The 71,422-nt window shown below is 42.5% G+C and overlaps 4 protein-coding genes across 9 annotated transcripts in view; all 4 read right to left on the reverse strand.

The window, feature by feature from the left end:
• gramd2b (GRAM domain containing 2B) overlaps positions 1–9,310 on the reverse strand; it is a 10,118-nt gene extending 808 nt beyond the window's left edge. Inside the window, exons 1-14 of the mRNA XM_020458077.2 lie at positions 8,812–9,310; positions 6,884–7,015; positions 5,454–5,544; positions 4,748–4,817; positions 4,474–4,577; positions 4,029–4,124; positions 3,866–3,937; positions 3,343–3,423; positions 3,010–3,121; positions 2,039–2,155; positions 1,661–1,751; positions 1,261–1,365; positions 651–735; positions 1–179 (exon numbers count right to left, since the gene is read on the reverse strand). The exon at positions 1–179 is cut by the window's left edge and continues 808 nt beyond it. Coding sequence (XP_020313666.1) covers positions 141–179; positions 651–735; positions 1,261–1,365; positions 1,661–1,751; positions 2,039–2,155; positions 3,010–3,121; positions 3,343–3,423; positions 3,866–3,937; positions 4,029–4,124; positions 4,474–4,577; positions 4,748–4,817; positions 5,454–5,544; positions 6,884–7,015; positions 8,812–8,924 — 1,308 coding nt within the window. The 5' untranslated portion in view covers positions 8,925–9,310 and the 3' untranslated portion in view covers positions 1–140. The remainder of the gene's footprint in view (positions 180–650; positions 736–1,260; positions 1,366–1,660; positions 1,752–2,038; positions 2,156–3,009; positions 3,122–3,342; positions 3,424–3,865; positions 3,938–4,028; positions 4,125–4,473; positions 4,578–4,747; positions 4,818–5,453; positions 5,545–6,883; positions 7,016–8,811) is intronic.
• A 9,185-nt stretch (positions 9,311–18,495) lies between these two features.
• Positions 18,496–29,548, reverse strand: oclna (occludin a). The gene is made up of 9 exons (XM_020458550.2): positions 29,359–29,548; positions 28,457–28,558; positions 27,444–28,092; positions 27,148–27,315; positions 24,873–25,006; positions 20,735–20,920; positions 20,375–20,546; positions 19,999–20,040; positions 18,496–19,730 (listed from the first exon to the last, which is right to left on the reverse strand). The coding sequence occupies exons 2-9, from the start codon at positions 28,504–28,506 to the stop codon at positions 19,632–19,634; spliced, it is 1,500 nt and encodes a 499-aa protein (XP_020314139.1). The 5' UTR covers positions 28,507–28,558; positions 29,359–29,548; the 3' UTR covers positions 18,496–19,631.
• Positions 29,549–33,171: 3,623 nt separating this feature from the next.
• marveld2a (MARVEL domain containing 2a) lies at positions 33,172–43,345 on the reverse strand. Of its 4 annotated transcripts, none has more exons than XM_020458367.2 (9): positions 43,061–43,345; positions 40,722–40,788; positions 38,113–39,126; positions 37,647–37,867; positions 36,327–36,362; positions 36,030–36,172; positions 34,802–34,973; positions 34,269–34,319; positions 33,172–33,319 (listed from the first exon to the last, which is right to left on the reverse strand). In XM_020458367.2, exons 3-9 carry the CDS (start codon positions 39,107–39,109, stop codon positions 33,200–33,202), a joined length of 1,740 nt encoding a protein of 579 aa, XP_020313956.1. In that variant the 5' UTR covers positions 39,110–39,126; positions 40,722–40,788; positions 43,061–43,345; the 3' UTR covers positions 33,172–33,199. The 4 variants fall into 4 exon arrangements, with proteins under 4 accessions (XP_020313956.1, XP_020313958.1, XP_020313957.1 ...); XM_020458369.2 differs by having other exon boundaries at positions 40,689–40,788; XM_020458368.2 differs by having other exon boundaries at positions 40,676–40,788.
• Positions 43,346–50,638: 7,293 nt separating this feature from the next.
• On the reverse strand, positions 50,639–56,165 carry stard4 (StAR related lipid transfer domain containing 4). Of its 3 annotated transcripts, none has more exons than XM_031802907.1 (6): positions 56,028–56,165; positions 55,744–55,793; positions 55,345–55,471; positions 53,580–53,694; positions 52,342–52,488; positions 51,345–51,496 (listed from the first exon to the last, which is right to left on the reverse strand). In XM_031802907.1, the coding sequence occupies exons 1-6, from the start codon at positions 56,160–56,162 to the stop codon at positions 51,408–51,410; spliced, it is 663 nt and encodes a 220-aa protein (XP_031658767.1). In that variant the 5' UTR covers positions 56,163–56,165; the 3' UTR covers positions 51,345–51,407. The 3 variants fall into 3 exon arrangements, with proteins under 3 accessions (XP_031658765.1, XP_031658767.1, XP_031658768.1); XM_031802908.1 differs by having other exon boundaries at positions 51,366–51,496; positions 52,365–52,488; XM_031802905.1 differs by having other exon boundaries at positions 50,639–52,488.
• Between the last annotated feature and the right edge of the window lie 15,257 nt (positions 56,166–71,422).

Raw genomic sequence — 71,422 nt, forward strand, 5'->3', positions numbered from 1 at the left:
GCACAATTAAGAAATGGTCTCTTTTCCAAAGTGGCAGTCTGTTATTTGGTAACAGATTGCCGATCAGATCTGCAGTGTTTTCACCAGCGTTTTATGAAGGCGCCACTTCCGTCCAGCGAGGCGACCAACGGGTCCTTAAGTCAGGTCTCTTCAAGTAGCTTACGGAGATTTCTCTGAATCTGATTTGGTAGGATTTTTGACAGGTTAAAACATGCACTGAATTAATAAAAACACACCGCAAAACAATAGCATGCATGAGAGGCTGATGAGCAGAGACACTCCCACATTGGCCTATTCACAATCCCCAACAAGCTCACATTATGTAACCAAGTGGGGAATGGTTCATACAAAATATGTTATTGGGAAAGCAGAGCTATTGTCCCACTTAATGAGTAGTTGTTAGCTCAGTGACAGAGCTGACTGCATGGCGTGTTTGAGCTGTTCCATGGAGAGTGGCGAGGTGACAATGAAAGAGTATCACACACACACACTCAAGCATGACACAGGAGCTGGGCAAACTCGGACAAGCTAGACTAGTAACTATAAGCTACTCCCAAAAAGTGAACTTTAATGAAGCAGATTAAACAACTTTTGGGAGTAGCAAACAGTGAGCAGATATTGACACTGTCTTCGCTGGCAAGGCGACAAACCTTTTCTAGCTTGAACAGGTTTGTAGACAGCTCCCCATAGATTTCGGCATTGAAGTCGACCTGCGATCTGTGATGCACAACGTTTCTGAAACAAAATATGCTCCGAATTAGCCGTCGTATGAATTCAGGTGTATTCAGTTTCAGCTCATTCCTATAGCAAGATGCAAATGAAAGACCACAAATGCAAAAGGGCCATTTTACTGTATCCCATCGTTAGAATACATGTACGTATTGTAAAATAGCCTTTAAATTGAACACCTAAAGAAATTAACATTTAAATTGTATGGATTTTTAACAAGTGGGTTTACAATTTTCTATGGAAAAGTCAGGAAATGTTTGGAAAAATTACATCAAAACATGCATATTACACCTATTTATAACATGATAAAGAATTACAGTTTCTTGACTGACCCAGTCATTCTTCGGGTTTTCCAACAGTTTGTAATGTCAAATTTCAGGTTTATCATTCATTATAACACTATCTACTGTATACCACAGATACTAGGACTGGATTCTCATTGTATTGCAATTGTTAATCTGTTAACAGAGCATCAATAGGAATTAGTTATCTCAGACAAAGCTGTTGTGAGTGTTTAGTGGCAGCTCTTACTCGTTGTGTGCATACTCCCCCACGGAACTCAACGAGTTCAGCCGCTTCTCAAGAGCCATAATCTTGAAGGCCATGTAACACGAAGACAAGACAAGGACACTAACTCTGCAAAGACAACACAAACACGTCACGCACCCCGATGAGGGCTGGAATCTACAGGAACCCATTGGCTTTCAATAAGAAACAAGTATTTCCAATTCAACTCCCATTGTTGAATCATCTCCTACATGACAAACTGTCACAATTCCACAACCAAGTTAACACCCAAGGCAGGACAAAACACCCAGTTCACTTAACTTGTTTTGACATGCCTGGCGACAAGTGAAATTATTAGATTAGCTACAAAACTTGTTAGATGGCCTCGACACCCCCTTATGACTCATAATGAGAGGATACTCACAGGAACAAATAGACGAGTAGAAGGGTGTTCAACGACACTGGCTGTAGCGATTTCACTTTGTGTACAACACCCTGGGCAGGCTTGGTCGGCCCTAAAGATAAGACAGGATTAGTGCACAGGTCAGCAACACGGAGGGCCGGACTTAAATCCAAAAAGACAAAGCTAAACAAATATTAATTAACACTTGCAGAACTACATCTTTAAGATCTTATCCTTCTCTTAATGTTTATATTACAATCTGTTCTACTTTTCAGATTCCATTCCCTCTGGAAAATGATAGAAGCCAACCCTTAGGAAACCAGGGAGAGAGAATGCAGAAGTATTTAACAGAGTCTTGCTGTTTCCATTGCACCACGCTCATGCATAAGGAGGCCTCACCGTTCTGGTGAGCGGCTCCGTGTTTTTGGTTGGGGGTCTGGAGGTGGATGTCTGCGTGCACCGCCACCTCTACGTTCTTCACCGCGCTCAGGAACGTGTCTGGGATGCTGGGGAACTCTGCAAAAACAAAACACAGATTGCTCTCTGAATACCACTGGTCGTTAAATATTTGAACTAATTTCCTTTCAATTCAACATGCCTAACTACCAACATTATCAGATGTGGTCTTGTTAATTGGTATCAAGGCCGGGTCGCCTGAGCGCAAACTAAACCATGTTAGCCCACTGAGCTAAAGCCAAGGCATTCGCTCGGGGAGCTAAGATGAGTCTTCAGGTCTCAGGCAAGATTACTCTTCATGTGCACGTGGTTCACCGAACCATCTGTGTTATACTCAGCCTTCCAATAAGCATATGCAGTCAACAGGTGAAAGGAGATACAGCTCTCTCATTGATGTATGTACTAAGACCGATTTGTCTACAGCCAACTAATCCCAATTACTTAAAAAAAAAGATTTTCTTAAACAAACCATAAAATCATGACTGTATCAACATGTAAAAAGTAAACCATGTCTGTTCAAATACAACTGAACTCAAGCCTACGGACTACAATAAAAAGTGAGCCTGTACAGTAGAAGTTTGGCGACTGCTGTGTCTGGGCAGAGAAGCTGAACTAACTGAAAGCCTCTGATTGCACCTCCCAGTCCAACTCATGACTCAGTAATAACTAATCTATTAGGTTATTAGAAGCTGTGAGAGTACTGCTCTTTTCTAAGCTGTATAGATAAGACTCCATACTCAGGGGCAATTCCTTTCTCTCCACTCATGGAAGGGTATAAAGTGTCTAATCACCATCTCTCAGGGTTTATTTCTGTCTCTATGATATTGCATCTGTCTGTCTATTGTGTATGATGATTGTCTTGTTTTTCACAAGGGGGGGTTGGACTCCCCTGCCATCATAAAGGGAGAACCCACCCGTCATTTTCTCATAGTCTGGGGTCTGGGAGCCTGAGCTGCTGGTCTCCAGCATGTCTTGCCTCCTCTGGCACACAACCCCATCCAGGTCTGAGAAGTCTCCAGAGAAATCCTACACACAGAATATTTACGTTCATTTTGTCCATACAGATGATCCCATTGAAAACATTATTGAATATAAATTAAACTTTGTCCAGACACAGAGGATACAGTAGAACCATTACATTACACACACACACACACACACACACACACACACACACACACACACCCTTTACTGTATGGTCATATAAAAAGAAGAGTTGGGAAAAAGGCAACTGTCTTAGTACTGACCAGAGGAAGTGAGGAGGGACAATCGGCTATGAAGCTATTCTCAGCAGAGGAAGTAATGAGGCTGCTCCCTGTATTGTCCCCCTACAATGGTGTTCAATGAGTTAAGACTTGAAAAGTAAGGCCGGGACGATACCAGTATCGCAATACTTATTAGTACCGTGGCAAGGAAACAAAAAGCGTATTCAATTTCTTTAGGAAAACAACCCTAATGTTGTAAACAAACATCATCTAGTCACATGTATTTATTTCCCACACAATATTTTACATAGAGGAAGTTGGTAAAGGACCAAAGAGTTTGGTCTGTTTCGTGTTTATTTTTTTCTGTGGCAAAAATAAACTTTGATACTGGTATCATCACAGCCCTATGGAAAAGTCCCTGTTGCAGTATAAGACAGTATTATGACAACAGAAAGAACATGTTTAACCTCAGTGCTAATGTAATCTGTAATACAACACAAAATAAGACTATGTAAAATGTCACAACAATGCATTAAAGAAAAGAGGACAAGGAGGAAGAACTTACATCCAGATGGACGCACACGGATTTCAGAAGTTTATAGGTTGTATCTCGGGATAGGAATGATGCAAATACATGCTGGAAAACATATATGACAATAATAAAAAAAAGTGTTTTTAATTAAGACCAAACTTGACAATCGAATATCTACAAATAAAACTGGTCATACCCGCTTGTTTGTGGATGTGATAACGAGTGCATTTGGAACCAAAATGGCAGTTTTTGTCTTCTTGATAAGAGTCACAGAGAGTACAGGAATAGCAATCTGGGAAAGGGAAAGCAAACATTATTTCACTTCAACTATATTTCAGTGATTGTCTTGTTTGAACCTCTTTTCCTAGAGAGACCAGGCAAAGTACTACCAAGGAGAAAAAGTCAAAAACTATTATTAAAAACATTTATAGCAAATCTGTTGACATTAAGTCAGTGAAACACAACTCCTGGTCTACAACCTTCAGTTCATTAGTAGGAAAGTCAACTCCTGATGAATGTAACATCTCAGAATTGTAATCAGTGTGTGTACTAAACTGGGGCTTGCAGTTATCAGGAACAACAATGTAATTAAATCTAGACTGGAGGAGTAATGACTATAGTATTCCATTGTTATACTGTACCTTAGTATCTCTGCCGAAGACTTTGGAGTGGAAACATATCCAGTTATCAGACACAAACATTTTGCCCTGATACAGCATGTCTTTCTGCAGTGCACAGGTGTAACCTGAGAAGAGACATAGCAGAGGATGTCAGGCAATATCTATTCTGCACAAATGACAAGACTCTGTGGCTTATTTTCAAGTGAAAGAATAATGCAAATCTTGTGTATAAAAATGGAGAAAGTCACCCTATGGCTTTTTAACTTTCATTTAAATTGAAGACTACGCCACTTACTTTGTTTCAGTAACTCATCCTTGCTGATTTCTTTGAATATTTTATGGTACTGGGCATTTGTCTTGGATATCTGCAAGAGAAGACAATAAATGTTGATAAATGTGACCTTTTGAAATGTATTACTTTCTTTACCTCCCTTTCCAAATGACCAAACATATTGATATTGAGGTGCATGTGCAACTAAGTAATGTCAAATACAAGCATCCATTTAAAGATCATTAGGGTTGTGTAGACTTAAAGCTACAATGTAACTTTTGGGCAACTCGACCAAATTCACATAGAAATTTAAGTTAGAGATCTGTCATTCTTATTGAAAGCAAGGCTGTGTGCACTATTTCTATGCTTCCCATGTTTTAAGTTTAGTTTTTTGGATCTTTTACTTTCAGTTTCACAGCTGAAAATACAATACTTTTGGTTATGGAAAATATATTTCACAGCGGTTTAGATGGTACAATGATTCTCTACACAATGACTGCTTGTTTTGTCACAAACTGAAATTTGGCGCACTATTAGAATGTTTTCAACCAGGAAATGGCAGAGTGAGTTCTGCATATTGCACCTTTAACAAGATACTTTACTCACAAAACTCTAGTTTTGCAAGTCAGCTGCTCAGCCATTATGCTAATTCCAAACAAACATACACACATTGTGGAGACCAATGGAAAATGTGATTGTGTGGGTGGCCTGATATACAGTATAAACAGACCTGGCTGGACTGGGATTTTTTTCTTCCTTCAAACTTAGTTTCACCGTCACTTGGAGTTTGCATCGGGGAAGGCAGCTCCACAGCCTTAAATCTGAAAAAGGGGACAAGATTAACACACAAGCACAGTAGCAACCAATATTGCAAGTGATTGGTACAAAAACAATAATGTAGACAGACAACTTCAATAGAATAGTCCAAAACAAGTTGACTTGGCTAAGTTCTTACTGTCAATGACACATCCACTTTGACTCCCATTGAAATTAAATATTGTTTTCCCTAGATCTACAGCAGTCAAAAAGACAAGCAACTCCCATGAGGACAGCCAGCCACATCCCTTGCAGCATGGTTATGTAAAGTGTGTTGTTTATACAGCAACATCAAGGTTCGTCAACACAATACTCAGCCAAGCTTTGTAGGTCACAAAACAGGCCAAAATGTTTTGAAATGGAAAACAAATGGGCTTTTCTTATTAGTCAAGCAAAAGAAGAACCTCCTGTTTCAAAACAGTTTCTCCTGATTTGTGCCTAATGAACTTGACCCAGGTGTGAATCACACAACAGCCCCAGACAGTGCAGTCTGATGTATTAATCAATAACATAAAACGGTGTTCTAGTGCCATCGAATGTGGTCAAGCATTAGAGAGTTGGTAATCTACACTACCTTTCAAAAGTTTGGGGTCACTTAGAAATGTCCCTTGTTTTTGAAAGAAAAGCACATTTTTCAATTAAAATAACATCAAATTGATCAGAAATACAGCATAGACATTGTTAATGTTGTAAATTACTATTGTAGCTGGAAACGGCTGATATTTAATGGAATATCTACATAGGTGTACAGACACCCATTGTCTAATGATCAATTAGCCTTTTAAAATGATAAACTTGGATTAGCTAACACAACGTGCCATTTGAACACAGGAGTGATGGTTGCTGATAATGGGCCTCTGTACACCTACGTAGATTTCCCATTTAAAATCTGCCGTTTCCACCAACAATGGTAATTTAGAACATTAACCATGTCTACATTTCTGATCAATTTGATGTTATTTTAATGGACAAAAAGAAATAGCTTTTCTTTCAAAAACAAGGAAATTTCTTAAGTCACCCCAAACTTTTAAAAAGAAGTGGATATATCCATGTTCCAAAACCTCACATGTATGGTATCACAACAAATTGGTATGACAACAATGGCTAAAGCATGGTTTCTCCATCCCTAGGGTATCCACAGGTGGTGCACATTTTGTTCTGGACCAGCACAAACTCACTTGATCTACAGACACTAAACTAAGAAGGGGCTTGGAGATTAGTTTAATCAAATATGTCAGTGCTGGGCTAAAACAAAACATGTGCACCCTGTGTGCTAGAGCAGACAGTTGACCATTTTCCCACATATTCACATAATACATGATTTATGGTATCTGTAAGTCTCACTTCATGAGGGGTGGTTTCTTCCTGCTCTCTGAGAGGTCTGACTCAGTGTCCATTGACACCTGAGTGTCCCCAGCAGACCTCCCACTGGCACTCCTCCTGGGCTTGTCCTCTCCTCCATTCGCTGCCTCCGACCTGGACACAGTAGTGTGACAGTCAAACATGATATGTTGTAGCTAGCTAAACTCGTGTTGTTTCTCCATTCAGACCTGTAGAGATATATTATTAAAACGTTTAGCCTCAAATGATGGGGTTGAAAACAGCAGGGCAGAAGTAATACAAAGATCCGGCACCTTTTGATGTGGGACAACAGTCAGTACAAGAGGTTTTCCTTCTTTATAAACATGGACATTGATTCAACTAGCTACCTATCATTGGGAAATCATTTAACAAAATCCCCATTCAAACTCTTTCAAAAAGAGGATCAAATCTGGCTGAGCATTGATATTGCACATTTACCAATGTAGCCTGTAGTTTTTGGAAATCGCAGTCAACTTTAGTTACTATAGTCATACAATCTTTATTAACCTTTGAAAAACATACATTAAAATGCAATCAACCATTATCACTGCGGTCAACCTTAGCTAGCAAGCTACACTGAACAAAAATATAAAGTGCAACATGCATCAATTACAAAGACTGTACTGATTTACAGCTCATAGAGTTGATCCGGCTGTTGATTGTGGACTGTAGCCCCACTCCTCTTCAATGGCTGTGCGAAGTTGCTGGATATTGGCGGGAACTGGAACACTCTGTCATATACGACGATCCAGAGCATCCCAAACATGCTCAATTGGTGACATGTCTGATGAGTATGCAGGCCATAGAAGAACTGGGACATTTTCAGCTTCCAGGAATTGTGTACAGATCCTTGCGACATAAGGCCGTGCATTATCATGCTGGAACATGAGGTGATGGCAGCGGATTAATGGCGTGACAATGGGCCTCAGGATCTCTTCACGGTATCTCTGTGCATTCAAATTGCCATTGATAAAATGCAATTGTTTGTGTTGTCAGTAGCTTACGCCTGCCCATACAATAACCACACCACCACGGGGTACTCTGTTCACAACGTTGACATCAGCAACCCGCTCACGTCTTGCAATGGAAACATTTACTGTTCAAGAATCAAATGGAAGCAAACAGATGTGTAATCATTATGCTGATTCGGTTGCAAATACGTTTTGCAACATAAACCGTTTATTGCAAATGGAAAACACAAACAAGCGTTTCTGTTGGACAAATTCAGGTAGGTCCCTCCCCGTTTCGTTTGCGCTGTTCGCTTCGGTTTAGTTCTTAACCGTTATGAATACACCCCAGAGAAAACAGTACAAAAGTGCGAGGGAACTACCTGAATTTGTCCAATAGAAACTCTCGTTATCATTGCAAAACGTTTTCTATTTGGAGTAAACTATTTTTGTTTAAAAAAAACGTTTTGCAACAGAATTGGCGCAATGAACTGATTGGACGTACTTAACTGGCTGAGTGTTACACGTTTTTTAAGACCAAACAGTGCCACGGGTCAAATAACGTTATCCCATCAGAATGACGACAAATAACCTTGATTGTGCATTTGCAAAACGTATCTAACTAGGTAGACAAACAATGAAGGAAAATCCATTGGGACGAGGTCAACTTTAATTCTCCAATTCCATGTCTTTAAAGTTGAAAACACTATTCGCTTGCTAACGTTAGCGTTATATAAATAACTGCATAAAAAATACACAACATATCACTTCGTGTGAGGTTGCTTCCAAATTAAACGCAAACTTTATCGAGAGAGCTTGGGAAAGAAAGGACTTAACTAGCTAACGTTAGCTAGCTATGCATCAACAACAAAAGTGGTTACATAGCTAGCAAAGTTGGCTAACTTGCAAGCTTACTAGGCCCCCGGCCCTGCGCTGTGCTGAACTGAAAACATACAAACTTACGTCGATTGGATCCCCCTCGGATCTTTTCTGGCCGGTTTGACAGACTTTACAACTTGTTCTGGCGTAGATAACGGAGTTAGATCTCTGTCCGGTTGTTCGGTCATAAGTACCATCTCGTGAGGGACAGCCTGGATTCGCTTTCCTTAACGGTTCCCTTTCTCCGTAGAAAAAACTTTGGCAGTGACTCCGTCCTACGCCAAGGAGGGGTTAAATTTGGGAAGATCGTTCGATACTCGGGACACTATGTGGAGGTAGGGCATGGAAGAGGGGTTGGGTTGATCTGGTGGCAACCAAACATGGCACTGCGCTGACATTAATCACTTTATTTCAGGACAATATAAATAAAGCCTTCACTTACACCCCCGCCTCGTTTAGTTTATAATTTACTGCCCCCTTTCCTTATTTTCCCTTCCTCGCTTCTTCTTTCCCCTAATTTCATCATGGCACAGGGCAGTTGCTAAATGCCGCCATCGTGTGTCGAATAGGCAGACACAAACACATTTGAACAAAGTAGAGATAGTTATTTATTAAATATGAAATCATTTTACATGTTTTCTCAAAATGTAGATTGAAAAGCCGATTGATAACTACACAATAGCTACACAATTCCCTTCCAGTCATGGCTCCTTGTTTTACGTACTACTTAGTGAAGACGAGAATGAGATTGAAATGGGGGAGCCAGAAGAGATTGAGAAGCCACCACGTGATGCTGCTGCCTCAGCCAAGCTTTTTGACTGGAATGTAACGCAATGATGTTTATTATGTATGGTTAGGCCTACAGTACCTTCAAAAAGTATTCATACCCCTAGACTTATTACACATTTTGTTGTCCTACAGCGTGAATTCAAAAGGAATAAAACATTTTTTTTAAATCACCATCTACACAAAATACCCCATAATAACAAAGTGAAAGCATGTTTATAGACCTTTTTGCAAATGCATTTCAAATTAAATAAATATCTAATTTACATAAGTATTCACACACCCGTTTTACATTGACATTTTAGTCATTTAGCAGATGATCTTATCCAGAGCAATGTACAGTTAGTGCATTCATCTTAATTAAGATAGCTAGGTGGGACAACCACATATCACAGACATAGTAACTATGGCCCTGTCCGACGACGATATCCCCGGACAGGGCCAACTAGGCAGGATATAACCCCACTCACTTTCCCAAAGCAACGCTCCCACACCATCGAAGGGATATCAACTAACCTACTACCCCATGACAAGGTTGAGTATAGCCCAGGAAGATCTCCCCCACAGCAAGAGCCCAAGGGGGTGCAAAATCGGACAGGAGGATCACGTCAGTGACTAAACCCACTCAAATTGAGTAGCGAAAAAAGCCTGTCAGGAAGGGAAGCACCGCTCCTAAGGAGGGCATGGGAGAGCACTAGTAAGCCAGTGACACCCGTAATAGGGTCAGATGCAAAGAATCTCAGTGGAGAGAGGGGAGCCAGCCAGACAGAGACATCAAGGGCGGGTTGATACTCCAGTGCCTTGCCTTTAACCTTCACACCCCTGGGCCAGACTACACTCAAACATAGGACCTACTGAAGAGATGAGTCTTCAGTAAAGACTTCAAGGTCGAGACCTAGTCTGTGTCTCTCACATGGATAGGCAGACCATTCCATAAAAATGTAGCTCTATAGGAGAAAGCCCTGCCTCCAGCTGTTTGCTTTGAAATTCTAGGAACAATAAGGAGGCTTGCGTCTTGCAACCATAGCGTACATGTAGGTATGTACGGCAGGATCAAATCGGAGAGATAGGTAGGAGCAAGTCCATGTGATGCTTTTTAGGTTAGCAGTAAAATCTTCAAATCAGTCCTAGCCTTGACAGGAAACCAGTGTAGAGGCAAGCACTGGAATATGAGTAATATGATCAAAAGTTTGGGTTCTAGTCAAGATTCTAGAAGCCGTATTTAGCATTAACTGAAGTTTATTTAGTGCTTTATCCGGGTAGCCAAAGAGTAGAGCAGAGCATTGCTGTACTCTAATCTAGAAGTGGCAAAAGCATGGATGAGCTTTTCTGCAGAAGACTTTGTGATTATGAAAATGGAAAATAGCTACCCATTAAATATTTGTTATGCGCTTGTAAAAAGGGAGATCAGGGTCCAGAGTAACACAGAGGTCCTTCACATTTTTATTCAAGATTAATTGTCAGATCAAACAGCAGATCTTTCTTTCTTGGGACCTAGAGATAGCATTTATGTTTTGATAGAGTTTAAAATATCTCATTTCTTGTGACAGTTGTTTTTTGTTTTTAGAGATGAGACTGCATCTAGGTTATTACACAAGGTTAAGTTTAGATCCTTGGTTAGGTGGTTAACTGATTTTTGGTCCGCTGAAAGGTCCGCGAGGGTCGCCGCTCCAAAGGCGCCACCGAAGTGGGCCAAGACTGAGGTGGAGCGGGGTCCACGTCCCGCACCCGAGCCGCCGTAAGAAGGCTGCATCCAGTTTGTTGAGTAGAGTGTTGGAGGCTATTTTATAGATGACATCACCGAAGTTGAGGATCGGTAGTGTGGTCAGTTTTACGAGGGTATGTTTGGCAGCATGAGTGAAGGATGCTTTGTTGCGATATAGGAAGCCAATTCTAAATTTAATTTTGGATTGGAGATGCTTAATGTGAGTCTGGAAGGAGAGTTTACAGTCTAACCAGACACCCAGGTATTTGTAGTTGTCCACGTATTCTAAGTCAGAGCCGTCTAGAGTAGTGATGCTGGATGGGCGAGCAGGTGCGGGCAGTGATCGATTGAATAGCATGCATTTAGTTTTACTTGCGTTTAAGAGCAGTTGGAGGCCACGGAAGGAGAGTTGTATGGCATTGAAGCTCATCTGGAGGTTAGTTAACACAGTGTCCAAGGAGGGGCCAGAAGTATACAGAATGGTGTCGTCTGCGTAGAGGTGGATCAGAGAATCACCAGCAGCAAGAGCAACATCATTGATGTATACAGAAAAGAGAGTCGGCCCGAGAATTGAACCCTGTGGCACACCCATAGAGACTGTCAGAGGTCCGGACAACAGGCCCTCCGATTTGACACACTGAACTCTATCAGAGAAGTAGTTGGTAAACCAGGCGAGGCAATCATTTGAGAAACCAAGGCTGTCAAGTCTACCAATAAGAATGTTGTGATTGACAGAGTTGAAAGCCTTGGCCAGGTCGATGAATACGGCTGCACAGTAATGTCTCTTATTGATGGCGGTTATGATGTCGTTTAGAGCCTTGAGCGTGGCTGAGGTGCACCCATGACCAGCTCTGAAAGCAGATTGCATAGTGGAGAAGGTATGGTGGGATTCGAAATGGTCAGTAATCTGTTTGTTAACTTGGCTTTCGAAGACCTTAGAAAGACAGGGTAGGATAGATATAGGTCTGTAGCAGTTTGGGTCTAGAGTGTCACCCCCTTTGAAGAGGGGGATGACCGCGACAGCTTTCCAATCTTTGGGAATCTCAGACAATACGAAAGAGAGGTTGAACAGGCTAGTAATAGGGGTTGCAACAATTTCAGCAGATCATTTTAGAAAGAGAGGGTCCAGATTTTCTAGCTAGGCTGATTTGTAGGGGTCCAGATTTTGCAGCTAACCATACTTAGGCAGCCTGTTTTCCCACTATGGGTTGTGGGTAGTTGTTTTCTGTTTTGTGTTTCTGCACCTGACAGGACTGTTTCATTTTCGCTCATTCTCTTGTTAGTTTGTTTTGTGTTCAGTTTAAATAAAAAATAACATGAACACTTACCACCTTCTTCATACGACGACCGTTACACTGCCACTGGCATTAAACACAGCACGTGTGTCCACGTATGCTGATGATTCCACCATATACACGTATGCATCAGCAACCACAGCTAATGAAGTCACTGAAACCCTTAACAAAGAGTTGCAGTCTGTTTTGGAATGGGTGGCCAGTAATAAACTGGCCCTGAACATCTCTAAAACTAAGAGCATTGTATTTGGTACAAATGATTCCTTAAGTTCTAGACCTCAGCTGAATCTGGTAATGAATGGTGTGGCTGTTGAACAAGTTGAGGAGACTAAATTACTTGGCATTACCTTAGATTGTAAACTGTCATGGTCAAAACATATAGATTCAATGGTATAGATTCAATGGTTGTAAAGATGGGGAGAGGTCTGGCCATAATAAAGAGATGCACCACACTCCAAAAAGCAAGTTCTGCAGGGTCTAGTTTTGTCTAATCTTGATTATTCTCCAGTCGTGTGTTCCAGTGCTGCAAAGAAAGACCTAGTTAAGCTGCAGCTGGCCCAGAACAGAGCGGCACTTCTGCTCTTCATTGTAATCAGAGGGCTGACATAAATACTATGCATGCCAGTCTCTCTTGGCTAAGAGTTGAGGAGGGACTGACTGCATCACTTCATTTTATAAGAAACATTAATGTGTTGAAAATCCCAAATTGTTTGCATAATCAATTTACACACAGCTCTGAGACACACACTTATCCAACCAGACATGCCACCAGTGGTCTTTTCACAGTCCCCACAAATTCAAGAAAGTGTACAGTATTATATAGAGCCCTTATTGCATGGAACTTCTGTAACGCTGTGCGCTGAGAGTTGGGAGTGAGTGTTCTAATCAAATAAACAGAACATAAAACAAAACAATAAACACAAACAGCACACAGACAAGAATTAGGAACAATGACACCTGAGGAAGGAACCAAAGGGAGTGACATACAGTGCCTTGCGAAAGTATTCGGCCCCCTTGAACTTTGCGACCTTTTGCCACATTTCCGGCTTCAAACATAAAGATATAAAACTGTATTTTTTTGTGAAGAATCAACAACAAGTGGGACACAATCATGAAGTGGAACGACATTTATTGGATATTTCAAACTTTTTTAACAAATCAAAAACTTTAAAATTGGGCTGCAAAATTATTCAGCCCCCTTAAGTTAATACTTTGTAGCGCCACATTTTGCTGCGATTACAGCTGTAAGTCGCTTGGGGTATGTCTCTATCAGTTTTGCACATCGAGAGACTGAATTTTTTTCCCATTCCTCCTTGCAAAACAGCTCGAGCTCAGTGAGGTTGGATGGAGAGCATTTGTGAACAGCAGTTTACAGAATGGGTTGCTTTACCCAGATCCTAACTTCACCTTTACTGTGAAGGTCCTTGAATATATTCAATGAGATTGCCCACAGTCATCTTAGCCTATTATATTTTCATATTTTTGATTGAAAGAAATTATAGTGTCAAGGTCAGACGTATAAGAGGGTGAACCCCAGTTGGGTGAAAAGTTTAAATATTTCCTCTTGGACATGGTCTACTCAATAGTTGTATGTATTTAATGTTAAGAGGTACAGCCAATGCCGCAATACAGCCAATGCCACGCAACGCTGAGTCTCGCCCTGCTCGTTGCCTCAGTGAATGGAGTCGGAACTCCCACACAGCTACCAAGCTAGCACTCGTCATGGAAATGGGGGTGGCGAATTGTGAATTTGGATGAATACCCAACAACTCATACATCAAAAAATAGCTACAAAGCTCTACTTTGTAACCTGCTATGTGTTGTTTGTGTCTCTGATGCCGCGTTAAAAACAACTGGGAACTGGGAACTCAGAAATCTCAGACTCCCGACTTAATTGAGTTCAAATCAAATCAAATCAATTTATATAGCCCTTCGTACATCAGCTGATATCTCAGTGCTGTACAGAAACCCAGCCTAAAACTCCAAACAGCAGGCAATGCAGGTGTAGAAGCACGGTGGCTAGGAAAAACTCCCTAGAAAGGCCAAAACCTAGGAAGAAACCTAGAGAGGAACCAGGCTATGTGGGGTGGCCAGTCCTCATCTGGCTGTGCCGGGTGGAGATTATAACAGAACATGGCCAAGATGTTCAAATGTTCATAAATTGGGACCTCAGGGGGAAAAAACAAGGTCAAATCATGACTTCAGTGATCTTCAGATCGGAAAGTCAGAGCACTAGAAAGATGCCTGAGTTCCCGAGTTAGATGACAGTTCCCCAAAAAACATCCAGTCGGAGCTTGTTTTTTCCCAAGTTCCGAGTTTTCTTGAACGCACTGACGTCGGAAGTCAGAGAATTCAGTGCGTTCAAGACAACTGGGAACTCTGAAAAAAACAAGCTCCGACAGGGAAAAATCATTTTAACCAGTCAACCAACTCAGAATTTCAAGTCGGAAACTCAGGCATCTTTCTAGAGCTTTGACTTTCCTACCTGCAGATCACTGAAGATCGTTTTCTTCAGAGTTCCCAGCTACCATGAAAGTGCCTTCAGAAATTATTCATACCCCTTGAATTATTCCACATTTTGTTGTGTTACAGCCTGAATTCAAATGGATTAAATTGATTTTGATTTCACCCATCTACACACAATACCCCATAATGGCAAAGTGAAAACATGTTTTTAGAAATTGTTGCAAATGTATTGAAAATTAAATAGAGAAATATTAATTTACATTAATTATTCACACCCCTTTGTGGTGACACTCCAGATTGAGCTCAGGTGCATCCTTGAGATGTCACTACAACTTGTTTCAATTGTTTGGACATTAGAAAGCAACACACCTGTCTATATGAGGTCCCAAAGTTGACAGTTCATGTCAGATCACGCAACTTGAGTCAAGATCTATTTCTTACTTTACTCCTAGGAACAGGGCATCATTGAAAGGAGTGATTTCTGGGGTAGTGTGAAGGTGGAGCAATTGAAGTTGAAGATTCCTGGTGTTTGTGATGGCCACCGTTTGGTGCGATGCTGACCCTGTTGTGAGCATGGTGAAACAGAGCAGGAGGGCATGGGATAGAGGATTGTGTAGTTTCGGTGGATTAAGTTGTGTGTGCGTCAACTGTAGGGGTACACATGTTGCTGGGGATCGGAAGTGTCTGGTGCGAGAGGCAGGTTGAGGTGGCTAGTGTCCGAGTAGTGCAGAAGATGCCGTATGCTGAGGCAGTGAAGAAAGTAGAGGAGGATGGGTCAAGGATGAGGGATTCTGAGAGGATCCCTATGGAAATTAGATCTATGCCAGCACAAAGGGATAGGCCAATGAGTGATACAGTATATGCTTCAGTAAGGTTTGCTTCTAAGCGTTCATAGCAATTGTTATCACCTGTACTGCAGAAATGGAACGTGAGTCACAGACAATATATGTTGTGGTGGCAGCTGCAGAGAAGCATTTGGGGGTATGAAATTTGACTTCAGAAGAGTTACAGCATGTGTCGAGTGGTGGTGTCCGGTCCTCTCGGGTCGTTGGCCTGGGGTAGGATCAGAAAGGGTTAATAATGAAATAAGGTGATGTGTTTTACTTAGTTTTTTAAAAACTAGGCAAGTCAGTTAAGAACACGTTTTTATTTACAATGACGGCCTACACCGGCCAAACCCGGACGATGCTGGGCCAATTGTGTGTCTCCCTATGGCACTCCCAATCACAGACAGTTGTGATACAGCCTGGATTTGAACCTGTCTGTAGTGACACCTCAAGCACAGTGCCTTGGACCACTGCGCCACTCGGGAGCCCCATGAGTGTAGGGATAGTGTAGGGATAGTGTAGGGATAGCGTAGGGATAATTTTTTTAAATTGAAAATGATGTTTTTGGTTCCCATTTCCCATTTTGTATCATAAAGTGTAATGGATCTGTACTATAGTTCAGTTGGGGGCGGTAATGCAACATATTGGATGCCAACCGCTGTTAAACCTCACCGAAGAAGTGCATGTCAGAGCAGAAGTCCAAGGAACTGTTTGAAGATCGCCGAGATAGAATTTGATGAGGCATGTATCTGGGGAAGGATATTAAATCATGTCTCATGTCTCATGTTTCCAAGAACACAGTGGTCTCCATCATTGGGAAATTTAAAAAATATGAAACTACCCAGACTCTGCCTAGAACTACCCGTCCGATCAAACTGAGCAATCGGGCAAGAAGGACCTTAGTCAGGGAGATGACCAAGAACCCAATGACCACTCTGACAGAACTACAGAGTTCCTTGCCTGAGATGGGAGAACCTGCCAGAAGGACAACAGTCTCTACAGCACTTCACCAATCTGGGTTTTATCAGTGGCCAGAAGGAAGCCACTCCTGAGAAAAAGGCACATGACAGCATGCCTGGAGTTTGCAAAAAGGCATGTGAAAGACTGAGCATAAGGCAAAAGATTGTGGTCTGATTAGACAAAAATCTAACTATTTGGCAGGAACGCAAAGTGTTATGTCTGGAGAAAACCAGGCACAGCTCATCATCCGTCTAGCACTATCCCTACGATAAGCATGGGGGTGGCAGCATCAAGCTATGGGGATGCTTTTCAGCGGCAGGGACTGGACATCTGGTGAGGATAGAGAGAACAATGAATGGAGTTAAATACAGGCAAATCGTTGATGAAAACCATCTTCAGATTGTAGATTCCAGACTGGGGCGAAGATTTACGTTCCAACAGGACAATGACCCCAAACATACAGCAAAAGCAATGCTGGAATGGCTTCAGAACAAGAATATGAAAGTCCTTGAGTGGCCCAGACTTTAATCCTATTGAAAATCTGTAGAAAGACTTGAAGATTGCTGTTCACCGCAGATCCTCATCTAACTTAACAGACCTTGAGAAAATCTGCAAGGAAGCTGCCAAAGGTGCTTCCACAAAATAATGACTAAGGGGTGTGAATACTTATGTAAATTTGAAATTTGCAAAATGTTCTGAAAACATGCTTTCACTTTGTCATTATTGGGTATTGGGGTATTGTGTGTAGCTGGATGAAAAAAAAGAAACAGACTCAATTTAGAGTTCAGGCTGTAACAACAAAAGTGGAATAAGTCAAGGTTATGAATACTTTCTGAAGGCACTGTATGTCAGGATCAAAAAAAATATGAAAGGAGCAAAGTCCAGGTAAAAAGTTAGAGGAAAACCCACCTCAGTCTTCTGAAACCCTAACCCTGGGATAGTTATTTTTTTCAGCAGGACAATTACACAAATGTTAATGCAAAAAACACACCGGATTGGTGTTTGCAAACTCGATCTACTCAGGGTTTTCTAAAGATAACCAGCTTCAGTTTCACATTGCAGTTTAGGCTTCATCCATACTACGAAGGTGGATATTGCTCGTCTGCCTGCTGCCAACTCAGCAGGCTTCTAACTGCACGTGCATGATGTCCCACATGGCTAGCACTAGTCGAATGCCAAACTTTTCAATGAGACAATGCTGAAACAGTCTATGAGCGCGTCAGTGCCACATTTGAATTTGTGCCGAAATAAAAATGAAAAAAGTTATTTTACAAATTCAGCAGGCTATGGTGTGAAATATGATTTTAGAAGTGCAATCTATATTTTCCAACTGGGCACAGCTTTCAGTTCAACATCTAGTTTTGATTTAGGCTCAATTTGATTGTCGTCAACTAACGTGAATTCAACATGAAATCAACCCAAAAAAGTCTGTCATTGGAATTAGATTAATAGTTAGGTGAAAAAAAGACTCAAGGTATCTTTGTGCCAACAAAAACAAGTGGTTAAATGTGTCCAAAAAACAAAAATATATTTTCTAAGCATTCTTATGCAGTACCTCCTAGATATAGGACAGACACTTCAAAATCTCCAAGTCGGAAACTCTGGCAACTTTCTAGTAATAATTTGACCCTGTTATAAGTGTTAATTGCTGTTTAGCTATGATTAGTAGTGTTCGCAGTAGACTGACAATGAAAAGTACTGGTATTAAAAATAAGTTATTGCAAAAAAGTGCATTTTAATTATTTTATTTAAAAAGACCTGAAGGCATCTTGATAAAAAAAAGTTTCAAAGTCTTTAGCAACTGACAAAAGAGAGCAGACCATATTACATCAATATAATATAACTAAGTATATAACAGTATATTCACACATTGAAAAACCTGAGAATGGCTTTAAGAGACCATATAGAACAAAATTGATCAGGTTGATTTCAACTGTTACGCAAATCTTAATTGAATTATCAGTTTTAAAAAGGTGACCTTGAATATATTCCATTTAGGTCAAAAAAGTAAACAGAACATGAATCAAATGCATAATGATTTACAAATTATAACAGTTTCAAAGTCTTTAGCAACTGACAAAACAATTACAGGAGAGGGTACAACGCATTAGTACATAAAGAGACCACAAGTATATTCACATATTTACAAATGGCAAACCTTTCATAAGTACAAGTATCAAAACCTGACAATGAGGTTAAGAGAAAATAGAAAGTGAAAGAATAAAAAGTGAACATCTTATCTAAAAGAGGAAGCTGTAAAAATGTCTAATGTATCAGAGTGAAATCAGTCTCACAACATCACAGTTTGAGGTTGTCATTTTGTCCCATCCCAACATTAGCAACAGACAACAGAGAGGATAAACTGCACTAAGTACCATTCATTATACGAAACAAGAGTTAACACAAGCCTTTGAACACTAATAACTTAATGCAGTCATATAAATATATTATTTCTGCACATTCAATTTACCCATAAAAAAAAAAAAAAATCACAAAACCCACACATTTCTACAGCCATTATCTCGGGAAGTATGTGCGAGAACTTCATTTTTAACAGCTTTGTAGTATACTGTGGATTGGCTGATCCCTAGCACATCCATCCAATCACAGTGGAGATCCTTCTCAGTGAAGATGCTCAGTATACGGCAACCACAAACCTAATTACAGAGGTTACGTTCTTATATCTACACAAGCATACCACTTAGAATAAATGCTCAATACATTGCTTAATTCTAAGTGATATGCTAGTGTTACTAGAGCAGAGCCAAAGAAATAAGTAGAATCTGACTCAAACCACCAGTGTTACATCTGGCATCAACTCTGAACCGGAAGAAGTATCCTGGCTGACGTCAGGTGACAGGAAGTTCAGGCCCTGCGATCGTAGTCAGCGACCATCCTCTTGATGTGGGACAGTTTGGCCTTCAGGTATTTACACCTGCGCTTCTTCAACTGGTAATCTGCTGACTGTAGACCAGGAAGAATGGGCCAATGAAGGTACATTGTCTTCTGTAGCTGGTCAGTTTTGTTTTATGACTATAATAAGTGTGGTAAGTACAAGTGTATAGAAATCTGGTTCTAAATCAGTTCACAAGGGACATGATAACCACATGTACTTTCTCAAACTTCATCACAATGTGGGACTGGGGTGTAGTACTCAGAAGAGACACAAGAGGGAGTACATAAGGAAGTAGATCAAACAAAGAGGCGTTGCTTAAATGTTGTGGATACCTACCTTCTTTATGTCCTTTAGCCTGTTGTACTTTTCCATAGCATCCTGTAGGGGAAAGAAAGATTATTGAAAATGCAAACAAATATACTTCTCAAACAACTATCCCTCTCATGACCCCTTTTTTCCACACCCTAAAGTTAGCATGTGATTGGGAAACAATGCAACATATCATGGACATTTTCTCAATGTTATAAATTGGGACCAGAATTTTTACTGGCCACATGACCTGGCCACTGTCCTCTAAAGTGCACGTTTGAGATTGACTACATTCAGACTGCACAGAATCACTGATCAACAAATCACCTTGCTTCCCAAATAACTAGTCATCATGTGATCAAGATTAGCCCATTCCTCACCAAAATGATTCCATCAAACTCACCAGGAACTGGGGGCTTCCCTCCTGCAGCTCATCCAGCTCTCTGTCCACCTCTGACAGGCTCTTGTTGATGATGTCCAGCTCTCCCTGCAGGTCCTTGTACTCCTGGTGATCCCGGTCAAACTCACGCTTGTAGTCCACACGTTCCTGCTCATTGGCAATGGTGGGGAACTCACTGAGGAGAGAGAGAAAGGGGGAGAGAGGGTGTGTCAGAATACACCTGAACATTTTATTGTGGAGACCTAGACGGCAATATGTTTTCAGACTTTGTGGCACAGAACAGCAACTTCAATCTTGTAGTATTAATAGTAGCTGTCAACTAAAATACATACAACCATTATCACTACAACTGTAATTCTGTACCTGTCGAAGTCATTGTCGTCGTCCAGCTCGTCCCCAGAGGAAGCGTAGTCTGTATCCTGTCCATCAGTACGGCGAGGACGACCGGCCCGTCTCTTCTTGGGCTTCCCTGCTGCTGAGCTGGCCATCTCTGAGCCACTGCTGTAGGGGGCGCTACTGTGCACAGGGAAGTCACAAACTACTGGAGGACTGGAGACAGACAAGGAAAGATGAGAGTCTTGATTTAGTACTTTACGAAATGGAATTGCCCCAATACAAACTGATCAAATTTCTCAATTTAGTATTATTAACCATTGACGAACCAAAATGACCCGGATCAGTTAAATCAAATCAAATTTTATTTGTCACATACACATGGTTAGCAGATGTTAATGCGAGTGTAGCGAAATGCTTGTGCTTCTAGTTCCGACAATTCAGTAATAACCAACAAGTAATCTAGCTAACAATTCCAAAACTACTACCTTATAGACACAAGTGTAAGGGGATAAAGAATATGTACATAAAGATATATGAATGAGTGATGGTACAGAACGGCATAGGCAAGATACAGTAGATGGTATTGAGTGCAGTATATACATATGAGATGAGTATGTAAACAAAGTGGCATAGTCTAAAGTGGCTAGTGATACATGTATTACATAAAGATGCAGTAGATGATATAGAGTACAGTATATACGTATACATATGAGATGAATAATGTAGGGTATGTAAACATTATGTTAGGTAGCATTGTTTAAAGTGGCTAGTGATATATTTTACATATTTTCCCATCAATTCCCATTATTAAAGTTGCTGGAGTTGAGTCAGTGTCAGTGTCAGTGCGTTGGCAGCAGCCACTCAATGTTAGTGGTGGCTGTTTAACAGTCTGATGGCCTTGAGATAGAAGCTGTTTTTCAGTCTCTCGGTCCCAGCTTTGATGCACTGACCTCGCCTTCTGGATGATAGCGGGGTGAACAGGCAGTGGCTCGGGTGGTTGTTGTCCTTGATGATCTTTATGGCCTTCCTGTAACATCGGGTGGTGTAGGTGTCCTGGAGGGCAGGTAGTTTGCCCCCGGTGATGCGTTGTGCAGACCTCACTACCCTCTGGAGAGCCTTACGGTTGTGGGCGGAGCAGTTGCCGTACCAGGCGGTGATATAGCCCGCCAGGATGCTCTCGATTGTGCATCTGTAGAAGTTTGTGAGTGCTTTTGGTGACAAGCCGAATTTCTTCAGCCTCCTGAGGTTGAAGAGGCGCTGCTGCGCCTTCTTCACGATGCTGTCTGTGTGGGTTGACCAATTCAGTTTGTCTGTGATGTGTATGCCGAGGAACTTAAAACTTGCTACCCTCTCCACTACTGTTCCATCGATGTGGATAGGGGGGTGTTCCCTCTGCTGTTTCCTGAAGTCCACAATCATCTCCTTAGTTTTGTTGACGTTGAGTGTGAGGTTATTTTCCTGACACCACACTCCGAGGGCCCTCGCCTCCTCCCTGTAGGCCGTCTCGTCAGTTAATGCGGGAGCTTCACCTCCCCTAAGCAGTGATCAATGCTGCGGTCTACCTGCTAATACTTAAAATGTAGTGTTGGATTACTGTTGTAGGCTATTACAGCTACTGCCACAAGCAAAAGTTTCAAAAATAGAAATAAATTTTAAAAAGTGCCGAACTTGCACTGCCCATTTTTACTTTGCTGACCGGGTGGGAAAAATTGACAATAATGTTGTGTAATGGTGAATTAAAAATAAAAGCAAAACATTTCTGCTTCAAAAAAGCATGACAAGGTGCATTAGTGTATTTCAGTCACCAGTCGTACTGGTGGTTGAGTTGCGTAAAGGTTACAAACTTAAGGTGTCGTTTTGCTTGACTTTCTGGGGTGAGATAAGCTGTGAGTTGACCTACAGTACCATCCATGACTGATGATTGCACTACAGGAAACATGAACATTTGGTTCTGCCAGAAAGATTTCCTCATGCCAAATAATGATAATAAAAAGGTTGATTCTGACATGAGACCATTCTCTCCAGCTATTTGTGTGATCACACACACCACACATCTTGCATTCCAGAGACCAGGGGTGGTATTTCTTTCTAAGTTCCTACATCTAAGATAATCATCCCAGAGACAGACACACGGTCACTATTGTTCCTTAAAAACAACTGTTTGACATCCAGGTTGTGCGATAAAGACTTTTTTACAAATATAGTACAACCACTCTGGACTTTTATTTGGGAGTAGGTAATGTACATAACTGATCATGGGATGATAGCCCATTTTTGCAAGGGGTCTGGTGACATCTTTTTTTAAATAATTTTATTCAAAAACAATTCCAATCTTGGTGAAATGCCAAGCAAGCTTATGTCTGACTTTCAATATGATGCACAAGACAAGAGTTGCTCCTCTCCAACAATGTAAATACAGACTTGTTCAATGTGATGATGTCATCGTCAGATGGAGGGGAAAGAAGGAATGTCACACTTCCTTCACTATAGCCCTCACCTACCGTTATCACTGTCCTTTCATAGCAGTGTCTTACAGTAAATGGACTTAAAATGGACGGAAGATGTCGCCCATTTCAACATTCTCCATCTTCTGCACAGAAAATCACATATGCCCACACAAACACGCCCAGTCATCTCAGTACTGCAGCAAGCCCTAACATGCTATCGTCCCCTCCCAGCAGTGTAGAATAACACCATAAGATTTGGATCAACCTCAAACCTGCCATTACTGTGGAAGCACTACACTGGTCTGCACTGACATATGTAGAAAACAGAACAATCTTCTCAAATCAAAGTTTGTCAAGTGCACCGAATACAACCTTATAGTGAAATGCTTACTTACAGGCTTTAACCAATAGTGCAAAAAAGGTATTAGGTGAACAATAGGTAAGTAAAGAAATAAAACAATGGTAAAAAGACAGGCTATATACAGTAGCATGGCTATAAAAGTATTGAGGCTATATACAGACACCAGTTAGTCAGTCTGCTTGAGGTAGTATGTACATGTAGATATGGTTAAAGTTACTATGCATATATGATGAACAGAGAGTAGCAGTAGCGTAAAAGAGGGGTTGGCAGGTGGTGGGTGGAGGGATAATGCAGATAGCTCGATTAGCCAATGTGCGAGAGCACTGGTTGATCAGCCCAATTGAGGTAGTATGTACATGAATGTATAGTTAAAGTGACTATGCATATATGATAAACCGAGAGTAGCAGCAGCGTAAAAAGAGGGGTTGGGGGGGGTGCACACAATGTAAATAGTCAGGGTAGCCATTTGATTACCTGTTCAGGAGTCTTAAAGCTTGGGGGTAAAAACTGTTGAGAAGCCTTTTTGTCCTAGACTTAGCACTCCGGTACCGCTTGCCATGCAGTAGTAGAGAACAGTCTATGACTGGGGTGGCTGGGGTCTTTGACCATTTTTAGGGCCTTCCTCTGACACCGCCTGGTGTAGAGGTCCTGGATGGCAGGCAGCTTAGCCCAAGTGATGTACTGGGTCGTACTCACTACCCTCTGTAGTGCCTTGCGGTCGGAGGCCGAGCAATTGCCGTACCAGGCAGTGCTCTCGATGTTGCAGCTGTTGAACCTTTTGAGGATCTCAGGACCCATACCAAATCTTTTTAGTTTTCTGAGGGGGAATAGGCTTTGTCATGCCCTCTTCACAACTGTCTTGGTGTGTTTGGACCATTCTAGTTTGTTGTTGATGTGGACACCAAGGAACTCTACCTGCTACACTACAGCCCCGTCGATGAGAATGGGGTGTGCTCGGTCCTCCTTTTCATATAGTCCACAATCGTCTCCTTAGTCTCGGTTACGTTGAGAGATAGGCTGTTAATTCTGGCATCACCCGGCCAGGTCTCTGACCTCCTCCCTATAGGCTGTCTCGTCGTTGATCAGGCCTACCACTGTTGTGTCGTCTGCAAACTTAATAGCCCACCACCATCTTGTTTCATGACCTAATGTTCCATGCACCCATGTAGAAAGCTTTCCTTCCCTTTGGTAGTTAAAATCGCTTTGTTTAATTCCCAGTATAACATGATGAGATGATAAGACAATATAAGGTAATTGTTCTTTGATCAATTCCACAGATCTAATCTTGTCTGTACTAAAGTGGGCTATAGTTGTAGTGTAAGCCTGTTTGTAACTGTACTGTATTATCTGTACTCACACTGGGCTGTCATTGTAGGGAGGTTTGTCGTAGTTGGTGCTGGTGTCGTCCAGGTGACTCCTGGATCCTCCAAACTTCTCTGGGTAGTCGGTCAGCACCACACCTTCATCAGGAAAACCTGACACATTGTTCACCTGCAGAGGGGATACAACATATACTTCAGTGACCTAACTCACAGCAGCCGAGAGAGCCACAGCAGCCGAGAGAGCCACAGCAGCCGAGAGAGCCACAGCAGCCGAGAGAGCCACAGCAGCCGAGAGAGCCACAGCAGCCGAGAGAGCCACAGCAGCCGAGAGAGCCACAGCAGCCGAGAGAGCCACAGCAGCCGAGAGAGCCACAGCAGCCGAGAGAGCCACAGCAGCCGAGAGAGCCACAGCAGCCGAGAGAGCCACAGCAGCCGAGAGAGCCACAGCAGCCGAGAGAGCCACAGCAGCCGAGAGAGCCACAGCAGACAAGATAATCATACTATTTGTACTATGGCAACGGAACCGCCTTGAGATACAAATTGAAAAAGAGTCATCTGAACAGGTAGGCCTATATGTGTGGAGGGGGAATTGAAATGCAGATGTACAGTAATAGAAGTATACTTTTTCTGGGGAGTGAAATGCCACATCATGCTTAGAGTGAATCCTCATCAGAACAATGACATACTGTATTTGATGACGTTGTACCAACTTGATAGTAAGACACATTTACACTGAAAAACATATGCAGAAATACTTCCCAGAGCAAAGCCAGCCACTATAGTAATGCTTGGAGCGTCGGTGTTGGGACTTTGTTCAGATCTGAAATTGCTAATTGCATAAGGCTAGCAATTTGGTAGTACCTCTGACAGGCTAAGTGGAATGTTCACAGTATGGTTTACACCTATCCACTCCTCTCAGACCTCCACAAGTTCATAAGGGGTAGGTACTAAGTAGGTGTCATTTGTAGACAGACAGAATTTCCCCATCAGAGTAATCAGTAGAACAGGGAAGACACACTCATCCATGCAATAACACTGCCTCAGCAATTTCAGAAAGGTTTTCACGAGCCACAGCACTTCTCCGCCTCTTCAGTTTCTCAGGGTCATGTTGCTGTTCTGTAATGTTGTGCATGTGTCTACTTTGCTTGTATTGGTCAGCATGGGTTTAAATACTAGTTAGACCAGCTCTTCCTCTTTCACATTTTCCTCTAGTGCAAAACTCAAATACCAGTTGTGAGTTTGGTGAAAAAAGCTGCAGTGTGTAAATGTTAAATGTTAAATAATTTTGTTGGACCATACTGAAACGTACCTTGACTATGAGCCACTTACTATCTTACTATCATGATTTAGGTATGTGGAAAGCGGGTGTTCTAAGAACAGTTTCAGAAACCATGATTCATCGTTGACTCCTCTTTTTACTTTTGAGCACTGACCATGTTTTTCCTTAACTGCTTACTGTCCTCATTCAACAGAGAACCTCTTGAAATAATATACCTCCCAACTGCCATTTTTGTTTTTGAAGGTCTTATTCCACACACCATTTTACTGACTGGGAGTGAAACCACCATACACAAACCACACCCAGAAACTGAGTGTGAGAGCTCTCTCCTCAAATCTCCAATGCTGCTGACTCTGGGAGAACAGGTCTTACTACTTTACCTATCAGACTACTGCTGTAGAACAAAACAGTCAACAGGCAGACATATTGGCCTGACTAATCCTTCTCCATGCATGAGAACACAGTACCTGGTTTCACTGAAACCACCAGAGGTCAACAACAACTCTGACCGCAGCAGTTTGTTCAGAGACGGAAAACCCTGAAGGGTTAAGGTGAACGAAGTGCTGCAATTCTGTGTAGGCTGTCATTCATAACAACTGGAACAGTCTAAAATAAATGTCCCCTCCTTTCTTCCTTCTTTCATAGAGTTTTCAGGAAGGGAAAGACACTATAGGGTCAGACAAACTCTGCCGATATGATTTCCTAACTCTAGCTGTACATGTTTAGAGGAAGTATTACCTTTGAATAGAATCTGAGAGCATTTCAATAGTGTAAAATGTCTTCAATCATTTCTGTCCTATCCTTCATTATCACTGATCTGTTAGCGCCTAACAGGTGATATCAATATGAAACCGTATTGTCTCATTTATTACAAGTGTGTTTCCTTTGATCATTGTTTCCACATTTCCTCTCCTTGCTTCCCTCTGGGGTTTTGTGTGGAATGCAAGTGAAAGACAGGAGAAGACACAAGGAATTTAAAAATTATATTCGACATTCATCCCCCATGTGTACCCATCCACTCGCTAACTCACCCATGCCTCCACATCCTGGGGCGGGGCCTCCTCGTTGATGATCTTCACCTTCCTCCACAGGACGTTGGACTTGCCATAATTCCTGATTTTCTGGCGCGTCTTTAAGGCAAACACCATCATGATGATCAGAGCCGCCATCACCAGGAAGCCAAACACTATCGCTATGGCCTGGATCAGGATGGGGAAGTTGGGTGAGACACACAGACCCAGACACCACCACAGAGATGAGAGGAAGTATGCAGCGAAAGGAGGCATACATACATCCCCTCTCTCACAAACACACAAAGTACACTCACCTCCTGAGGCTCCACCACACAGTAATGGTAGAGATACTGGTTGACCAACATTCCTGAAACCTGGGGGCCCTGGTACTGGGCACACAGGCCTGCCAGCTGGCTCCCATAGATCGACCCTGTAGATTGAGCCATGGGGTTCACCGCCACCAGGTACACTATAGTCGCTATGAGCATCAGCAGGGCCAGGATAGCACAGATGATCACCACAGCTAGGTAGAACCTTCTAGACTCCGACAGGCCATGCCTCGACACCACGATGATGAAAATGACAAGGGCCGTGATGAAGCTGAATGCTGCCATGGCAATGATGAATCCTTTGCCAGTGCGAGGGTCATTGTAGTTCCCTCCGAGTCCGCCGTAGCCATAGTTGTTACCGGCACCATAGGCAGCACCTCCAAAGCTACCGGAGTAACCACCGCCCCCATACGAGCTGCCCCCATATGAGCTGCCCCCGTAACCACCGAAGCCAGACATGGCCCCCTGGCTGTCCCAGGCCAGCGTAGAGGCCACACAGGCAAATATGGCCACACAGAGGACAATGACGATGATGGCCATCAGCTTGATGATGCCCGGGGGAGACGTCCATTTGTAGAAGTGCTGGAACTCATCGTCGGGGTAGTAGGAGTACGCCGGCTGGGGTGGCTCATGACTGCAGAGGGAGACAGACAACCGATTAAACGTGGATTGTAACAGAGTGGGTGTGTCAAGTGTAGGAACATAAATTGTAGGATGAGCGAGTTAGCAAAGACAAGTGTGTGTGAGACACATATAGAGGAGAGCTATAAACTGCCGTGGGCCAACAACACAAGCTACAATCTCTATTGAGCAAACACCTCGTATAGTATGAGTTATTGCACTACTATGGTTTTCGATAAACATAATACAAGATCAAACCTTTAGGTAAAAGTTCATGCCTTTTCCACCCAACAAGTATATCAAATATGTATAGGTCAGGAAGGTCATAAACCTTTTGACAAAGATATAGTAGGTGCAAAGTAAAAGTTACGACTCACTATCCATCTGACTCGTAGGGAGGCGGACTCCCGTTGTGCTTGGAAGACATTCCTGAATCCACAGGTGCCCGAAGGTTCTCTCTCTTTAAAACGGTTTGAGCTCTGTTGGAGAAAAACCATTAGAATAAAGCAAAGAAACATATAGCTCACTGCCTCAGTGTCTACAGGAGAGTTACAAAACACAGTGAATAATGACACAAGGCTTCCTCCCCATGGGAAACAGTGAGAACAGGTGTGACAAAAAACAACAAAAAAACAAGTCAACAAAGAGGTGTTTTCAGTGGGGTATTCATCTTCAAATAATGAGGACAATTATCTGCGTTATTCTCTAATCCACATAAACCATATGGCTTGTCAACCAGGTTAAATTTATATCTGCAACATTTTGAACCTGAATAATGACACAGTAACTGACATGCATTACTGATTTCTTAAATGAGGGTTCCCCAACTGGTTGCCACATGACGAATTTGACCTGCGGGTGGATTAATCCCCCCAAGTTTTATTGTTGGACATAAGACTGTAAAAACAAATATAAGCAAGGTTTGAAATGATTATGTTTTAGGCAAACATGTTATAGATTCTTGAAGTCAATTTGCAATCGACAAACTATTTGTAATTAGGGGGGGGGGGGGGGGGGGGGGGCGAAATCGGTCCTTGAATTAATCTAGTTGTTGATCCCGTTGTTAAATCATAGGCTACTCATAACCAATAAAATAATATCAGTAAAGCGTTTGAACTAGGCTGAACAAATGTTGATACAAAAAAAAAACTTTTGTTTCGTTTCCAACAACACGATATTTTAATTAAGATAACATTGCGAAAAAAGATCATGTGATCTTACCACAAACACGATTTCACAATGAAACAAATGTTCCACAAAATAAAGCCGAACCACTCACCTGTTGGAAAATAGTCAGCGCGTCTGACACCAGTGGTTTCTGGTGAAATTCCGTCCGATTCTCAATAACAGGCCACACCTTGTTCAGGTGTGGCATCGTCAAAATATGACCCGCCCCTTCATCACCGCCTCCCACCCCCACCACACACACACATTTCCCCGCCCCCGAATGTGAAGGGTGTCTGGTTTTCTCCTCTCATCTCCATCAGGCAGGCTTGTACCACTGTACCACAATGAAGAGTTGTAACAACGAAAAATGTATTGAAGCGAAACAAAATCAACAGAAGTGAAACAAAACGAAAATAATCCAAGTCAAATGCACGTGCACTAATGTTTTATTTTGGTTGCTTGATAGGCCTACAAGAGGCTTCCTCTGGGAGTAGCCTAGGCTAGCCTTTTTCTTTCCCCTGTATGTCTTCCATTCAGTTCGGTGGTAAACAAGTGTCAGAAGCCAGAAACTACAAACATATTTATATACATCCCTGCGGTATACATATAATGGAAAACATCTAGTTTGTTACAAGTGTCATTGAATACCTGCAAATGCAGTAGGCCTATTTCACACAAGTTTGCATAAAGCAGACTGTAATCGATGGATTTTCCATCAGCAAAAATACTGTAACATCAATGACAAAAGTAAACTGCCAAGTGTATGCAGACCCTGTAATTTGCAGACCCTGTGAGCTATCAACAATTGCTTGTTTTTCAATTTCAGACATTTTACTGTATGTTTTTAAGGCGAGTGGCAAACTCGCAAAAAAAAACAGACATGCAATAGCAGAGGTGTAGTCTCGAAGACAGCAAGCACCAATTCATCATGGATGACTTTCTAAATAACCTTTCTAAATATCACATTTGGTCTAATACAGGAAGACAACATTTAAATGCAATAAAGCGTATGTTTGTTCATAGTCACAAAATGATAGAAGACAAGACATAAATATAACAAGTCATTTATTTACATTAACACACCAAGGCACATGCAAAGGTTATTCACTACTACAAACTGCTAGCCTAACACAAGTGGAGGAAATAAGTAGTGTTGTCTAATGAAATGGTAGAACATGGTACTAAAACTACACAGAAATTAGTGTGGTCATTAAATATATCAGAAATTGTGTGTGATCTTTCCAAAAAGTATAATCACTCAGGAGGGACACCTGTATGTTACCTGATTCTCACAATATGATGATTTGGAAATTCACAAATCCTCCAGATGGTCAGTGTATAACACAGACAGTCTTGAGAAACAGCAGTTGAAGAGTTCAGGTAGTAAACCATACCCAAAGTGAGCCATAGTATCACAGTTACCTCATAAGTTAACTTTGGATAGTGGATGAACAGTGGTTGTAAAGTTTGCACAGTGATTGAGTAAAAACAAAATGGAATGCAACATGACAATCGTCATCACTCTAGTGTTCCAATGAGTCAGTGAGCTAGGAGTCAAGGAATTGAGGGAGTAGAAAAAAAGTGATTGATAAAAGCATGTAAAAATGTAATATGTAAACGCATGCAACAATTTCCATGATCCATTTGAAGGATTGTAGCCTAATCCTGTTCTCCCTTTGTGAAACACTTGAGCAGCTGGTGTTGCGTGAGTATGGTGAAATGGATTAGAAGGCCTTAGATACAGTGGTATGTCCAGTTACAGTACCATACTGGTCTTTGTTTGCATATCAAGGTCATTTTCAGTAAAAAAAAGTAAAGCATTGCTCCAGATGCCCCTTTGGTCAATTCTCCATCATGCATCACACACACAGTCACACACACACACACACACACACACACACACAGTCTCAGTCGCACACACACACTCACACACAGTCTCAGTCACACACACACACAAACACACACACAGTCGCACACACACAGTCTCAGTCACACACACACACAGTCTCAGACACACACACACACAGTCTCAGTCACACACACAGTCTCAGACACACACACAGTCTCAGTCACACACACACACACAGTCGCACACACAGTCTCACGCACACACAGTCTCACGCACACACAGTCTCAGTCACACACACACACACACAGTCGCACACACAGTCTCACGCACACACAGTCTCAGTCACACACACACACACAGTCGCACACACAGTCTCAGACACACACACACACAGTCTCAGTCACACACACACACGCACAGTCGCACACACAGTCTCAGTCGCACACACACAGTCTCAGTCACACACACACAGTCTCAGTCACACACACACAGTCTCAGTCACACACACACAGTCTCAGTCACACACACACAGACACAGTCACACACACACACACACAGTCACACACACACACACACACACAGTCTCAGTCACACACACACACACAGTCTCAGTCACACACACACACACAGTCTCAGTCACACACACACACACAGACACAGTCACACACAGACACAGTCACACACACACAGTCACACAGTCTCAGACACACACACACACACACACAGTCTCAGTCACACACACACACAGTCGCACACAGTCTCACGCACACACAGTCTCAGTCACACACACACACACACAGTCACACACACACACAGTCTCAGACACACACACACACACACACACAGTCTCAGTCACACACACACACAGTCGCACACACAGTCTCACGCACACACAGTCTCAGTCACACACACACACACACAGTCGCACACACACACAGTCTCAGACACACACACACACACACACACACAGTCTCAGACACACACACAGACACACACACACACACACACACACACACAGACACACACACACACACACAGTCTCAGTCACACACACACACAGACAGTCACACACACACACAGTCTCAGTCACACACACACACAGACAGTCACACACACACACAGACACAGACACAGTCACACACACAGTCTCAGTCACACACACAGTCGCACACACAGTCTCAGACACACACACAGTCTCAGTCACACACACACACACAGTCGCACACACAGTCTCACGCACACACAGTCTCAGTCACACACACACACACAGTCGCACACACAGTCTCACGCACACACAGTCTCAGACACACACACACACAGTCTCAGTCACACACACACACGCACAGTCGCACACACACAGTCTCAGTCGCAGTCACACACACACAGTCTCAGTCACACACACACAGTCTCAGTCACACACACACACAGTCACACACAGACACAGTCACACACACACAGACACAGTCACACACAGACACAGTCACACACACACAGACACAGTCACACACACACACAGTCTCAGTCACACACACACACAGTCTCAGTCACACACACACACAGACAGTCTCAGTCACACACACACACACACACACACACACACAGTCTCAGTCACACACACAGTCACACAGACACAGTCACACACACACACAGACACAGTCACACACACACACACAGACACACACACACACAGTCACACACACACACAGTCACACACACACACACACACACAGACAGTCACACACACACACACAGTCACACACACACAGTCACACACACACACACACACACAGACAGTCACACACACACACACACACAGACACACACACACACACACAGTCCCACACACACACAGTCCAGTTTCTTTTGGGGTTTAATTAAGAAAATGTTCCGGTTCAAAAAGAAGTGCAGTCTCTGAAAGGAAAGGGACACCATTTTAACCAGCCTGAACCGGTTTCATTCCTAATCAAATTTAAACTAAAAATGGCTCCCATCTGTTTGCACTGGTCCCCATATGTTTTCCATTATTTTAAACTGGTCCCTACTAGTTTTAACTGGTCTCCTACTGGTTCCCAGTGGTCTCCCCAGACAGATAGGCCATGCTGGTTTAGCCGTAGCCATCGTTCCACTCCATGACCTTGTCGTACTCGTGGATCTTCTGTTTAATGTGGGCCAGTTTGTTCTTCAGGTATTCACAGCGCTCCCTCTTCTCCTGGAACGTAGGATCCTAACAGCGAGAGAGAAGAGAAGTTTCAGATTTCTTGAATTTTCAAACTAACCAAACCTATCAGTTATCCTACAATGCACTGGCAAATCGAAATCCAGTTTAAAGAGTTACTGGCATATGCATCATTGCATGGCAGAAACGTCTTATGGGCTAAGCATAATGCATATGAATTAGCTCTGTGTCAAATGTCAAAAAGACAATGTAAGGCCAATAACATGCCAAATGTAGAACTCAAGTGTGGATAATTGTGATATTAAACAGCATTGTGAGTTAGTAGAGTGTGCCAGGGAGAAGAAGTTTAGTACTACTTTTTTTATACAAGTTCAGCTTGTGTGTTTTCCCTGACCCCACTCCTTTTAAATAAAGAAGGATAGAGACCATCAGCACTGTGCTGAATATGAAGTGATGCCGTTTCCTCTACCTCTAGGTTTCGAGAAAACACAATGAGCCCATTCATGTGAGAAGGTTTGCAAGGAAATTCAATACTTCCTCATGCCGGAACAGACACGTTATGTTCTTCTATCCTCGAGGGACCTAAAATAAATTTCCTTGAAAAATGTCAAAAGATTTTCCCTAACTCTAAACCAAACCTAACCCTTATTGTAACCCGAACGAACCCCTGAATTTAAAATAACCAATGTCCCCACAAAGGAGAATTTTCCTTGTTTTACTTGTGGGAACTTGGTGATTTTAAGGACCCACAAGGATAGAAGAACACACACACACTTCCTCTCTCTGCCCACTCATGCTCGATTCATCTTTCCCACAGTGGCAGTATAGATTAACAACCACTGGCACACAGGTGACTTACTACACCCTGTCTGCTAATGGTGCTTCATTTACAAGGATAGGCTAGGTCTTTTAATCTGAATATAGGGCCCATTGGAGTTGGCAACTGTTACAATATGGGCAGCTGAATGATTGAGAGAAAGGCAGGGGACAAACTCACATTTTTCTTCCTCTGGTACTCCTGAAGGATTTTGTTTACGCGGTCATACTCCTGGTGAAAAAAAGATCATGCAAGATTGTAATGAGTTCAAAAATCAGGAAACTTCAGGAATCAAAAGTACAGTTTGATGGCTTTGAGAGGAAGTGGAGGGTGGAGAAGTACAGGGGAGAGGAAATAGAGGGGGAGGATTCAAGGAAGTCTGAGGACGGGGGGAACGTGGGGGGGGGGTGAGGCAGAGCACCACAATGAGAGCAGAACGAACAACTATTTAGTGTTGATATTCTCAATATGGCTTCCTCTCATTGTCTCCATCGGCACTGATCTGAAATCATGCTAGGTGAAAGCAATATGGCTGATGTTTATAATGCTATTTCCTGTCACCTATCCAGTTCTTTTAATATCAGTGTTAATTACAGCAGACAAAGAGAGAGGAAGACTCTTAGACCAAATAGATGCGATCAACAAGAAAATAACAAAAATAATAAACAGGAAGTGAATGTGTGGTTGCGTAACAGCAGGACATGGCCAATCACCATCTGACTGTTGGGGTGCTGGGGTAAGGCACGCATCATGGCGTCCAGCTCGTCAAACTTCCTGGTGGTGGTCTGCACGTCGGCGTGGAGCTCCTTGTACTCAGAGTACTGGTCATTGAACACAGCCCGGTACTGGTCCCGCTCATCGACCGTACGGATGGTTGGGTACTTACTGCAGGGGGGAAGAGAGTGGGCAGCGGAGGAACAGAGGATTCATTATTACAACACGAGAGGCAGAAAGCAAAGGGGGCTTCCTCCATGGCAGACAGTGTAACTTTACTTCCAACAACAGGTCTAGAAAGAGCACAGGGTAGCCTACTTACTACAGTGAAAGAGAGATCAGTCACACTTTACCGAAATTAAATGTATTACTGCAAGGTATTAATGTATTTACTTTACAAAATGTATATTTATTAAGGTATACAGTTATTGTTGTCAATGTAAATACACAGTTACTACACCCTTCACTAATTAAAACACAATTTTCCTGTCTTGTCACTATTCAATGTAACCTAATATGTACATACCATGCAGAACTGGGTAATTACATTCTGAGTAGTAAAATAGTTGCAAGGCATTAGGGCAACTCAATGTAAAGTGTTATACTTAAACAGGCTTAATGATTATAAGAGGGATAAGAACAAACAGGGTCATTGTTATGGGAGTGATAAAAACAACAAAGGATATTTACATCAGGAAGGCCGAAAATTCAACATTGTGCTCACTACGAGTGGCGAAAATGTGTAGAATTAAAAACAGCAAAGAAGCTATTTTTCTCCTGAACGCTTAGGATTTGCCTCTAAAGAAGTTAAGATTTGCCCCCAAAATGTCCAGAGAAATAAAATTACAATTCCTGTCTAGACTGGTTAGGCAGAGCTTGAATTTGCATATGGCTCATGGTTTTTGTTTAGTGAGAAGTACAATCAGCCCACATGACATTCTACTTACAATCCCGCCAGAGGACTCAGTAAGCATTGCACATTCTACCTTTGTGCAAGATTGACTGTCCTTTTTTTTTTTTTACACTCGCTTAACATTACAGGGCAGATATTTGTCCTAATAATTTAACATCCTGAGCATAATTCCATGCACCAATGCAATCTCTGTGCATTCCCTGAAAGCTTTCGAATAAAATAAATTCAGTTTTGAACATGGTGCTTGAATTCTATCAATAAAACCCCTGTATCAACTACTCTCCCACTGCCCTGTGTGTGAAGGTGCCACTCACGCTATATAGTCAGGCATGATGACTGGTTTGGGGATGTGACCAGAAGGGATAGCTCCCTGTAGAACCTTCGGTGGCCCTGCCTTGGGTACCGCAGCCTGGATGGGAACCACAGTAGAACCCTGAATTGGCTCTGGAACCGGCATCTGGGAGAAAGAAGAACAAAGACAGAACCATAGAAATATAGACCATGGATGTAACTGGAGTATGTGTAACACTAAGGAGCTGATCAACACCATAGATTTCTTTGTTGGCATTAAGCCATAAATAAAAACATTAAGCTCAGCAGTAAATGCTTACCAAAGACCGCGCCGCAGGGAAATCTGTCGTATGCATCTGCGTAATAACAAAACAGAAGTTGTGTAAGTCTAAAATGACACTTCTGCAACAAAAAAAAGAGGTTATATTTATGTAATATAAGACTGCATATACACGGAGTGTACAAATCATTATGAACACATTCCTAATATTGAGTTGCACCCCCCCTTTTGCGTTCCACAGAGATGCTGGGCCAGGTTGACTCCAATGCTTCCCACAGTGGTGTCCTTTGGCTGGATGTCCTTTGGGTGGTGGACTATTCTTGATGTACATGGGAAACTGTTGAGCATGAAAAACCCAGCAGCGTTGCAGTTCTTGATACAACCAGTGCGCCTGGCAGCTACTACCATACCCTGTTCAAAGGCACTTAAATATTTTGTCTTGCCCATTCACCCTCTGAATGACACACATACACAATCCATGTCTCCATTGTCTCAAAGCTTAAAAATCCTTCTTTAACATGTCTCCTGCCCTTCATCTACACTGACTAAAGTGGATTTAGCAAGTCACGTCAATAAGGGATCATAGCTTTCACCTGGATTCACCTAGTCAGTTTGTCGTGGAAAGATCAGGCATTCTTAATATTTTGCACACTCAATGTATACAGCATACAGAAAGACAGGTCACACTTGATTTGGAAAGTCTATCTGTAGATGCTGTACAGATGGTCAAATTATCTGTGTATAAGCAAGGTTACGGTTAGTTCTAAAATAAGGGTTCAGGTTAGTCCTCGAATAAGGGTTAAAGTTCGTTCTAGAATAAGGGTTAAGGTTAGTTCTAGAATAAGGGTTAAGGTTAGTTCTAGAATAAGGGTTAAGGTTAGTAGATAGTTTAAATGTTACTGAGTCTGTAGGGCATCTACAGATGGACTATCCAAATAAAATGTCCCCAAAAACTATTGCTCCAATGTTTTCATAACTAGAACAGATTTTCTTCCTCACATGAGAACTGAATGAAAGCGATAGAACAAGTGGTACCTGAGCCGCCTAGCAATTAACATAGAACATAGCAAGCTACCATGGCAACCCCCATCCACTAATGAACAATGCTCTCTCAATGGACCATCACTCAGTGTGAACGCGCACATGCACTCATTCACACCCCTCTCACCCTTTCTCATTAGTGTAGTGGTTCAGACAGCTTTATTTTCATTGCCAAGCTTGCATCAACTGTTGGATTTTCTGAATCAGAAACCAATGAATGCAAATAATACCTGCAACTTAGACATCCTCACAGAAATGTAACTTTTTTCTCAGTCCTAACTTTTAACCTCGTGCCTCAGGCACACACCCACAATCTCACCTCCAGGCCATACTTTTCCCGGTACATGCGTGCCTGCTCGTGCCGCCACAACTTCAGACACACAATGGCCCCGATCAGGTAGATCACCATGGTGACGAACAGAAAGATGATGGCGGCTGTCTGTCCGGCCTCGGTGCGGCAAAAAGCCCCGTTGATGCCATTGTTGAAGATGGGAAGGGAGCAGAGACCGCCCCGCGTGGTGTCCCTGACGTAGACTACAGCTAATAAATGATAGTAGTATGGTCATTTAGTAAATACTTTTATCCAACGAGTCAACACAGTTACTGTATATTATTATAAAATGTATGGCCCATGCTGGAGTCAACCACAACACTGGTGTTACAAGTATCATGCTATAACCAGCTAAGCAGTTGGAAGAACCACAAATAATAGTAACCATCATCATAGTTACATTGACATAGCATTGCATTCTCTCTCTAAAGTGTGTAGTTCACTTCCCACCCACCTGCAGCCATGTAGAGCACGGCCATGGCCAGGTTTATAGTAAACTCTGTCAGGGGCCACCAGGAGGAATCCAGTAGGATGGTGCGGTAGTACATAGTCATCCCTATCACCAACAATATCACAGTCACGATCCAGGCCAGCCCCGCCACAACTAACACAAACGGAGTCTGGGGACCCGAGTAGTAGGACCCTCCGGTGCCCGCTCCGTACATCCCACCTCCGTAGCCTCCGTATGCACTTCCAGGCGAGGAGTAGCCAAACATGTTGAACCACTCGTTGTCCTTGTGCACGTACGCGCACACGCAGGCGAACACCGCTGCACCCAGCAGCAGCTCCACACATCCCAGAATCCTCAGCAGGCCCGCCCAGGACTTCATGTAGCCGTAGCGCTCGTGGTACTCTTCCACCCGCTCGCTGTAGGTGAGCGCCGTGTGGAGTGTGCGTCCCGAAATTGACTCTTGGTGGTCACCCACTCCCAGGAGCTCCTTGCGGGAGTTGTAGCTGCTTCCCCCCGACCCCCCATAGGGGTCCCGGTAGGATCTGGGCAGGGAGGGAGAGTGTGGGGGCGAGCAGCGCACCCCGCCACTGGTGCTGTTGTTGTTGTTAGAGGAGGAGGAGGAGGCAGGCATGGGGCAGGGCTTGCTGCTGCGGAGACTGGTCCCTCGGAAGAAGCTCTTCCACGAGTCAGGGATGAAACGGTGGACCGGTTTGATGTCGAGGGCAGGGTCTAGTTCGAGGTGTGGATCTGGGTCAGGGTCTGGGTCTGGGTTGTCCTCACTGACGCTGGGGTCATACTCGGGCCCCACAGGGGGCTGGTCGGGCAGGGGAGGGGGCGGAAGGGGATCAGAGCTCAGGGATAGTTCGGTGCTCCGCTGGTACCTCAGGGGTTGAAGGTCAAAGGGGTCGTTTCGGCGTAGGGAGCCTGGCGGGACCTGGTCGTAATGGGGTTCATGACGGACACGCTCAGTGCGGCCGCAGGGACCTCCTCCAGAGGTCATGGGGAAAGAGATGAGCCCTGCACACACACATACCAGCACACACACACAAAAAGTTATAGTGCCCTTTTCAAAACAGCTAAATATCGAAACTTTTTATATTTCACAAAAGTATTAAAAATATTGTAGGATGAATGGCATGATGATGAAATAAGTACAGCAAGAAGAGATTACAAGAGCACAATAAATGAGGAAAGCAGAAGCAGGAAATGTGTCAAAACAATCAGAAATCCCAGATCCCAAACTTAAAAAACAGGCACACCACTGATAACGTCAACCAAACATGCACAATGTAATGGTATACCAAACCATAGATACCAGCCCAAAACTATATGCTGACCCAAGCACCATAGAAGATTAACCCTAAACCATAGGTCATCAAGAATGGTAGAGAACTGGAGTAGCTGCACTTAGGGTGTTTTCACACTTGGTCCCTTTCAGCCTTTTTTTTTTTACGGTTTGCTTATTTTTTAAAGCAGTGTGCAGTGTGCAGTGTGAACAAGCCAAAGAAACGCAGACCAGGCCAGATCAGGTTCCCATTTTTAGGACAATGTGAACACAACACTCCCCAGGTTCGTGTGTCATTATTCCCGCACCACACACTAGACTACTGCAACACCTTTTCCCCTGCCCTAAACCCTCACATAGGTGCCACAAAAGAGAGAATATGATGATGTTCAGGTTCCCCCCCCAAAAAAAGATGGTTTGTCCTGCTCTATGTAAAAAAATCCAGAGTGCATGTTGGAGAAATATCTTGGTTCCTTTCTAAACATAGCAATGCCAATGCACTGAGTTATTTAGCACTTTAAAGAGGACTGCGATCAGTTCTTTTAAAGACGACAATATGTGAAAACACCCTAAAAGTACCAATGAATGAGTGCAAGTTGAGTCAGGAACACATTTTTGTGCCACAAATAAATAAGGAAGTGGGCAAATAGGCTAGCCTACATTGGACTATTGAGTACTAGAGTAATTTCCCTTACAAAAAAAGATTGCAGTCAGAGTGCAGTATAACTGCAGTTTTTTTATACACTTCTGCTACTCACTGTTTATTATCTATGCATAGTCCCTTTACAAAGTACCTCAACTAACCTGTACCCCTGCACATTGACTCGGTACCGGTACACCCTGTATATAGCCTCGTTATTGTTATGTCATTTTATTCTGTTACTTTTTGATTTTAAACTTTACATTATTTAGTAAATATTTCCTTAACTCTATTTCTTGAACTGCATTGTTGGATAAGGGCTTGTATGTAAGCATTTCACGGTAAGGTCTACACCCGTTGTATTTGACACATGTGACCAATAACATTCGATTTGAGTTAGAGTGTAGTACAACTGCTGCAAATACTGTGTCCAAAATACCACAGTCGACTGCAGTTACTACACTTTTACTGCAGTTTCAAAACCGCTATCTTTTTTTGTAAGGGTTGGATAGTCAGCAGTGTGTTGCTTTAATTACTAGCAGTAGTGACACAAAAATATATTATTGATGATCATCAGCCAGCATGCCATCTTCAATTGGAGAGGATAAATTATGTTATTAGATTATGATAAATGAACATACTGTGTTGGAATACCTCTTTCACACGCAGTCACTCAGCACGACTTACATTGGCTTGCAGGTCAGAGTGCAAACCTTGTCTGGACATACAGATCATACATACATCCAGGAATCACCTGCAGACACAAAGATTAGTATTTGGGTTTATACACACATTAAATGGATACACATTCTACAATGTAATTGACTAAAAATGCAAGTCTCCAAAATCATATACAGTGGGGCAAAAAAGTATTTAGTCAGCCACCAATTGTGCAAGTTCTCCCACTTAAAAAGATGAGAGGCCTGTAATTTTCATCATAGGTACACTTCAACTATGACAGACAAAATGAGAAAAAAAAATCCTGAAAATCACATTGTAGGATTTTTAATTAATTAATTAGCAAATTATGGTGGAAAATAAGTATTTGGTAAATAACAAAAGTTTCTCAATACTTTGTTATATACCCTTTGTTGGCAATGACAGAGGTCAAATGTTTTCTGTAAGTCTTCACAAGGTTTTCACACACTGTTGCTGGTATTTTGGCCCATTCCTCCATGCAGATCTCCTCTAGAGCAATGATGTTTTGGGGCTGTTGCTGGGCAACACGGACTTTCAACTCCTTCCAAAGATTTGGCTAGGCCACTCAAGGACCTTGAAATGCTTCTTACGAAGCCACTCCTTCATTGCCCGGGCGGTGTGTTTGGGATCATTGTCATGTTGAAAGACCCAGCCATGTTTCAGCTTCAATGCCCTTGCTGATGGAAGGAGGTTTTCACTCAAAATCTCACGATATATGGCCCCATTCATTCTTTCCTTTACACGGATCAGTCGTTCTGGTCCCTTTGCAGAAAAACAGCCCCAAAGCATGATGTTTCCACCCCCATGCTTCACAATATAGTATGGTGTTCTTTGGATGCAACTCAGCATTCTTTGTCCTCCGAACACAACGAGTTGAGTTTTTACCAAAAAGTTATATTTTGGTTTCATCTGACCATATGACATTCTCCCAATCTTCTTCTGGATCATCCAAATGCTCTCTAGCAAACTTCAGACGGGCCTGGACATGTACTGGCTTAAGCAGGGGGACACGTCTGGCACTGCAGGATTTGAGTCCCTGGCAGCGTAGTGTGTTACTGATGTTAGGCTTTGTTACTTTGGTCCCAGCTCTCTGCAGGTCATTCACTAGGTCCCCCCGTGTGGTTCTGGGATTTTTGCTCACCGTTCTTGTGATCATTTTGACCCCACAGGGTGAGATCTTGCATGGAGCCCCAGATCGAGGGAGATTATCAGTGGTCTTGTAGGTCTTCCATTTCCTAAGAATTGCTCCCACAGTTGATTTCTTCAAACCAAGCTGTTTACCTATTGCAGATTCAGTCTTCCCAGCCTGGTGCAGGTCTACAATTTTGTTTCTGGTGTCCTTTGACAGCTCTTTGGTCTTGGTCTTGGCCATAGTGGAGTTTGGAGCGTGACTGTTTGAGGTTGTGGACAGGTGTCTTTTATACTGATAACAAGTTCCAACAGGTGCCATTAATACAGGTAACAAGTGGAGGACAGAGGAGCCTCTTAAAGAAGAAGTTACAGGTCTGTGAGAGCCAGAAATCTTGCTTGTTTGTAGGTGACCAAATACTTATTTCCCACCATAATTTTCTAATTAATTAAATTGAAAATTACAGGCCTCATCTTTTTAAGTGGGAGAACTTGCACAATTGGTGGCTGACTAAATACTTTTTTGCCCCACTGTAGGTGGTAAAATAAAAGAGTAGCCCGGGGCTAAAGCACTATATCATTATAGCCTACTGATAAAACAAATAAAACAATGCATTTTAATTGTTCAAAATGCATTTTGAATTGCCCTGCAATTTGTGAAAGCAAACCATTCAAATTATCTATAATACTATTAACAAAAACATAAGGGTATTTCACAGGTGAAGTAAAACAACCATTGAAAGACAGGAATAATTAGGCCTACCATACGAATCTTTATATTATTGCTTATTACACTATCACTTGACTTGAAACAAAATATAACTTAATACAGTAACGTTATATTGTATCCAGCACCCCTGACTCGGTTGTTTCAAAGGGCACGTTCGCTGTAATGGCAGTTCAGCCTACCTTTTCACTGTCTGTGAATGTTGGATTTAGTTTGTCGCATTTAATAATAAAGACAGGTTCATAACCTACTTGGACGTAATAGTGGATTGTGCATTTGGTAAGGCTATCGGAAATAAGCTATTCGAATGCAGTCGTTGCGACGAATTAGAAACTTGGCTCCCTTCTCCGGCAACACTGGAGTGAAAAGTAGCTTCTGAATATGTTATGGTAAAGCTATAGACTTCGGTCTACGTGGTCATTTACAAAAAATGTGATTATTAGAGTGCTTTGTTGAAATAGTTTGGGCTTACCTTTGCCCCTGCTAAATTAGCTTGTTATCTCCAGTAGTTTTTCTCCCAGTTTTTTCCCTTAAAGCTCAGAGGTTGTTTTCCACAAGATAGCGCAGACTTTAACCACGTGACAAGCCCATCCCTGGGAGTGACGTCAGTCGAAAAAGTACGATCTACCTGTAGCTTCTCACCGATTTAGCTCTCCCGGCACACCGCATGACCCATTTATTAGTCCTAAAGTGCACTGTCCTCCCAATGGCCAGGTCAGATCAGCAAAATCGAGCGCACCTGCAATTAGACTAGAGGGCTGTGTGGAAATAAGATCACAACAGGGAAGTGATACTGATGACTAATTTATGACTGGGTATCGAAAGTGTAGGCACAGCCTAGAGGTGGTCTATCACTGTTTATCTCTCTCTTTTTTCTTTCCCTTAATTCTCAGACTCTTTCTCTCTCTCTCTGCAGGGATGTTGTGATTCCCTACGGTCAAATAAACTGACAAAGGACACATAATGAATACAGCAGAGTACAACACAACCCAGTAGAAGATCTGTTACTGATTAAACATAATCCCTGATGCGATAGTCTGGGTATCCGATTGTTTCTAAACTCAACAGTAAAACATCACATTGTTGTCTTGCCTTATGTTTAGCAAGTTTGGAAAGACAACAGCAAATTGGTTAAAGCAGAAAAAGACCGGCACCCAGACCAATGTTGTTATGTGACACTCATAAGGACCAGGTTGCAGCAGCGTCCGTTAAGGCCGTTAAACAGCAACAGGTTGTCTGAAGGGGCCTGTCTGCCTCACACACACACACACACAATGTTCACTGTACCCTGCAATCACACCTGAAACCGTGTGCACGTGACTATCAAACACTGAAAAAAACGTTCACCTCACTGATGTGAAAGGACCCCCTGACAGTGGTCACAGGGATCACGACACAGATGCTGTGAAAATACTGTATCACTTACCGATTTAATTGCTATCATCCACACATCAAATACATTAAATCAAGCGCACCTGCAGGTATTCATTGCAGATGGAGTAGCAGAGATTTGACAAGTACAGAACTTGCACAACTGAAAAGTGCAGAACATCCATTAGCTGACCACCAGGGAGCAGACATGCTGCACAAAACAATAAGAGGTTGTATTTTAGACATTAGAGCATTTTAAATATGTGAATATTGAGAGTAATGAGCATTTTCTCAAGCTAATCTGACACACACGACTAGAACAGTCATGTCATATTAATGTATCTTTTCACCCACAATGAGCCCATACCCAACTACAACATTTTCCGTCAAGATAGAACTGCTAAAGGGGGAGGAGTTGCAATCTACTGCAGAGATAGCCTGCAAAGTTCTGTCATACTTTCCAGGTCTATGCCCAAACAGTTCGAACTTCTAATTTTAAAAATGAATCTCTCCAGAAATAAGTCTCTCACTGTTGCCGCTTGTTATAGTCCCCCCTCAACTCCCAGCTGGACACCATATGTGAATTGATTGCCCCTCATCTATCTTCAGAGTTCGTTCTGTTAGGTGACCTAAACTGGGATATGCTTAACACCCCGGCAGTCCTACAATCTAAGCTAGATGCCCTCAATCTCACACAAATCATCAAGGAACCCACCAGATACAACCCTAAATCCGTAAACATGGGCAACCCTAACCCTAACCCTAACCCTAACCCTCATAGATATTATCCTGACCAACTTGCCCTCCAAATATACCTCTGCTGTTTTCAATCAGGATCTCAGCGATCACTGCCTTATTGCCTGTATCCGCTATGGGTCCGCGGTCAAACAACCTGGGTATCCTGGAAGGATATTGACCTCATCCCGTCAGACGAGGATGCCTGGTCGTTCTTTAAAAGTAATTTCCTCACCATCTTAAAAAAGCATGCCCCTTTCAAAAAATGTAGAACTAAGAACAGATATAGCCGGAGGCTCTGGAAGCGCCGGACAGGCGGGAGAACCTGGAGGGAGGAGACTGAGAGACAGCCTGGTGCGTGGGGCTGCCACAGGACCCACCAGGCTGGAGAGACCTACAGGAGGCCTGGTGTGTGGAGTAGGCACCGGATGGACCGGGCTGTGGGGGAGCACTGGAGCTCTGGTGCACAGCCTTGGCACCTCACCTCCAGGCTGGATGACCACTTTAGCCCGGACCCTCCAGAGTGCAGGCGCAGGTTGAACCGGGCTGTGGGTGAGCACTGGAGATCTGGTGCATACCACTCGCACCTCTCCCTTAGGCTCAATGCCCATATTCGCCCGACATGGGCGGAGCACAGGCATAGGGCACACTGCACCCTCCCAGCGCCCCGGAGACACAGCGCGCAGAGCCGGCACAGGATACCCTGGGCCGAAACGGCGTACCGGAGACCAAACACGCTGAGCCGGCACAATACGCTCTGGCTGGATGCCCACTCTCGCATGGCACTTGCGGGGGGCTGGCCTATAGCACACCGGGCTGTGAGCACGTATGTGCTCTTGACCGCATAACACGGTGCCTGCCCAGTACTACGCTTCTTCCGGTAAGCACGGGGAGTTGGCTCAGGTCTACCGCCTGACTCTGCCAATCTCCCCGTGTGCTCCCCTGCCTCTAGTGCCTGTTGCGCTGCCTTACCTCATATCGCCGCCGCTCAGCTTTCGCTACCTCCAGTTCTTCCTTGGGGTGCGGAGATATTCCCCAGCCTGTGCCCAGGGTCCCTTGCCGTCCAATATCTCCTCCCATGTCCATTTCTCCAGATATCACTGCCTCTCTTCTGACGAGGAGTATGAAGGATCGGACCAATGCGCAGCGTGGTAAGTGTTCATGTTATTTATTGGAACAGAAACACTAAACAAAATAACAAAGAGAGTGAAACAAAAACTAAACAGTCCTGTAAGGTGCAGCAACAGAAAACAACTACCCACAACCCATAGTGGGAAAACAGGCTGCCTAAGTATGGTTCTCAATCAGAGACAACGATTGACAGCTGCCTTTGATTGGGAACCATACCAGGCCAAAACCAGAAATACAAAACATAGAACCAAAACATAGAATGCCCAACCCAACTCACGCCCTGACCAAACTAAAATAGAGACATAAAAAAAGGAACTAAGGTCAGGACGTGACAGGCGGACTGCAATTGCATCGAATAGTCCCTGCGATATGCAGCTGTTCGGGGAAGTCAGGTACCAATACACGCAGTCAGTCAGGAAAGCAAAGGCTTGCTTTTTCAAACAGAAATTTTCACCCTGTAGCTCTAACTCCAAAAGGTTTTGGGGCACTGTAAAGTCCATGGAGAACAAGAGCACTTCCTCCCAGCTGCCCATTGCTCTGAGGCTAGGTAACATGATCAAAACCAATAAATCCATGATTTTGAAAATTTCAATAAGCATTTCTCTACGGCTGGCCATGCTTTCCTCCTGGCTACCCCAACCCCAGCCAACAGCTCTTCCCCCCCTGCCCTGCCTCTCTAAAGTCTTCGAAAGCCAAGTTAATAAACAGATCAATGACCATTTCAAATTCCACCGTACCTTCTTCGCTGTGCAAACTGGTTTCTGAGCTCGTCACGGGTGCACCTCAGCCACGCTCAAGGTACTAAACAATATCATAACTGCCATCGATAAAAAAGAGTACTGTGCAGCTGTCTTCATCGACCTGGCCAAGGTTTTCGACTCTGTCAATCACCGTATTCTTATCGGCAGACTCAACAGGTCTTGGTTTCTCAAATGACTGCCTCGCCTGATTCACCAACTACTTCTCAGATAGAGTTCAGTGTGTCAATTCAGTGTGCCTGTTGTCCAGACCTCTGGCAGTCTCTATGGGGGTACCACAGGGTTCAATTCTCGGGCCGACCCTTTTCTCTGTATATATTATGTCGCTCTTGCTGCGGGTGATTCCCTGATCCAACTCTACGCAGACGACACCATTCTGTATACATCTGGCCCTTCTTTGGACACCGTGTTAACTAACTTCCAAACGAGCTTCAATGCCATACAACACTCCTTCCGTGGCCTCCAACTGCTCTTAGTTAAACCAAATGCATGCTTTTCAACCGTTCGCTGCCTGCCCGACTAGCATCACTACCCTGGACGGTTCTGACCTAGAATATGTGGACAACTACAAATACCTAGGTGTCTGGCTAGACTGTAACTCTCCTTCCAGACTCATATTAAACATCTCCAATCCAAAATCAAATCTAGAATCGGCTTCCTATTTCGCAAACAAAGCCTCCTTCACTCACTCTGCCAAACTTACCCTAGTAAAACTGACTATCCTACCGATCCTCGACTTCAGCGTTGTCGTTTACAAAATAGCTTCCAATACTCTACTCAGCAAACTGGATGCAGTCTATCACAGTGCCATCCGTTTTGTTACCAAAGCCCCTTATACCACCCACCACTGCGACCTGTATGCTCTAGTCGGCTGGCCCTCGCTACATATTCTTCGCCAGACCCACTGGCTCCAGGTCATCTATAAGTCTATGCTAGGTAAAGCTCCACCTTATCTCAGCTCACTGGTCACGATAACAACATCCACCCGTAGCACGCGCTCCAGCAGGTATATCTCACTAGTCATCCCCAAAGCCAACACCTCCTTTGGCCGCCTTTCCTTCCAGTTCTCTGCTGCCAGGGACTGGAACGAATTGCAAAAATCGCTGAAGCTGGAGACTTATATTTCCCTCACTAACTTTAAACATCAGCTATCTGAGCAGCTAACCGATCGCTGCACCTGTACATAGTCCATCTGTAAATAGCCCACCCAATCTACCTACCTCACCCCCATATTGTTTTTATTTACTTTCTACTCTTTTGTACACCAGTATCTCTACTTGCACATCATCATCGGCTCATTTATCACTCCAGTGTTAATCTGCTAAATTGTAATTACTTCGCTACTATGGCCTATTCATTGCCTACCTCTTCATGCCATGCCATTTTTTCTGCTTTGCTTTATCTTGGCCAGGTTGCAGTTGTAAATGAGAACTTGTTCTCAACTAGCTTGCCTGGTTAAATAAATGTTAAATAAAAAAAGTGTTGAGCACCATCTACAGCCATCGTAGTTATTATTTTATCCTGTTGGTCATCTATAAACAATTACACATCTTGAAAAACGATCTGGCATTAATGACCTCATATACTCTTAAATCTCCAACTGGTTCAGCCAGAAGAGGACTGACCACCCCTTGGCGCCTGGTTCCTCTCTAGGTTTCTTCTTAGCACAGGAGGTTGGTGGCACCTTAATTTGGGAGAATGGGGTCATGGTAATGACTGGAGCGGAATTAGTGGAATGTTATCAATTATATCCAGGGGCACAACATATCCCCCCGAGGGGACAAAAATTGAATTTTTGCCCCAGAAGCAATGATGTACTTGAATAAAAAAGTTATGTCTCCCCCACTTCTAAAACCAAAGTTGTCCCCTTGTTTGATGCCATTCCATTTGCTCCGTTTCAGCCATTATTATGAGCCATCCTCCCCTCAGCAGCCTCCACTACTTCTTAGGTTTCTTCTAGGGAGTTTTTCTTAGCCACTGTGCTTCTGCTTCTGCATTGCTTGCTCTTTGGGGTTTAAGGCTAGGTATCTGGAAAGAACTGATAAATAAAATACATTTGAATTGACTGATAACGTTTGTGTTTACCATTTCACAAACAAATGATTACAGTGGTGGAAACCAAAGTAAAAGGAGTGTACCTTTAATGACATAGATTCATACCCAACATTAGACCAAGAAAGGGCGATGGGGTGAGACATGAAAACCGTACTTGAATTAACTTTAATATACATAACATAGGACATCTTGAATCACATGAGAAAATGTATGAAGAATTCCAAAATGATAAGAGGGGCAAAGCAGAGCATGTTTTTTAGTATTGTACTATAAAAGAAATACTACAAAGGATCCATTACATCACAACCCTGATTAAATATTACAGCCTTTATAGTAGCATACAATAACTTAACAAACTCTAACAATAACTTAAAATAAATAACCCTACTAATATCTGCCTAGGGGCTGCTTGTCCTATAAAGAATATCTCTCATTTTAGTTTTTTGTTTTTGTTTATCAAACTTAGAAAATATACTGAACAAAAATATAAACGCAACATTTAAAGTGTTGGTTCATGTTTCATGAGCTGAAATAAAAGATCCTCGAACTTTTACAGACACACAAAAAGCTTATTTCTCTCAAATCTTGTGTCAAAATTGGTTTAAATCCCTTAGTGAGCATTTCTCATTGGCCAATATAATACATCCACATGACAAGTGTGGCATATGAAGAAGCTGATTAAACAGCATGATCATTACACAGGTGCACCTTATGCTGGGGACAATAAAAGGCCACTCAAAAATGTGCAGTTTTGTCACACAACACAATGCCACAGATGTCTCTTACATGCTGAATGTCCACCAGAGCTGTTGCCAGAGAATTAAATGTTAATTTCTCTACCATAAGCCGCCTCCAACATTTTAGAGAATTTGGGAGTACGTCCAATTGGCCTCACAACCGCAGACCAAGTGTAACCTCGCCAGCCCAGGACTTCCATATCTGGCTTCTTCACCTGCAGGATCGTCTGAGACCAGCCAACAGGACAGCTGATGAAACTGTGTCTGTAATAAAGCCCTTTTGTGGGGAACAACTAATTCTGATTCCCCAGTGGGTGAGCCTGGCTCCAAAGTGGGTGGGCCTATGCTCTCCCAGGCTCACCCATGGCCCATCAAATCAAATCAAAGTTTATTTGTCACGTGCGCCGTATACAACAGGTGTACAGGCCCAGACCTTATAACAGGTGTACAGGTGTAGACCTTACAGTGAAATGCTTACTTACAGGCTCTAACCAAAAGTGCAAAAAAGGTATTAGGTGAACAATAGGTAAGTAAAGAAATAAAACAACAGTAAAACATCCATAGATTAGGGCCTAATGAATTTATTTCAATTGACTAATTTCCTTATATGAACTGTAACTCAGTAAAATCTTAGAAATTGTTGTATGTTGCTTTTATATTTTGGTTCAGTATAGAATTGTTAAGTTGTCTTCTCATGTTCATTTAGTCCTAAGGCAAGGAACAATAGGGAGAAGTGTGAAGGATCAAAAAAGGTACGTGTGGCATCCAATTTCTTCCTTCTGTTACATTACAGAACAATAATTTAAGAAAGGCAAGAAGGGATACAAATAAAAACACACATGACATTGGAAAGAATGCATCAATCTACAGTGTACATAATATGCTGTACTTGATATTGAGCTGGTTATCCATCAGATGTGAAAATAATTCAAAAAGGTTTTGCAAACTCTTTTACATGAGGCTTTTAGTGTACAGTACCATGCTTTCCTACTCATATTGTTGTAGTTCTTTTTATCATGGATTTTGTCTGGCAGTGACATTTGTTATTTCCTCACCAAGGAATATTTGGGATGAATGTGAAATCAGTGTCTGATATCTACTATTATAGTCCAATGAGTTACAGTTAATCATTATTATAAAAACATAAACAGATAGATGCACGTCTGGCTGGATACTGTTATCGGTAGCTATCGTTGAAGACATTTGATGGACATCAACAATTTATATTAGCACCATATCAGGGATCAAGGTAAGACTCAGATGCAGACTGTTGAAGTAACCATGTTTATTGTAGCAATAGGGGCAGGCAAAGACAGGTCAAGGCAGGCAGGTGTCGAACATCCAGGGTAAGGCAAAGGTACAGCACGGCAGACAGGCTCAGGGTCAGGGACAGGCAGAGTTCAGTAATCCAGAGGTGGAGCAAAGGTACAGGATGGCAGACAGGCTCAGGGTCAGGGACAGGCAGAGTTCAGTAATCCAGAGGTGGAGCAAAGGTACAGGATGGCAGGCAGGCTCAGGGTCAGGGACAGGCAGAGTTCAGTAATCCAGAGGTGGAGCAAAGGTACAGGATGGCAGGCAGGCTCAGGGTCAGGGACAGGCAGAGTTCAGTAATCCAGAGGTGGAGCAAAGGTACAGGATGGCAGACAGGCTCAGGGTCAGGGACAGGCAGAGTTCAGTAATCCAGAGGTGGAGCAAAGGTACAGGACGGCAGGCAGGCTCAGGGTCAGGGACAGGCAGAGTACAGTAATCCAGAGGTGGAGCAAAGGTACAGGACGGCAGGCGGACTCAGGGTCAGGGACAGGCAGAGTTCAGTAATCCAGAGGTGGAGCAAAGGTACAGGACGGCAGGCAGGCTCAGGGTCAGGGACAGGCAGAGTTCAGTAATCCAGAGGTGGAGCAAAGGTACAGGACGGCAGGCGGACTCAGGGTCAGGGACAGGCAGAGTTCAGTAATCCAGAGGTGGAGCAAAGGTACAGGACGGCAGGCAGGCAGAGAGGTCAGACCGGCGGGTAAAGGGTCAGGACAGGCAAAGGTCAAAAACCAGGATGACGAGGAAAGAGAGGCTGGGAAACGATAGGCGCTGCCAGGAAAACCGCTGATAAACTTGAACTAACAAGACCAACTGGCAACAAACAGACAGAGAACACAGGTATAAATACACAGGGATAATAGCAAAGATGGGTGATACCTGGAGGGGGGTGGAGACAAGCACAAGGACAGGTGAAACAGATCAGGGCGTGACACACCAGTCAAATTCCAATGTATAGTCCTGCAAACACTTTCACATGTAACTTCAACTAAAAGCAACATTGGATTGATTGTATTGGCTGTCTGTCTACCCATTTTTTTTTATCTATCTACCCCCAACGATTTAATTTGTTGGGTATGTTCGATGTTTGTCCGAAATCAGCAAAAAAGATCAACAAAAAAGGCAAACATCGACTTTGATCAAGTGCTTCAGTATTTGTGTACCACCTTAATCTCGTAGCAATTTTCAGTATTATATAATGATTTAAAGAGCAGACAAGTAACACATCACAACTCCAAAGTCCAGTGAGCAGCAGACCAGGTCAGACCATGTCCTTTAACTCCTACCCTGTTTCAACCTAAACTGGATCCTGCCCTGAGTTGGTGTGAATTGGAGTTGGATCTCTATAGCCCTCTATGAGGGTGGAGTATAGACTGACTGATCAATCGACTGGTGTATTGAAAAAGGAGTGCTGTTAGGATGTACTGGTTTAGCCTAGTCGCCAGATTTGAACGTGTTTTAGCCAACTCCTCTTACTTCCCTTGCCATCCCATGCATTCAGTATAACAACAAATACGACAGAGTTGGCTAAAGCATAAACCAATCTGGCAACCGGGCTAGTACTGGTTAGGCCTTCTTCAGAGCCCTGCGCAGGTCAGTGTAGAAGTTGATGAGGGTGCTGGCCATGGCTGTGTCCACGGCAGACTGGGGGATCATACCCCGGAGGTCTGTCTGAATGTACCCTGTCAGGAGGCTCTGGGCTGGGGTGGTGGTGCTATCTGGGGTGGGCACACAGAACCAGCCACATGGGTGGTTGAAGCCCCGGACATAACTCTGGTGCTGCTCCTCATGCTCCACACTGATACCTGGTGGATAGTGGAGACAGACAAAATCTGTGGTCAGACAACTTCCTAGAGTGGCCTTCCGGGTCTCCCTAAAATAAGTTGACCCTGCATATAGACCTTGTGGAAAGGAAAGATTTAAAAAATGTACTCCCTAAAGTTTAGAACAATTTAAATGTTTCAGTTAAACACCACTTTTGGAAATTGAACAGAAAAGGAAACACCTATACAGACACGGAGCTATTACACACAGACACAGAGATATTACACACCTACAGAGAACTATTACACACCTACACAGAACTATTACACACATAGACAGAGTCACAGACACAGAGCTATTACACACCTACACAGAACTATTACACACCTACAAAGAACTATTACACACATAGACAGAGTCGCAGACACAGAGCTATTACACACCTACACAGAACTATTACACACATAGACAGAGTCGCAGACACAGAGCTATTACACACCTACACAGAACTATTACACACCTACACAGAACTATTACACACCTACACAGAACTATTACACACATAGACAGAGTCACAGACATAGAGCTATTACACACCTACACGGAACTATTACACACCTACACAGAACTATTACACACATAGACAGAGTCGCAGACACAGAGCTATTACACACCTACACAGAACTATTACACACATAGACAGAGTCGCAGACACAGAGCTATTACACACCTACACAGAACTATTACACACCTACACAGAACTATTACACACATAGACAGAGTCACAGACATAGAGCTATTACACACCTACACAGAACTATTACACACCTACACAGAACTATTACACACCTACACAGAACTATTACACACATAGACAGAGTCGCAGACACAGAGCTATTACACACCTACACAGAGCTATGACACAGACACAGAGTTATTACACAGACACAGAGTTATTACACAGAAAACATTTCCTGGATCACAATCTTTAAAAATCTAACCCAGCATTTTAGTTAGATACTAATACTGTAGTTAGAAGAAAGCAGTGATCTCCAGACTTCTTACACACAACACATTTGTATTCATTATGCTACCTTCCCTTGTGGTTCCATCACTGCACATTGCTACTCACCGCAGGACAATAGTCCATCCTGGTAGTCTGTGGTGTAGGAGAAATCAATAAACTCTCTGGGAGCTATGATGTTCCACAGCTGGCCTGCAGTTGTGTACCTCATCACACAACAGCCCTGCAGACAGACAGAGATAAACTTAGCCATTGATTCATTTGGGATAACATGCTAACTGTGACAAAGCTCTTTTATATAACCTAATAAGAAGATGGAATATCATTATTCTGACAAATTGAGTAATATTTAGGGCAGTGGGTCTACTTAAGTGTGGTAAAATAAGAATTACATAAAAAAAACTCTGTGCAGTCTACATGTATCTTCAAGAGAGAAATAAGATAACAGTGGGGCAAAAAAGTATTTAGTCAGCCACCAATTGTGCAAGTTAAAAATATGAGAGAGGCCTGTAATTTTCATCGTAGGTACACTTCAACTATGACAGACAAAATGAGAAAAATCACATTGTAGGATTTTTTATGAATTTATTTGCAAAATATGGTGGAAAATGAGTATTTGGTCACCTACAAACAAGTAAGATTTCCGGCTCTCACAGACCTGTAACTTCTTCTTTAAGAGGCTCCTCTTCTTCCTCCACTCGTTACCTGTATTAATGGCACCTGTTTGAACTTGTTATCAGTATAAAAGACACCTGTCCACAACCTCAAACAGTCACGCTCCAAACTCCACTATGGCCAAGACCAAAGAGCTGTCAAAGGACACCAGAAACAAAATTGTAGGCCTGCACCAGGCTGGGAAGACTGAATCTGCAATAGGTAAGCAGCTTGGTTTGAAGAAATCGCCAGGGACTCAAATCCTGCAGTGCCAGACGTGTCCCCCTGCTTAAGCCAGTACATGTCCAGGCCCGTCTGAAGTTTGCTAGAGAGCATTTGGATGATCCAGAAGAAGATTGAGAGAATGTCATATGGTCAGATGAAACCAAAATATAACTTTTTGGTAAAAACTCAACTCGTCGTGTTTGGAGGACAAAGAATGCTGAGTTTCATCCAAAGAACACCATACCTACTGTGAAGCATGGGGGTGGAAACATCATGCTTTGGGGCTGTTTTTCTGCAAAGGGACCAGGACGACTGATCCGTGTAAAGGAAAGGATGAATGGGGCCATGTATCGTGAGATTTTGAGTGAAAACCTCTTTCCATCAGCAAGGGAATTGAAGATGAAATGTGGCTGAGTCTTTCAGCATGACAATGATCCCAAACACACCGCCCGGGCAACGAAGGAGTGGCTTCGTAAGAAGCATTTCAAGGTCCTGGAGTGGCCTAGCCAGTCTCCAGATCTCAACCCCATAGAAAATCTTTGGAGGGAGTTGAAAGTCCGTGTTGCCCAGCAACAGCCCCAAAACATCACTGCTCTAGAGGAGATCTGCATGGAGGAATGGGCCAAAATACCAGCAACAGTGTGTTAAAACCTTGTGAAGACTTACAGAAAACGTTTGACCTCTGTCATTGCCAACAAAGGGTATATAACAAAGTATTGAGATAAACTTTTGTTATTGACCAAATACTTATTTTCCACCATAATTTGCTAATTAATGAATAAAAAATCCTACAATGTGATTTTCAGGATTTTTTTTTCTTCTATTTTTGTCTGTCATAGTTGAAGTGTACCTATGATGAAAATTACAGGCCTCTCTCTTCTTTTTAAGTGGGAGAACTTGCACAATTGGTGGCTGACTAAATACTTTTTTGCCCCACTGTACTTTTGCCATTTGATCACGTTATCAAAGAAAACTTAAGGGATGATGGGTTTACCTGATCAAGGGTTTCTATTATGTCCATTGCTGTCATCAAACTATCCCAGTCTAATCGATAAGGCCCAGGGCGTATGTAATCCACTATTCTATTGGGGTTATCGTCAACCATACCCTGGGATTTATACCTGCAAGATAAAACCATCACACATCAGATCAGACAAATAAACCTTCCCACTGGGTACACACTGGTTGAATCAATGTGGTTTCCACGTCATTTCAATTAAATTATGTTGAACCAACGTGGAATAGACGTTTAATTTATGTATGTGGCCAGTGGGTTCCTTTTTCATCAATAAAAGGGAAGGCATTGACTGCAATATGGCTAAAACACAAAATATAGGCATGATATTTGTGATTTCATGCCCAGGGTCATTACTGAAAGAAGGCCCATACTTACAGATAGCCACGAAACTCCTCTGATGACTTTCTCCATACCGTGACATCTTTCTACAATGTAAGATTACAAAACACATCAAGATAGTGGAAACCCCATAGAAGCAGAAGAAACAGTCTGGTGCCAGTGCAGTTTTGCACAAACAAAATGAGCTTAGGAGGAATTGTAAGTGTAAGTGGGTGAAGACAGTATATGGTGTGTGGTATACATCGTTTCCAATCAATTAACTTTTGAGCCTACAGTATAGGAGGTGATTAAATAGACTGTGAAAATACTGTATCACCCACCGATTTCTTGGCTACCCTCCACTCATTCTCATCCAGGCTATGGTAAGACATGAGAGTGTTCTGCAGTCTGGCTGTCAAAGCACTGGGTTCTTGCAAGGTTCCCATTTTGATCCTATTCAAAACAACTTCAAACATCAATCCGCAAAAAGGACAATCAATTTGACGATCACCATAGTGTGTGCTTGTTTCTCCTCCCCACTCACCGTTCTTGCGTTCGTTGAGGGGGCAGGTTGTTGCTGGGCTGTAGGGTCAGCTCCTCCAGCTCATGGGTGACCGCCTCACTCTGGGGGCTGGGCACCAGCAGACCCAACATCTCATAATCCCCCTCTGCTCTGGGCAGCCCCTGGGGCTCCATCTCCACGGGGGGGGGGGGGGGGGGGGGGGGGGAATCAGGGGGCTTCCTAGTAACCAGCAGGGGCAGTTACCGTCCCGGTGTGATGTCACGATCTCTGCATGGGAAGAGAGAATAGGATCTTTTTTTTTCCCCCCCATCTGTTTTTTTTTTTTTTTTTTTACAAGACACAAAGAACAGAACAGGGACATGTTCAAAGGCTAAATCAATTTTTACACTTATAAATTAGTAAAGAATGTTCCAACATGCCCTGGGATAAGAGTGTTCTTCTAAACTCCCTACTGGGAGTGGTGGTGTGGAATACAGAACCAACCACCTGGAAGACTTCTAACCATATTATTCATTTAGGAGGTTTGATGTGTGTGTGTGTGTAAAATACCCTTTTTAAAAAAGAAAGAAAGATGAAAGAAGCTTAGTCAATAACATGAATGAATCATGTCCAGAGTTGCCTAACTGATGGTGGTTTGAAACCGTGGGAATGGAAAGACAACACTAGAACCGCCATAGGCCACTGAAAAAAAAACATCTGCCCAAAAAAATAAGCTATCCTGCTCCTTCCATGACTTTTCCTAAATGTTTGTATTTTACACTGCTCATTTGTCTGAATTTTGAAATCACAAACAGAAAAGTATTTAGAGCCTTTTTACCAGTTCATACCTATTCCCACCGTAACCCCCCATGACAATGTGCTATAGGATGTTGGTACCCAGCCAGGCGCTAATGAGTCTCTCTCTCCTCACTGAATGACAAACGGATGAATGGATGATAATTGTGCACCTTAATTCACAATTAAATTGAAATTTGGCCGACCTGAATGATGAGGGTAAAGAGGTTGATTTCATTTAGAAAGACAATAGTGTAATGAGGAGTTTGTGTATGCCTATTCCTCAGAAAATAATTTGTCCACGCACCTTGCGGGTTGATACTAGAGGTCAACCGATTATGATTTTTCAACGCCGATACCGATAATTGGCGGACCAAAAAAGCTAATACCGATTAAATCGGACGATAAAAAAAAAAAAATGTAATAATGACAATTACAACAATACTGAATGAACACTTATTTTGAGTTAACATAATACATAAATAAAATCAATTTAGCCTCAAGTAAATGATGAAACATGTTCAATTTGGTTTAAATAATGCAAAACAAAGTGTTGGAAAAGTAAAAGTGCAATATGTGCTATGTAAGAAAGCTAACGTTTCAGTTCCTTGCTCAGAACATGTGTCCTCCGTCGCAATTATTGCGTAATCTCCAGCTGCAGTATTTTTCCGTTTGCCTCTGATGAGAAACCGACTGCCAGGAATGATTTTTCATCGAATAGAATTGTGAAAAACACCTTGAGGATTGATTCTAAACAACGTTTGCCATGTTTCTGTCGATATTATGGAGCTAATTTGGAAAAAAGTTTGGCGTTGTAAGTGACTGGATTTTTTTTTTTCTTCTTAGCCAAACGTGATGAACAAAACGGAGCTATTTCTCTTACACAAATAATATTTTTGGAAAAAATGAACATTTGGTAATATCCGAAGTTCTTCAAAGGTAAATTATTTTATTTGAATGCTTTTCTTGTTTTTGTGAAAATGTTGCCTGCTGAATGCTAGGCTTAATGCTATGCTAGGCTATCAATACTCTTACACAAATGCTTGTGTAGCTTTGGTTAAAGCATATTTTGAAAATCTGAGATGACAGTGTTGTTAACAAAAGCTAAGCTTGTGTTTCAAAATATTTATTTCATTGGTGATTTTCATGAATAGGAAACGTTGCGTTATGGTAATGAGCTTGAGGCTATGATTACGCTCCCGGATACGGGATTGCTCGACGCTAGAGGTTAACAAATTGTACATGAATAGATGGGTGCATCATCTGTAATAGAGAGATGCAGGGAAAGGAGCATAACTTTATAAAATCCTCCTTCCGAGTCACATGCAGGTAAAACATTTTGATTCCTATATAGTATCAGAAAAGAGCTCAAAATTAAGAGGTGCAGCGTGATTTCCAAATTTCACTTTTCCCAAGAATATCCATGCATTCAGCACATGACCACTCGCGCAGCAGCATTGATCTGGCTACTACGCAAACACTAGTAACAAACTTAAAATGTAAATATGCTAATTTGTCATCAATGGCTGAACAGGCGATATAAACGCAATGGTGCATTTACTTCAATGAACTGGAGGGTGATTGATTGATTTGAATGATGAGTGTGAATAGGATGATTGAATTTAGAACAACAGTGTAATGAAGAATTGTGGGCGGTCTAATTATTTTATTATGAAAAGACTGGAAATGGTATATAATTTCCCTTGCAGAGGCAAATCAGACACTTAGTACAACATACAGTGTGTAGTTCACAATGGCAAGCCGAACCAAAACAAATGGACGCACTGACAGCATTGTAAATGCTGCAGAAAATAGCAAGAGTTCGATTGGCGATTGAGCTCGAAATAGACTTTGCTGATGAAGAGTCTTCATCGTACTCTGATGTTGACTTCGAGCCTCGCCGCAGAGAAACCAGAAGAGAGCCAACGGAGACGGTGATCCCAACTGCCAAGAGACAGGAGTCTGGGAGGGATGGCACAATTTGGGTAGAAAAGAGTGACGAGTTTGTGACATTCAGATGTTGCAGCACATCAGAGACTGTACTGTTGCTCAAGGGCACAGAAAAGGAAACAGTATGTGGGATGAACTCAAAGCATTTATTGCACTTTCGTATGTCTGCCGGGCATATGGCAGAAAGAACATGGATGTGGAGTCTTTTTGGTCTGATAGGTATGGGGTGGACAATTCTGAGAGACCATGACACTCAGCCGCTTCAGAGATGAGACACCTGCGGCAGGTGCACACGAAACAAGGGCAATGAAAACTGTGTGCAGTGAAAACTATTTGTTTGTGGGGCTTGCTCACACAAAGCCCCGAAGCTGTGTGCTGACTGTGGACCCGAAGTATAAAGAGAAGACCAGATCGATTCATGCTTAACTTCTTATGGCTGCAGGGGCAGTATAGAGTAGCTTGGATGAAAGGTGCCCAGAGTAAACAGCCTGCTCCTCAGTCTCAGTTGCTAATATATGCATATTATTAGTATTGGATAGAAAACACTGAAGTTTCTAAAACTGTTTGAATGATGTCTGAGTATAACAGAACTCATATGGCAGGCAAAAACCTGAGAAGAAATCAAAACAGGAAGTGAGAAATCTGAGGTTGGTCAAATTTCAACCCAGGCCCTATTGAATTCACAGTGGGATATGAATGAAGTTGCACTTTCTAGGGCTTCCACTAGATTTCAACCATCTTTAGCAACTTGAATGAGGCTTCTACTGTGTTGTGGGACTGAATAAGAGTTGAATGAGTCATTTCCTGGTCACTCGCATTCCACATGATATCGGCTTGTGTTTCGTTGCTCCTCTAGACACAAAAGGAATTCTCTGGTTGGAACTTTATTGAAGATTTATGATAAAAACATCCTAATGATTGATTCTATACTTAGTTTGAAATGTTTCTTCGACCTGTAATATAACTTTTTGAAGATTTTGTCCGAAGTAATGCACGAGCGTTTGGATTTGTATACCTAACGCGCTAACAAAAGTAGCTACTTGGACATAAATAACGGACATTATCGAACAAATCAAGCATTAAATGTGGAACTAGGATTCCTGGGAGTGCATTCTGAAGAAGATCATCAAAAGGTAAGGGAATATTTATCATGTAATTTCTGGTTTCTGTTGACTCCAACATGGAGGCTAATTTGATTATTTTTCTGAGCGCCGTCTCAGATTATTGCATGGTTTGCTTTTTCCGTAAAGTTTTTTTGAAATCTGACACAGAGGTTGCATTAAGGAGAGGTATATCTATAATTCCATGTGTATAATTTGTATTATCATCTACATGTATGATGAGTATTTCTGTTGAATCAATGAGGCTATGCAAAATCACTGGATGTTTTTGGAACTAGTGAACGTAACGCGCCAATGTAAACTCAGATTTTTTTTATATAAATATGAACTTTATCAAACAAAAACATACATATATATTGTGTAACATGAAGTCCTATGAGTGTCATTGATGAAGATCAAAGGTTAGTGATTAATTTTCAATCCATTTGTGCTTTTTGACTCTTATCTTTGGCTGGAAAAATGGCTGTGTTTATTCTGTCTGTGGCTTGGTGGTGACCTAACATAATCGTTTGTGGTGCTTTCGCTGTAAAGCATGTTTGAAATCGGACACTGTGGTGGGATTAACAACAAGATTACCTTTAAAACTGAATAAGATACATGTATGTTTGAGGAATTTTAAATTATGAGATCTCTGTTTTGAATTTGGCGCCCTGCACTTTCACTGGCTGTTGTCATATCATCCCATTAACGGGATTGCAGCCATAAGTAGTTTTAAAGGCATGCGTATACGGGCACAATAGTTTCCGATAAAATAAATGACTCATGAATATATTTCCACAAATGTTTTTTTATGCAATTCATCCTTTACAGTTGATCATGTACTGGTGCTTTTGTTTTGGAATATGGCAAATAATTTCACCTGTGCACCTGGCTGGTTTAATTATTCATATTTCCTTTCTATTTGTCAAAATAAGCTGTAAGTGGAATGTATAACGAATCAAATCAACAAATAAAGTTGATTAAATGGATTACATTGTTTTTATTGTAAGGGAAACAAAAACAGGCTATAGGCCTACTTGTTTCTAGGACTTACATTTTTTTTAAATTATCTAGCCAAGTCAGTTAAGAACAAATTCTTATTTACAATGATGGCCTACCTGGCCTCCCAGCCTGGGATAGAACCAGGGTCTGCAGTGCCACCTCTAGCACTGAGATGCAGTTCCTTAGACTGCAGCGCTACTCGGGAGCCGTTTGTAGAATTATACAAAACATATCCTTGACTATCTACACTATTGTTATTTAATTATACATTTGCACAAATATGTCTTCATGCAATTAATTCTTTCTAATAGTTTATGCAGTATTTATCAAGCGTTGGTGCTTATGTTTGCACACCTTGCGTGTTGATATGCATCTGATGCAGTGGTGGAAAAAGTACTCAAGTATAACAATTGGGTAATGACAAGTAAAAGTCACGCAGTGAAATACTACTTGAGTGAAAGTCTAAAAATATTTGGTTTTAAATATACTTAAGAATCAAAATTAAATGTAACTTCTCAAATATACAGGATCAGTGTCTCTATACCGGGACAGGATTTCGACTCCGTCAATCACCATATTCTTATCGGCAGACTCAGTAGCCTCGGTTTTTCGGATGACTGTTACTTTGCAGACAGAGTTCAGTGTGTCAAATCAGAGGGCATGCTGTCCGGTCCTCGGGCAGTCTCTATGGGGGTGCCACAGGGTTCAATCCTCGGGCCGACTCTTTTCTCTGTATATATCAATGATGTTGCTCTTGCTGCGGGCGATTCCCTGATCCACCTCTACGCAGACGACACCATTCTATATACTTCTGGCCCGTCCTTGGACACTGTGCTATCTAACCTCCAAACGAGCTTCAATGCCATACAACACTCCTTCCGTGGCCTCCAACTGCTCTTAAACGCTAGTAAAACCAAATGCATGCTTTTCAACCGTTCGCTGCCTGCACCCGCATGCCTGACCAGCATCACCACCCTGGATGTTTCCGACCTTCAATATGTGGACATCTATAAGTACCTAGGTGTCTGGCTAGACTGTAAACTCTCCTTCCAGACTCATATCAAAACATCTCCAATCGAAAATCAAATCAAGAATCGGCTTTCTATTCCGCAACAAAGCCTCCTTCACTCACGCCGCCAAACTTACCCTAGTAAAACTTACTATCCTACCGATCCTCGACGATGTCATCTACAAAATTGCTTCCATCACTCTACTCAGCAAACTGGATGCATTTTATCACAGTGCCATCCGTTTTGTCACTAAAGCACCTTATACCACCCACCACTGCGACTTGTATGCTCTAGTCGGCTGGCCCTCGCTACATATTCGTCGCCAGACCCACTGGCTCCAGGTCATCTACAAGTCCATGCTAGGTAAAGCTCCGCCTTATCTCAGTTCACTGGTCACGATGGCAACACCCATCCGTAGCACGCGCTCCAGCAGGTGTATCTCACTGATCATCCCTAAAGCCAACACCTAATTTGGCCGCCTTTCGTTCCAGTTCTCTGCTGCCTGTTGGAGACTTTTATCTCCCTCACCAACTTCAAACATCTGCTATCTGAGCAGTTAACCGTCTCATGCCGTCCCTGGAGGGGGTGCGTCACCTGAGTGGGTTGATTCACTGTTGTGGTCATCCTGTCTGGGTTGGCCCCCCCCCTTGGGTTGTGCCGTGGCGGAGATCTTTGTGGGCTATACTCAGCCTTGTCTCAGGATGGTAAGTTGGTGGTTGAAGATATCCCTCTAGTGGTGTGGGGGCTGTGCTTTGGCAAAGTGGGTGGGGTTATATCCTTCCTGTTTGGCCCTGTCCGGGGGTGTCCTCGGATGGGGCCACAGTGTCTCCTGACCCCTCCTGTCTCAGCCTCCAGTATTTATGCTGCAGTAGTTTATGTGTCGGGGGGCTGGGGTCAGTTTGTTATATCTGGAGTACTTCTCCTGTCCTATTCGGTGTCCTGTGTGAATCTAAGTGTGCGTTCTCTAATTCTCTCCTTCTCTCTTTCTTTCTCTCTCTCGGAGGACCTGAGCCCTAGGACCATGCCCCAGGACTACCTGACATGATGACTCCTTGCTGTCCCCAGTCCACCTGGCCATGCTGCTGTTCCAGTTTCAACTGACCTGAGCCCTAGGACCATGCCCCAGGACTACCTGACATGATGACTCCTTGCTGTCCCCAGTCCACCTGGCCATGCTGCTGCTCCAGTTTCAACTTCCACCTGACTGTGCTGCTGCTCCAGTTTCAACTGTTCTGCCTTATTATTATTCGACCATGCTGGTCATTTATGAACATTTGAACATCTTGGCCATGTTCTGTTATAATCTCTACCCGGCACAGCCAGAAGAGGACTGGCCACCCCACATAGCCTGGTTCCTCTCTAGGTTTCTTCCTAGGTATTGGCCTTTCTAGGGAGTTTTTCCTAGCCACCGTGCTTCTACACCTGCATTGCTTGCTGTTTGGGGTTTTAGGCTGGGTTTCTGTACAGCACTTTGAGATATCAGCTGATGTACGAAGGGCTATATAAATAAATTTGATTTGATTTGATTTAACCGATCGCTGCAGCTGTACATAGTCTATCGGTAAATAGCCCACCCATTTTTACCTACCTCTTCCCCATACTGTTTTATTTATTTAATTTTCCGCTCTTTTGCACACCAATATCTCTACCTGTACATGACCATCTGATCATTTATCACTCGTGTTATTAATCTGCAAAATTGTAATTATTCGCCTACCTCCTCATGCCTTTTGCACACAATGTATATAGAGTCCCCTTTTTTTTTCTCTACTGTGTTATTGACTTGTTAATTGTTTACTCCATGTGTAACTGTGTTGTCTGTTCACACTGCTATGCTTTATCTTGGCCAGGTCGCAGTTGCAAATGAGAACTTGTTCTCAACTAGCCTACCTGGTTAAATAAAGGTGAAATAAATAAAAAATGTAAAAAATGTATTATACGGGCAGAAAGCTGACATTCTCCAATTTACAGTAGGTATTACAGTGAAAGAATGCCATGCTATTGTTTGAGAGTGCACTTTAAAATTGATAAATAAACCAAATTAGGCACATTTGGGCAGACTTGATACAACATTTTGAACAGTAATGCAATGAATGGTTCATTGGCTCAGTCTAAAATGTTGCACACACAAACACTGCTGCCATCTATTGGCCAAAATATTGTGGCTAGACTCCTAAGTCATATAATGGCCCTTTTGCATTTCAAAGGAACAAAAAATAAATAGAAAAAAGTTTCTTTGTATTATCTTTTACCAGATTTAATGTGTTATATTCTCCTACATGAATTTCACATTTCCACAAACTTCAAAGTGTTTCCTTTCAAATGGTATCAACAATATGCATGTCCTGAGTTACAGGCAGTTAGAGTTGGGCGTGTCATTTTAGGTGAAATTATAAAAAGGGGGGTACGATCCTTAAGAGGTTTTAAAGTAAAAGTATAAACCATTTCACATTCCTTATATTAAGCAAACTTGAGGGCATAATTTTCTTTTTTAAACTTAGGATAGCCGGGGGCACACTCCAACACTAATTTACAAAAAAAACATGTGTTTAGCGAGTCCACCAGATCAGAAGCAGTAGGGATGACCAGGGATGTTCTCTTGATAAGTGTATTAATTGGACCATTTTCCTGTCCTGCTAAGCATTCAAAATGTAACAAAATGTTGGGTGTCTGGGAAAATGTGTGGAGTAAAAAGTACTTTTTTGGGGGAATGTAAATGAAGTAAAAGTTGTCAAAAATAGTAATGTACAGATACCCAAAAAAACTACTTAGGTAGTACTTCACACCACTGATCTGATGCATATGATAAATGGGATGCCCAGCAACGTTCTCTAGCGGGTACCTATAGGCTGAAAGGCCAGGCAGTTCTAGTGTTAAGGGAAACAAATCAAACAGTTTGGCAACTATAGTTCCGAATAACCGGTTTATGATGATGGTTCCGGGTCCCACCATCAGCTCCGTTCAGCCATTCAAACCACATCCATCTAGGGCTAAGGGGCACAATCCTGACATGTTGGTATTGGCATTGCACCATGCAGCTCTGTTCTTACTTTGCGTCACCTCTGGACTCAGAAACAGCACCAAAATTCCAAACAATGTACCAACTTAAAGGACCAAGATTTTAAAAGCATCTAGGTACATGGACACACACTTCATAACTTTTGTTTACAACAAGCACATTTTTAAAAAACGTAAAAACCTGTAACCAACTTCAGAACACAATACTTGAGACCATATCAGGGATTTTCTGTGAATCCCTTGAGGATTGTTGATTCTCCACATAGAAACATCCCCCTCTTCGTTCATTACTGTTGCCATTCCATTGCTGTGGTCCAATCGTTTCAATAACTTAACTGTTACATCTGTGGGATAATAAACATCATCTTACATGGTCCAGAAGACAGTGATTTGAGAGCAGCCACTCCTTAAATGACCACTGTTGCTAAAGAGACCCACCAGTCTCACCCACACACACAAATACAGAAGACAACCACTGTTCTGCCATGTCTGACTTTAGTGTGCCTCAAGAGACAAATATCCATTATCAGTATCTACAGTTATGTTTTCTTTTCCAAGAAGAAAAACTGGTGACAGTGGGGACACTAGATACTACAGACGTCGATGAGTAACCAAGCAGCTATCAACCCCTCTATGCATTGGTTTACATGACTGTCAATTTACAGCAGTCTTTATTTCAGATCACATGTACTGACCAAAGTGTCAACACAAGTACATCTAAACACACAAATATTCACATTAAGAGGCAAGCAATTTCTATAAACTGGTCAGTCAGCACTCGTCTTCCACCTCTCCTCAGCCAAACAGAGGTAGTCGAGCCCACCACATGAGCCAGTTAAAAAAACAGTTCAAATTAAATGTTACTTTATCTTGAGGCTCTGGGTATTCAACGTATTATTTTGATTTATTTTATTTATTTTACCTTTATTTAACCAGGTAGGCAAGTTGAGAACAAGTTCTCATTTACAATTGCGACCTGGCCAAGATAAAGCAAAGCAGTTCGACAGATAAAACGACACAGAGTTACACATGGAGTAAAAACAAACATACAGTCAATAATGCAGTATAAACAAGTCTATATACAATGTGAGCAAATGAGGTGAGAAGGGAGGTAAAGGCAAAAAAGGCCATGATGGCAAAGTAAATACAATATAGCAAGTAAAATACTGGAATGGTAGTTTTGCAATGGAAGAATGTGCAAAGTAGAAATAAAAAATAATGGGGTGCAAAGGAGCAAAATAAATTAATTAATTAAAATTAAATACAGTTGGGAAAGAGGTAGTTGTTTGGGCTAAATTATAGGTGGGCTATGTACAGGTGCAGTAATCTGTGAGCTGCTCTGACAGTTGGTGCTTAAAGCTAGTGAGGGAGATAAGTGTTTCCAGTTTCAGAGATTTTTGTAGTTCGTTCCAGTCATTGGCAGCAGAGAACTGGAAGGAGAGGCGGCCAAAGAAAGAATTGGTTTTGGGGGTGACTAGAGAGATATACCTGCTGGAGCGTGTGCTACAGGTGGGAGATGCTATGGTGACCAGCGAGCTGAGATAAGGGGGGACTTTACCTAGCAGGGTCTTGTAGATGACATGGAGCCAGTGGATTTGGCGACGAGTATGAAGCGAGGGCCAGCCAACGAGAGCGTACAGGTCGCAATGGTGGGTAGTATATGGGGCTTTGGTGATAAAACGGATTGCACTGTGATAGACTGCATCCAATTTGTTGAGTAGGGTATTGGAGGCTATTTTGTAAATGACATCGCCAAAGTCGAGGATTGGTAGGATGGTCAGTTTTACAAGGGTATGTTTGGCAGCATGAGTGAAGGATGCTTTGTTGCGAAATAGGAAGCCAATTCTAGATTTAACTTTGGATTGGAGATGTTTGATCTGGGTCCTGGAAGGAGAGTTTATCAGTCTAACCCAGACACCTAAGTATTTGTAGTTGTCCACGTATTCTAAGTCAGAGCCGTCCAGAGTAGTGATGTTGGACAGGCGGGTAGGTGCAGGTAGCGATCGGTTGAAGAGCATGCATTTAGTTTACTTGTATTTAAGAGCAATTGGAGGCCACGGAAGGAGAGTTGTATGGCATTGAAGCTTGCCTGGAGGGTTGTTAACACAGTGTCCAAAGAAGGGCCGGAAGTATACAGAATGGTGTCGTCTGCGTAGAGGTGGATCAGGGACTCACCAGCAGCAAGAGCGACCTCATTGATGTATACAGAGAAGAGAGTCGGTCCAAGAATTGAACCCTGTGGCACCCCCATAGAGACTGCCAGAGGTCCGGACAGCAGACCCTCCGATTTGACACACTGAACTCTATCAGAGAAGTAGTTGGTGAACCAGGCGAGGCAATCATTTGAGAAACCAAGGCTGTCGAGTCTGCCGATGAGGATATGGTGATTGACAGAGTCGAAAGCCTTGGCCAGATCAATGAATACGGCTGCACAGTAATGTTTCTTATCGATGGCCGTTAAGATATCGTTTAGGACCTTGAGCGTGGCTGAGGTGCACCCATGACCAGCTCTGAAACCGGATTGCATAGCAGAGAAGGTATGGTGAGATTCGAAATGGTCGGTAATCTGTTTGTTGACTTGGCTTTCGAAGACCTTAGAAAGGCACGGTAGGATAGATATAGGTCTGTAGCAGTTTGGGTCAAGAGTGTCCCCCCCTTTGAAGAGGGGGATGACCGCAGCTGCTTTCCAATCTTTGGGAATCTCAGACGACACGAAAGAGAGGTTGAACAGGCTAGTAATAGGGGTGGCAACAATTTTCGGCAGATAATTTTAGAAAGAAAGGGTCCAGATTGTCTAGCCCGGCTGATTTGTAGGGGTCCAGATTTTGCAGCTCTTTCAGAACATCAGCTGAATGGATTTGGGAGAAGGAGAAATGGGGAAGGCTTGGGCGAGTTGCTGTTGGGGGTGCAGTGCTGTTGTCCGGGGTAGGAGTAGCCAGGTGGAAAGCATGGCCAGCCGTAGAAAAATGCTTATTGAAATTATGTATTATGTCACTGGAGACTAGACCCAGGTTAAAACAATAACATCAGTCTGTCTGGTAGAGGAAAGATGGGCTGGAGACTAGACCCAGGTTAGAACAATAACATCAGTCTGTCTGGTAGAGGAAAGATGGGCTGGAGACTAGACCCAGGTTAGAACAATAACGTCAGTCTGTCTGGTAGAGGAAAGATGGGCTGGAGACCGACTGTGATATTAGGGTTGCGCTGAAGAGGGTGCAAGTTTCTGAACATAGCAGAAAACCAATTAGAGATTTAATGAATAGAGCTGACATGATCCCAACTCCACATGACATGATCCCTTACTAAGTTGTGTGTGTTCTAGCTAGGTCATGACTTTGTCAGGCGGTCAGTCAAGAAAAGAGGGAATTGTTTAGATGGTCATACCATGGATAATTTAGCTATTGGATTTAGAATTTTAGAGCCCTTTCAGGTATCCTTTTCTAATTTGTAAGAAATTTGCAAACATTTCTAAAAACCTTTTTTTGCTTTGTCATTATGAGGTTGTGTGTAGACTGATGAGGAAAACAACTTATTTAATCAAGTGTAGAATAAAGTTGTTACACAACAAAATGTGGAAAAGTCAAGGGGTCTGAATACTTTGAATGCAAATCCAATTTTATTAGTCACATGCGCCGAATACAACAGACGTAGTAGACCTTACAGTGAAATGCTTACTTAAGAGCCCATAACCGACAGTGCAGTTTCAAAAAATACAGATAAGAATAAGAGATAAAGGTAGCAAGTAATTAAAGAGGAGCAGTAAAACATAACATATACAGGGGGAGCCGGTACAGAGTCAATGTGCAGGGCCACCGGTTAGTTGTAGGTAGTACGTACATGTAGGTAGAGTTCATTAAAGTGACTATGCATAGATGACAACAGATGGTGGCAGTGGTGTGAAGGGGGGGGACAAGGGTGGCTGGAGTCTGCACTGTATAGGACTATGCGTATTAGAGCTTATGAGTCTGGGTGTTATGAATTAATCATCACCTCAGAAAGCAGGGTCCATTTCATTGTGTTAGGCTGTGAAACAACATCCACAACAACCATGTTGCCTTACCTCCCTACATTTGCACACATTGTACATATTTTTCTATTGTGTTATTGACTATGTTTGTTTATGTGTAACTCGGTTGTTGTTTTGTCACACTGCTTTGCTATATCTTATATCTTCGGCAGGTCGCAGTTGTAAATGAGAACTTGTTCTCAACTGGCCTACCTGGTTAAATAAAAGTAAAATAAAATTGTTGAACTTCTTCAAATTGATCAATCGCAGTGAGGTGAGTGTTAAATGCGAAACAGTATCAGGCTTTTAAGTGTATGACATGATTTTTCATTGCATTTACACCAATGTCAGAGTGGTTAGAGGGACAATAGAGCACTGAGTACCACTGAGCAGCCTAATCTTTCTGTTTGAATGGTGAACCTTTTCTACCATGGATTGTTAATTTTTAGTAAAAAGCCTACCTGTTACTAGACAACTGAATGTTGGCCAAAATGTGTTTATATAGCCTAATAGGAATCTTAATAAAGTAAAAAGTAGTGGATTTAGTACCATTTGGTATGGAAACGTTCTGTCATAATGCCATTCCTTACCACCACTGGAAGAAGGGCTGATGGAGAAGAGAGACTTCTGCCTGGGTCCAACTGCTACATCACACTAAGCCATGGAGACAGACCTGGGAACAGAAGACAGACGATTTAAAATTACATTCTACTACAAACTAGAATTAATGCGCTATCAGAACTAAGAAAGCAATTTTAAATGTCAAAGACCCTGACCACCAACCTTTGTAAGATTTGTATCAGATCCGAAAATCATTAACGCATATGAACACAGCAGTCCCTGCAGCGTAGACTCAAACCAGTGTGATACAATTGACACAACAGTCAGCATTTGAGCTGGCCACACTTATTTCACAGAACATTTTACACAAAACAGTCTTTACAATATGATGTCCTCAATGTGAGCAGTTTATTATCGATGCAATGTTGAGTCACAGAAGTAGCATAACACAATACTCATCCAAATCTGAAAATGTAGGCTACAATAGTCCTAATGCTAACTGAGTAAAGAGTGAGCTAACACTAGCGGTCATATATACCCACTATCGGCTGATAGAAACCATAATATGAGTTAGCTAATATCAATTACTACGTACATTCGTCACATCATGGGTGAGCTAACCAGTGATTGAAATAATTGAGTAAAATACTTTCTAAAAGTCTAAAGTAATCCCACAGTGGGTAGTTTGTGCGTGTCACCATGTTAGTTTTTCTGCGTCAACCAAACATGAGGTGACAAGATGAGTTGGGTCTATTTGCAGTATGCATGTTGAAGGGAGTGCGTCACCTACCATCATTCACTTACGGAAGTTTACTTGAAAGGCAAGTGAACCATCCCTTCTCCTCGTTTTGCTATAAACATTGTGTGTCTGACAGACATATACGTGACACACAGAATGCATTGAATGATGTTAACAAACATGGCTCCACACAGACAGCAAATGGCTTAGCATTAGCTCATCATAATCAGTACAACCTTCAAAAAAGGAGAACAAAAATAGACAACATGTAAAGTGTTGGTCCCATGTTTCATGAGCTGAAATAAAAGATCACAAATGTTCCATATGCACAAAAAGCTTATTTCTCTTAAATGTTGTGTTACTGAGCATTTCTCCTTTGCCAAGATAATCCATCCACCTGACAGGTGTGGCATATCAAAAAGCTGGTTAAACAGCATGATCCTTACACAGGTGCACCTTGTGCTGGGGACAATAAAAGGCCACTAAGATGCACATCACACAACACAGTATGCAGGCCATGACTTCATCAAACACTTTCACAACGCATCAGTGACATGGCATTGGATGTTTTGAAACAATTCCTGCATCGCATACAAGGCAGTGAAATCTATGCATTACAGCTGGATGAGTCAGATGTGGCAGGCCTGGCACAGCTCCTGGTATATGTCTGTTACGTTTATGTGGGGGATAAATTAAGGAAGATATCCTCTTCTGCAAACCAGATGAGGATATGTTTAATGTACTGGACATTTTGTGACGTCAAATGGACTTTGGTGGTCAACGTGTGATGGTATCTGTACTGATGGCGCAAAAGCCATGACAGGGAGACATAGGAGTGGTAACGCACGTGCAAGCAGTTGCTCCCACTTGGGTACACTGCTGCATCCACCGAGAGGCTCTTGCTGCCAAAGGAATGCCTGACAGCTTGAACGACGTTTTGGACACTACATTGAAAATTGTTATTTTTGTTAAGCAAGGCACCTGAACTCGTGCATTTTCTGCACTATGCAATGATATGGGCAGCGACAATGTAACGCTTTTACAACATTCAGA

This window comes from Oncorhynchus kisutch, linkage group LG23 (genome assembly GCF_002021735.2).
Source record: "Oncorhynchus kisutch isolate 150728-3 linkage group LG23, Okis_V2, whole genome shotgun sequence".
In the NCBI taxonomy this organism is placed as follows: Eukaryota; Metazoa; Chordata; class Actinopteri; order Salmoniformes; family Salmonidae; genus Oncorhynchus; species Oncorhynchus kisutch.

Excerpts from the sequence above, each read along its gene's own strand:
- oclna (XM_020458550.2), bottom strand. The coding sequence starts at position 28,506 with ATGTCTTCCAAGCACAACGGGAGTCCGCCTCCCTACGAGTCAGATGGA. Across the intron at positions 28,093-28,456 it reads CCCTACGAGTCAGATGGATA|TCATGAGCCACCCCAGCCGG; the intron begins GTGAGTCGTAAC and ends CTCCCTCTGCAG. Across the intron at positions 20,921-24,872 it reads CCCTACAATGACAGCCCAGT|TCCTCCAGTAGTTTGTGACT; the intron begins GTGAGTACAGAT and ends GTCTGTCTCCAG.
- marveld2a (XM_020458367.2), bottom strand. The coding sequence starts at position 39,109 with ATGACCTCTGGAGGAGGTCCCTGCGGCCGCACTGAGCGTGTCCGTCAT. Across the intron at positions 34,974-36,029 it reads ATCATGCCTGACTATATAGC|TAAGTACCCAACCATCCGTA; the intron begins GTGAGTGGCACC and ends TCCCCCCTGCAG. Across the intron at positions 33,320-34,268 it reads AGTACCAGAGGAAGAAAAAT|GATCCTACGTTCCAGGAGAA; the intron begins GTGAGTTTGTCC and ends TCTCGCTGTTAG.
- stard4 (XM_031802905.1), bottom strand. The coding sequence starts at position 56,162 with ATGTTTGAAGTTGTTTTGAATAGGATCAAAATGGGAACCTTGCAAGAA. Across the intron at positions 55,472-55,743 it reads GAGGAGTTTCGTGGCTATCT|GTATAAATCCCAGGGTATGG; the intron begins GTAAGTATGGGC and ends TTTATCTTGCAG. Across the intron at positions 52,489-53,579 it reads GGATGGACTATTGTCCTGCG|GTATCAGTGTGGAGCATGAG; the intron begins GTGAGTAGCAAT and ends ACTATCCACCAG.